Source organism: Pangasianodon hypophthalmus, chromosome 27, assembly GCF_027358585.1.
Source record: "Pangasianodon hypophthalmus isolate fPanHyp1 chromosome 27, fPanHyp1.pri, whole genome shotgun sequence".
In the NCBI taxonomy this organism is placed as follows: domain Eukaryota; kingdom Metazoa; phylum Chordata; class Actinopteri; order Siluriformes; family Pangasiidae; genus Pangasianodon; species Pangasianodon hypophthalmus.
In genome coordinates this window covers 9,790,122-9,849,932 of record NC_069736.1, presented here as the reverse complement: position 1 = coordinate 9,849,932, position 59,811 = coordinate 9,790,122, and the positions used below count along the sequence as shown (strand labels likewise).

Genomic DNA, 59,811 nt, shown 5'->3' with positions numbered 1-59,811 from the left:
ACTGGATGTCAGGGTGTCACTCTCCAAGCACTTTACTGGTAAATTATTTGGGAGTTTTGTCCTTCTTTAAACCGGGTCTATTTTGATTGACAGACGGAGACAAGCTTTTTTTCTATCTGCAGTCGTTTTCGTGTATGCTCATATATAGAAAGACAAAAGATCTCAGATTAACGGTATACACACACTGAATAACCCGATTATTGGGCTAAAAACAAATCATTTGATAATCTGATAAGGGCTTTAAACTTATTTTAATTAATAGAGAGTGCATTTTACATGATCACTTCAATAATCTGACAACAAGCAAAATCAGATAAGAATTTATTATTATTATTATTATTACTATTATTATTATTATTATTATTAACTGTATGTAAACACATGGTCATCCTCCCTGTCAAACTAGACCTGACATCATAGATACTGTTCAATGGCAGAAATCACAGATGTGGCTAATTACACAGATGTGCTGACATGAAGATCATGTGGTATTAGTCAGCTATTTTTTTTTCAGGGGTTTTATCCATGCTAGCTCATTTATACCAGCTGTCCCAGTGATATGCTCCATTTGGATGAATGGAAAAGAAAACATGGCTCACCTTCAACTTGCTGTGATTAGATTCTGTATGTTGATGTATTTCCTTCTGAAACAGGAAGTGAAACTGACATTGTGTTGAAGTGCTTGACTGACTTACGCAACAGCCAACAGCATTCGAGATTCACCACGCCCCTGCCGAATCTAAACAACCCTGACAGTAGCTTAGACAACTAGCTAAATATGGAGAACAATGAAGAGCAAAGAGAGCTTTTTACTTACTCTTTCTGATGAAGAAGCACCGATGGTGTATAAAGCCAGAATTGCGTTCTCACTCAGTCTGAGGAAGTGACATATTCCAGCTGGTAAAACATTTATCGGAAAGGCGCTGTCACACACCTTGAACAAAGTCCTCCCTCTTCAAAAGGAATAAACTCAACGTTTTTCTCAGCCATGGGATGATTGGAAAAGGCAAAAGTGTGCAGGAAGACACACAGCCTTGTTTACTGGCAAACCTTGTTTACTGCTAACACGCTACTACTGTAGAACAAGCTGTGCTTCCAAAGGCAGGACATTTACGGTTCTACAGAGCTTTATTTGGACAGTCATGTAGATTTGCACAAATACCGTATTTGTATTTGTACAAATACAAGAACCTTCAAAAAAAATTTGCTTTTCCCGGAAGTGCCACACTATAGAATTAGAACATGAATCTCCAAAACTACTATTATTATTATTATTATTATTATTATTATTATTATTAAATTTTGATTTCAGGGACACTTTACATTTAGCGAGTAAAACACTGTTGATATTCAACATATTGCTACAATATTGTTATTGCGGACACTTCAGATTATCTCCACTGCCACTGAATCCCTTGCCTGGGTAGACATCCTGACAGGTACTAACTTGCTAGATTGCATTAGTCAGCTTGCAATGTTAGTCAGCTTGCTATGTTAGTCAGTGCACTGTCTGTCTTTATTCAAGGTGTGATGCTAGCGAGCGATTGTGACTACACAAATGTCATGCACAATGCACTAGTACACAGTGCGATGAAGGAGATGAAGGATGAACCCTCGAAGGAGACACTGCCAAGGTTCATTTAATATTAAAAATTTGCACAGATAAACATTTTTCCATTTTAATACAAGTACAGTAGGAAATCAAGACAAAAAAAAAACTAAGAGGTTATCATGATATTCAATGTCAATATCAGTGCATATTTACTCTAAACCCATGCTGGTTCATCTGACCTATACTCTTGGGTTATAGAGGTTACAGTGGGTTATAGGTCTCATCCTGGTGCTCAGTGACAAAGTTAAATCCTGGCTTATATTACCACTGTTTGAGCTATTTTGAGCTGCTGATATTTCTCAATGATTGCCTTTTTTTCCCTTATGCCTGCAAATTCATATACACCCACCCACACACACACACATAGATGAATTATCATTAATTCCGCACATTATGCAGAGAGAAATGAGAAAAATGTTCAAATGAAAAGGCTCTTGGCGCCTCTTTTGACCGGCACAGAGGGTTTCATTCTATTTGTTTAAAAAAGAGCTATTAATGAAGCACAGTGTGCTTTCCCTTTGCCCTTTGTGTGGTCTGATCTATTTGTGTCGCAACACACAACTCCAAAAAATTAAGGATGTGCATCGAGGTGTGTGTGTGAATGCAAACCCACTCAAGTGCTGCTGGGATGAACAATTAATATGATAAATGGTTAATTGGATTGCAGGGCCAATGAGGTACAATAGGTGTAGCACAACATTTAAGTGTGCATACCGCAGGAAGTGTGTATTCCATAAAGTGTATAGTGCTTTCTTTCATCCTAAAATATTTGAGACCAGGATGTTGTGGTTTAATCACTGACCACTATATGTACTATATACTCATCCTTCTTAAAGTACAGTCTGGGGAACCACAAGTCTATGATTTTATTAGTAACTACTCTCAAATTATTACCAACCATTGTCAATGGAATGGTTTATATTAAAGCTCAATAACTTACACGGGGTCGCGGGGAGCCTGGAGCCTATCCCAGGGGACTTGGGGCACAAGGTGGGGGACACCCTGGACAGGGTGCGCAACCCATCACAGGGAACAACTGCACACACACACACACACACACACACACACACACACACACTACAAACAATTTAGAGATGCCAATCAGCCACATGTTTTGGACTGGGGGAGGAAACCAGAGTACCCGGAGGAATAGGGAGGACATGCAAGCTCCACGCGCACACAGGGCGGAGGCGGGAATCAAACTCCCAAGCCCGGAGGTGCGAGACAAACATGCTATCCACTAAGTCACTACTCAATAACTGTGCTTTATATATGATACAGATGTTTGGTGTTTTATGGATTAAAAGTTCAATAATAATCTCAATAGCTTAAATGACTAAACACAATTTATATGCTTAATATTAGAATAGTAGATTTATGCAGAGTTAATTACAGAAGGGTTTGGAAGGGTTCTGCCATTTAAACCCTCCCAATGTAAAGTGAGTATTAAACCCACTCATCAGTGGTACTTACACTAAAATATGTTTCAGACATCACACATAATTTACACTTTCAAACAGACAGAAAATGGGCCGTACATTTCTTAGCCGCTACCTCAACCTTGAATTCTACTCTATCAATCCGCTAAGGGGACATGGTGGTTATTTTTTAATAAGATGTGGTCACAAATTAATATATCGATGCCACGAGCCAAGCTTCTACTGGCCTTCATATACTAAATTGTGGCCACAAGGCAACTGGTGAATTTTAAAAGGAGTGAGAAACAGAAATCACAGAATTAGACCATTGTGGCCACAGGAACCTAAGCATGGAGCTGACTGATATTACTACCATTTACTCCAATCATGGAATGATGTATAAAGACATATTGGAGTCAGTGGTGTTATGACATCATGGATATACCATCAACCCGCATCACCTTGAGCTAATTCTCAAAGTGAATAGATTTTTTCCCACTAAATAATCAGGTGAAGGCCACATATTAAGAATGACGTTCCAACAACAAAATACGTGACATTTAGCGGCCACAAGAGTAAAATATTCACATATTAACTCATGGTGTCAATATAGTAATTTGAAGAGAAAATGTAAAACTCTAGGGAAAACTGAGTGTATTAGCACATTATTTTAGCCTTCTTTTGAAATTTAACCCAATCTGTCTCTTATTTTATTTCCCATACCACTCAAGTCTTGTAATTTAGGTTACCTTTGGAGAATCGCTTGAAACTATGTATGCTAGCTATCAGCAAACATTAGCAGCTTAATTTATTTTGCTACTAGCTAACCACCAGCTACGTTGCAGCTAGCGACTTCTAGCACAATCAATTGCCCTAGTATTTGTAGCTAAGCTACTTTTCTGCCCTTTCTATGACAGTTTTTCCCCCACATGTGTTATTGTTATTGCTCTTTCATATATTACCAGCAACAATGTGACTAAGTGCAGAAAATAAAACTTGCATGATATGATATGATAGCTAGTTCACAAGCTGTGAAATGTGACCCATATGTCATTGTATAATTCACACATAGGGTTTGTGTGTAGAAAAACAAATCTGGGTTGTGATCACGAGAGAGTCCGTGAAAAAGGCTTTTTACACTGAAAGGCGTTTCTGGCTGCAAAGAGTGCATAACCCCTGCTCTTATACAGTTAGATGTTCAATATCATGACATAATGATAAAGGTTGGTGGGTGTGTGCCTGATGTAGTATATTTTATAAAGTAAAAAGAAGTTAAAACAACAGAACACTATCTCCTCAAGTCTATTTCAGCTTGGTTTGACATAGCATGTCTTATTTAACTCGTATAAAACACAGAAACAGATTTTCTTGGTGTTAAAGCAGCATTTCCATGTATATATAGGCAAATTTGAAGTCGGAGTAGCTGCAGTGCTACAAAATGTGAACTACAGGAAAGCAGTTGGAAAGTACCTGCTCCCTCCCAGCATCCACCCCCTCTTCGTGAGCGCGAGCATGTGGGTTTTATTAACGCTCGCTGCAGTGTTTGTTTATGGAGTGCTCTCTCTCTCCCTCTCCCTCTCCCTCTCCTTCTCTCTCTCTCGCACAGGCCCCTTTTCTAGAATTCCGGGTGTTCCAGCTTTCCTGAACATGCTTCAGGAATTCTGTGACCAGATCTTGGAACTTGGAAACACTGTCTCTCTCAATCAAATGTAAATCTGAACAATTTCAGAAAAAAAGAAACATTGGCTGATGAACTAATTGTGCATATGAAACAGCTGTTCTCTTTGTTTTTCATTTTCTCTTTCATTATTAATCCTATTGGATTACAAACCCACAAACAGGAAATGCCTCTTTTGCTCTGGATGCCCTAACGCCCTTTCACTAGCAATAGCAAAACACACATATTCTATTACGAGATTAAAATATTTTCAAAAAACAGTGATCAGTTATGGAAGACAGAGGCAGTAAACAGAGAACCGGTCTGCAGCACTGGTCGTTTCTTCTACATTACGCATACGAAGATGGAAGACCGCGTGCCTCCTGCTCTTGTATTCCTCCTCTGTTTTTCTCTCTCCTCCCCTGGCTGAGTCGTACGGCTCGAATTTTCTTCGCGAGGGTGACAAAGTGGACACCAGCAGAGGGAGTGCATTAAAGCAGGATTGTACACACAACTCACTCACCGTTTCCTGACCCGTTTCCTCACTGCACGGACACTCCCTGCAGCTAAGCGGGAAGTATACTAGCAAATCACAACTAGAGCTCAGCGCATTTCTTCTTGCTCTGTGAATAGTGGCACTGACAAATAATTACAGGCCTCTGCTTTCACAACATCCTGAAGTAATCTATCTGAATCAAGCTTATGTAAAAACCATCTTCATTTAGCTTCCCTGCAATATTGCAATAGCACACGTTAGCGGTATTCTTAGCAGCCTACACACAGGCCATCTATTTTGTAAATGTCAGACAGAGAATGACTAAGAGAGCTGATGAAAAGGTCTTTTTTGAACATGGTTTTTTTTTTTTTTTTTTTTTTCCCATTTTAATCTGAATATGCCATTAAGCAAGCTTTAATTTTCGAATACTATTTCGGGTAGAGGGTGTGAGCTAATACCTGACTCAACGCATCCTGTGAACTTTAATGCAAAAAAGCAGGAGAGCGTTAAACCGGAAACCACATGAGGGGGCAGTGGCGACATTCTAAACCCTATACTACTATATGTAAAGTATGTCAAAGTAGTAGGCCATCAAAATAGTACTATACTGTTTATTATGGTAGGATGCTGTCAGAATTGTAGCCGTAAGGCCATTCACCATGGAATCAAGTCACTTATGGTGCCAAAATATTTTGTATACAATAATTCAGGATGGTAGTATGTAGTTTTGGATGTGGCCATGATGTTAAAATACCATGAAATTCATTATTTTTGGTGCTGTACTAGTTGGATATACTATTTATTTTATCATGCAGTGTGGGCCATTACACATCTGTTAATTCTAGTCCACTAATTTGATTGGACAAGTAGTGTTCTGAGAGTACTGATATCTAGTATAAGTGCACTGGTACATTTCACTGTGTATCACTCCGCTTGTCTGTGTTCACAACATAAAATTCCAACCCTAGTAATAGTTCATTACATTGAAACTGTTACTACGTTTACTACAGGCTGTCAGTCAGTCTATGCATTACATGGCAACACGCACCACTCTATCCAGCTGTGGCTTCTTCGCTGACGGCGCAAAACTAAACTAACTATTTGGCTATACTGTGTCTGAAATGTCAGTTGCTCTATTCATTTCTTACTTATAGAACTGCTGTACAAAACCAATATCACATTCAAAATCGTGCTGAACATCAGCACATAATTACCTGTGGCCTCGTGCTTACAGCCGAATCACAGCCATGCTGATATTCAGTATAACAGCACCCTTACTCATGCAATATTGCTTAATTGTCAGCTACGCACTATTATGGTGCACTATTTAGTACAGAGGTACATGGTTTATGAAGTCAGGTAATATGGAGTCAATTAATATAGCCAGTCCAACATATTTTTGGTACCGCAGTATGCAGTGTAGCATATGAAAGCCCATTTCCGCCTCATAGAAAATGTACATATATGTGTATAAATGAATTTTTTGCAGTACCAGTATGTTGAAATTTTCACTTGGTATCTCAAAATTCTGATTTATGATGTTAAAATTTTGACTTATTGTCTGAAAATTCTTACTCATCATTTTTACATATGAGGATAGGTCTACGCAAATATTCTGTTCTTTTTAATCTTATCCAATGCATAGCACAAAGCTGGAATAAATAAACAGCTAATTAGCTAGCTTTGTCCGCAGGTAACTAGCACACTAGTTTCATAAAAAACGTAGATAGCTCCAGAAAATAAACCACGATTTTGAGATAAAACAAATTGCATAATGCAATTTTTTTTCTTTTCTACCTGGCAGAAATGTGCTTCCATAGTAGGATGCAGTCATTAGGGTTGAAATTCTTTAGTCTTTTTACTGACTCAATTCATTTCAAGTCAGTTAAATGATTCGTTCAGATTCATTCACCAATGAAGGCAGTTGCGCAGTTTGGTGAAATGTGCAGCCTGATTATGGCGCCACAAAAAACAGCACACAGCTTGACCAGTATTGTTATTTTGTAATACGCTTGTATGTCTGCGTTTAGAAAAAGCTTAACATGATCGGAGGCTATCTCACCTGTGATTGAAAGCATTCACTGACTAAAGAGGTGATTGTCAGGTTGGTATACATACAACTGCAGAAACAATGACGAACATATACAATGAACTGCAAATACAATGACGAACACATAAACCTACGTAAAATCTATGTTTGATAATCATGAAGTGTGCCAGCAGCAAGTGGACATAGATAAAGAATGACAAGATAAAGAATGACTCACCAGAGACTGATACTGATTCATTCACCTTAGTGACTCATTCAGAAAACATCATTTGTGAACGAAATATATTTAACGCCCATGGGGTCAGTTATCATGAATCGGGTGACTTTTGGTCTCATATTCTATTTATATACTATTTAGTACAACAATAGGTTGTAATAACCCCTTCTAAAAGTATACACTGAAAACATTTTGGTTGAATATGAGACGATAGATCAAAATTCCAGCTTTCATTTTGTGTCAAACATAACACTTTTTGTTTGAACCCACCCATTTTTCCAAGTGATCAAAAATATTGGAACAATTGACTGACAAGTGTTTCTTGTTGCCCAGGTGTGCCTTGTTAGATTGACTGTTTAAGCAATTAATAGCTCTGAATGTCTACTCTTGGTTTGAGCCCTGGGTTTCACCTGTGAAGACTGCATTTGTTGTTAAAAAGGATAAACCAACATGAAGACCAGAGAGCTGTTTATGGGAGAAAAGCTGAGAAAAGAGGGAAAATCTAAAGCCATTGCACAAGCATTGGGCATAGCCAATACCACATTTTGGAATGTCCTGAAAAGAAAAAGAAAGAAACCACTGATGTACCAACAACCAGACATCGAACAGGTCAGCCAAGAAAAACAACAGCAGTTGCTGAGAGACTGTGAGAGCTGTGAAGAAAAAAACAAAATAAACAGTCAGTGACATCACCAACTACCTCCATAGGCCAGGGGTGAAGGTATCACAATCCACTACTTGAGAGCAGAAATATAGAGGCCATAACACAAGATGCAAACCATTCATCAGCAGTAAGAATCAGAAGGCCAAAGTGTGGAGAAAGAACGGGATCTGGTCATGATCCAAAACAGAGGAGCTCATTGGTCATTGTGGAGGTAGTGTCATGGCTTGGGCTTGCATGGCGGCTTCTGGAACGGGCTCGCTAATCTTTACTGATGATGTAACTCATGATGGTAGCAGCAAGAATTCAGAAGTCTACAGAAACATTCAGTCTGCCAGTTTACACAGAAATGCATCCAATCTAACTTCATCATGCAGTAAGACAATGATCCAAAACACACTGCCAACATAACAAAGAACTTCATCAGAGAAAACCATGGAAGGTTATAGACTGGCCAAGTCAATCGCCAGACCTTAACCCAATTGAGCATGCATTTCACCTCCTGAAGAGGAGACCAAAAGGAGAAACTCCGCAAAACAAAAACCAACTGAATAAAACCGTGCTACAAGCCTGGAAAAGCATCACAAAAGAAGAATGCAACAGTTTGGTGATGTCAGTGAGTCACCGGCTTGATGCAGTTATTGCAAGCAAGGGATATGCAACCAAATATTAAGTGCTATTTACTTAACTTATTTTAAGACTATCTGTTCCTATACTTTTGCTCACCTAAAAATTGGGTGGTCTACCATCAAAGGTGCTATATTCTAAGTTGTTTAACACATCTAGATGTACATATCAGGAAATTAAAGCTGAAAGTCTGAGTCTACTGTCTCATATTCATCTTTTGATCTCAAACCCAAACGTCTTTGGTGTATAGCAAAAACAAAAGAATTGGCCTTGCCATTTCAAATTTTTCAGTACTGTACTATTTTGACATACTGTTGTAGTAGGGTAGTATGTGGTTAGGAAATAGCCATAAAATCAAATCAGATACCATGAGATTTAGTTACTTATGATGCCACACTAGGTTGGTGTAGCATTTAGTATATGTAATATGCATTTTTAGGACATAGCTATAAAGTATTGATACTATTTATTTATTTACAGTAGGATGCGGAGCCATATAGTCAATAAGTTATCATGCTATGGAAGGTATGCAGTAGCCATAATTTACTATAGTTTCTCTGTGGTCTAATATTTTTATATAGTATCCGTATAGTGTTGTATACAGTTTGGGATGTGGCCATGAAATCAGGTACCATGGAGTGAGTAATTTGTAGTTCCCTACTATTTTGACATGCAGTTTCCTATGGAGGTATGCGTTATAGCATACTTTCATCTGCGACAGAAGTGAAATACTGCTTTGTGTAATTATAAACCCCTGAAATGTGCAAATGACGTGTTTTTACTTCACAAAATAGTGTTTGAGGAGACGTTCATCTTTTCCTCCGGTCGGCATAAATTAGACTAAGCATTGCTGCGTGTGGGCGAGCCTGAGCGCTCGGTGTTGAACACGGGGGAAGAAAAGGCGCTAAGTGAAAAAGAAGCAAGAGCACGGAAGGATTTGAGAGAGGACAAAGTGAGCAATGACGTAAGCACACAAGGATTTGAGAAAGTTTGTTCTCACAACACTGTGGTGTGTGTGATGTGTCTGGATAAAGATTGGTTTCCCTCAGGATTGAATATTAAGATATTTTAATACTTTGTATTATAAAGATATATTTGAAAAATAACCTATTAAGTATTGTCTTATGCGAGGTTTTGTTTAGAGAGAAAGCTTAACCGCATCCATGTCTTACTTAAATTCCATCACAAATTCACTGCACTCTTTTTGGCAAGGCACTGATCAGAATTATTTTACAGCTATGAGGAAAAAAAAACAGCATCCATTCATGAGTTACAGTATTTTTATTGGTAGGTTATGTACCATATGCTATAACCTTGCACATTAAGACAACAACTGATACAGAAACTAGAATGGAAATCTTCTTCCAGTATTTGAATCGAAATAGCCATACATATTTTCTCATATACTTTTAATTGTGATTCTTAATTTTACTTAAAGGGCATATATTTTATATTGCATTCTGACAAATGAGAAATGGAGATCTAGTATATAACCTACCTGAAATAATGCCATAATAAAAAAAAAGGTGCTAAGAAGAAAATTCAGTTAGGCTTTAAACATAAGCTCTACTGTCTGCATGTGTGTGTGTGTGTGTGTATGTGTGTGTTTTTGCGAGAGAGAGATACAGCTCCCCCTTTCTTCCATTCTCCGTATCTCTACTAATTATCCCCCGCCCTCTTCCCCCAATACACACACACACACACTCACATTCCCCACACACACACACGCACGCGCACCGACCGACGCAGAGCCCATGGTATGCAGATGAGTCTCGACAGGTCACAGGAAGTCGAGATTCCAGATAAAGCTCCGAGAAGGAAACTGGAGAGAGAGCAGAGGAAGCAAAACAGAGAGGGAGACAGCGAGAGATATTACGCACAAGCTAACATCTCTATGTCAGCTGTTATTCCAAATCTCAAGTTTGAAAATAAAACTAATGTCCCTGGACGTAACCATCTCATACAGGCATCCTGTTGAAAAATGACTGTCTAATGTTGCTTTTTCAAATCAGGGATAGAACTGAACAACATCCTTTTGCTTCCATGATTCCTCAGTTAACACAAAAAGACGTGGAGGCCGACATCTTAAAGATGCTTAAACTACAGCGCTGTTGAATTCGCTAATCTGATTGGTCAGAAAGTGTGGAATCATTTTCTACAACAGCAGCTCTGACAAGAGTGCATTCAAAGCACAGGTTTATATTAATACCTAATAAACAGATGTTTGTTGTTATCTAATAAAAACACATAATCGTTGATATGGTGAAACGTGCTGTACGGAGACATTTATTTAACGTCTCGGGTGTCGGCGAGTTGTAACAGCCAGTACGTTTTCCATCACGAGTCTTTCCAGTTTCTCAGTAACAGAACAAGCTGCATTTTTTTTCTGTCATATTTACTTAGACAGAGGGAAAAAAAGAGATGCTGGTGAGAGAACAACGGTTTAAAGCTGCTGTAACATAAGTGAGAACAGGAACTAACTTGTTTCGCAGATGTTCCATTTCAGAACATTAATGTGACTATAAGGAGCTAAAAGTATGATGTGTCATTCTTTAATAATTTAAATAATAAATGTTATCATTGGCAAATTGCTGTGGTAAAAGAGGAATAAAACACTTTTGGCGTGGATGTGATGTTATTGGAAAATAATTCACTCTGGTGTGCTAATGGCCCTGACTCATCACATCACCCCGTAGTTGATGACTTTCCTATAACACTCTGTTACAGGCTGTTTTACTCCTTCAGCCTCATAAATAGATGATATGGCCCATATACGGATGCTGAGGATATGTAGTACTTGGGATATTTCTACAGAAAAGGAAAAAATGCTCCTTCTCAGTGAGTGTGTGTCAGTGCGGCTGCTGCGAACATGTGGGCTGAAGACAGCAACAATACAAAAGCAAATAAAAGGAAAACAGACTGTTGTGATATCGAGTTAAAAAATCTGACCAGAGTTCATGAGATTGGAAAAACATTTGCACATCTGCAAAACACTAAAATCTGAAAGAGGACTTTATGCAGATGTGGAGATGACACTTTATGTGGTAGGCAAGGGGGCGGGGCTAAACACAGAAATGACGTTCTCCTGATAACAAGCCTAGTAAAAACAAAGCAGATTCAAAACATTCACAAAGAAAAAAATATACTAGAATGAATTCAAGAAGTTTGTAAGACCTTGAGTAAATGTGTTTTTTGTTGGTAAAAAAAAAAAAAAAAAAGGCGGATTTAATACCAAACTATATGATGGATAAAGATAAGGCGCGTTCATTTTTCCCGAACACATACAACATTTCTAACATGTCACACGAACCTTTTCAGTGTTTTAGGCTTATATGGCCTGGAGACATCAGCCTCTCAGTTCCTCAGGCGTTTTCCTGTACCTCAACATGCACACAACAGCGCGCGAGAACAGCCTGTGAGGCTAATGGGAGCTTTTTAAACAGACTTATGCTTCTCAAACGCCATCTTTTTTTTTTTTTTCCTCCTCTTTAGAATTTTCCGACACACTCTGGAAGAACGGGCCGCTTTCCGACCAGATCACTTTACGGGAAGCGAGCCGCGCGCAGAGATACGATCGTTTCCATGGAAACCAGCTTTCCCTGACGAGAACGGGGACATGGAGGTCAAGACGAGCGGTTGCCTTAGAAACCACGCACACGTCTCTCATGTTGCACCAAGCACCTCCCCCCTTTTGTAATCGGACGCCTCGCTGTGGAGGTCGGCGGCTTTGATTGGCTGGAATGCAGCCGCTGGGCTTTGACTCCGCCCCCGACGCTGAGCTCGCGCTCTTAAAGGGGAAATAGAACAGGCTGTAATTTGCGAAACGGAGGGAATCATGTCTGCAAATTAGTTTAGTGGCACTTAGTTTTGTCGGTAAAACTTTTAACATTGAAAACTAATTCCGTTGTGCATGTAAAAGAAGTGAAAGCTTGTAATAAGTCTCTTACCTGCAGTGGATTGAGTGCAAGAGCAAGTTAATTAATTAATTAAATAATTAATTAATAGTAAATAAATATGGAATAAGAGAAGGACATAGAGGTTAATTCATATCTTTTGTTTTTAAAGAGACGGGCTAATCTAATCGTCCGTATTAATTCTACTCTATAAAACTTGCAGATTAATTTGCTGAACCATAGTGTGGCAATAAATCCAGCTGTTTTACACATCTGCTCTGAATTTACACTACTGCCACTTGCGAGACCAGAAAAAAATGAACCAAACAGCCGAAAAGACGCGACGGCATCCAGTGTGTGTGCGTGCGTATGTGTGTGTGTGTGTGTGTGTGTGTGTGTGTGCATGGTAAAGAGTGTGTGAGAAAGCTGGAAAGGCATCTCCGTGCCGAGTGCAGCTTACCGTGCAGAGCAGCACCACCGCGCCACAGCCCACACTTAATCAAGCTTATCTGACCCCGACACAAAAAAAAGACCCAAACAGATCAATGCACTTGCCTCACAGATTTACAGAGCCCTCTCGAGAGATGCAGACACTTTACTTTTCTATCTACCGCCTCGTCGAGCACGCCATGTTTGCCTGGTCAGAGGAGGGCTACTGCGCTCCTGGACGTATGGTGGCGTCCGATATGAGGCTGGGTGTAGCGATTTATGTTCAACTTGATTACTTTGCCTTTAAGTTCACAAGGCATCCATCTGGCAGGCAGACGAAGCTCCGCCCTGATGTTTCACCCAGCGGTCCTCCTGCCACCGCAGTGTCCGGGCCAAATCACTCACACTGCAACTCCCACAATGCCCTCATGATGAAAGACTCCGCCGCATGACGCGAGACCGAGCGGGCAATGTAGTCCTCATCACTGCTGCTCCTTCTCCAAAAACCCACTGACTGACAGGAGTTTAGAGCTACTCTCTCAGTATGCCTCTCTAACTCAAACATTAGTGCCTTGTGCTGTTTATTGCTTCTTTAATACAATAATATAATACAGTTTAACCAAATCAGAAGTACCCATACTCACTGCTGATAACTATTATCTAAAATATTCTTTTCATCAATATGCTTTTGATGTTTCATGGATTTTGGGAGCATCATTTTAGGAGCTGGAGCACAATAAAACCTTAGGACGCTTACTGATTATATGTGGGAACCATTCGGGTTTCATGATCGTTTGCCACAAGGTTCCTGGAGGCACTTTTAAGAGTTATGCTTGTGAGAAGACCTAAATATCTTCTGGGAACCTTTTGATTTTAGAGTGCATATTAATGTTAAGGAGGGCATGGTGGTTTAGTGGTTAGTACTGTTACTTTGCACCTCCAGGGTTGGGGGTTTGATTCCTGCCTCCACAGTGTGTGTGTGTGTGTGTGTGTGTGTGTGTGTGTGCGCGTGTGCAGTTTGCACGTTCTTCCTGTGCTTTGGGGAGTTTCCTCCGGGTACTCCGGTTTCCTCCGGTCTAAAGACATGCATTGAAGGCTGATTGGCATCTCTAAATTGTCTGTAGTGAGTGAATGTGAGTGTGTGTGTGCGATAGTGCCCTGCGAGGGATTGGCACCCCATCCAGAGTGTCCCCCACCTTGTGCCCCGAGTCCCCTGGGATAGTCTCCAGACTCCCACGAGAGGATCATCAGAATGGAAAATGGATGGATTAATGTTAAGGTTAAGATATTGTGATGTATCTTGCATTGGAACTCAGTGTTTCTTCTAATAATGGAACAAATGATACATGAAAAATACCCACAACTAGTGGCTAGTGCTTGCAGTGGAAAAATAAGTGTCCTTCTTTTTTTGGCATTTGTATGTATTAGCAATTTTAGTGCACTTTTATGTTGTGCAGTGAATACAACACTAAATGTCTGATGTTTGAAATGAGTAAACTAGGCCTGTAAAACCTGACAGGGCATGCTGTTATAGGAAAATAACCAATGACGGGGGGTATGATGTTTAACCACTCAAAGGTGGCTTAGTTTCCAGTAACATCACATCCTCCAAGGTGTTTTATTCCTATTATACCACAGCAATTGGTCAACAATTACAATTTTTAGTTTAATGAATGAAACAATGTGTATAATGTTGTAGAAAGTCCATGAGACAAGTTAGTCCGGTTAAAAGCTTCACCATATCAATGATTAGATGTTTTTCTTTCTTAGATAAATTTTTTCGAAACATTTACTATTAGTCTCGGATTATGTGAGAACGTTCGCTATACACGTTCCTGTGAAAGAGTTGTTGCTATGGAGAAGTGATTTTAAAAAGTCATCCATGATTTCAATTACAGTGATAACTATTATCAGAGCTGTTGTTATAGAAAATTAATCAACCCCTTCTGTCCTATCAGAGTCGAGATTTCAACAGCGCTGTGGTATAAAGAAGACATAATTAAGAAAGTACATGCTATTTGATCATACCAAAAAAATGAAACCATACAAATATTCCAAAATATAAAGACAATATTCATATTTTTTATTTAAAGCACCAGGTGATCAGTCCTGGATCCGTGTGGTTTATTAGCGTATGTTTGAATATTATTTGATTTGTGATTTTATGGGGTATTCTGGCTTTATTCATGCCAATTCATAACACACACGTTTCTGAAGTGTATTTTCAAAGCATGTCACCCTCGGCAGATCTACTTCCATTATAATATGCATTTCAATTTACACCAGCTGCATCACAGGTACGTAAAACGTGAGCTTGCACGTCACTCTGCACTTGTTGCAGTCTTTTCTCCCTTTTGCACATTTAAGTGAAGTGTAAACTCCACAGAACTCCACTGATCTCACACAATCACACTTTCTATACACTGTGAACCTAACTTTCAGTTCCTTTGGGTGTGTAGTCAAAATGCTGTTAGATAGTTCATTTGATTCTGTGGGAAAATCAGAATACCGTGAGCTTATGAGAAATGGCAGTAAGTAAGTTTTAAAAAAAAAACTTGAGCAATTGTGAGTATCGGCCAACTTCAAGCTTCACTTCAAGCATCTCAAAACTAATCAACAGAACTATTAAACATATAAATAGTGATAGAGTATGTGGAATACTGCATGGCCTCATTCTGTGAGCTGCAAAAATTCAGTCCATGAGTCATAGGGTGTTGTGTTCAGCCACGTGGCCAGCAGAGAACAAGCAAAATACGAAGTGATATGCTAAATATTATTTATTACTATAGATACACAACATAATACATGTTGATTCAAAGCTAAATGATAGCAAAGCTAAATGATCTGTCTCCTGCTGCCACTGAATGTAAAGTGCATAGAGTGCATAATTTACACAGAGTGAATCTTTATAGTAGCAGAGATGTAGTTTTAGGCTCTAATGTTACCATATGGTCATTGTAATGAGTTATTCACAATTACCTCTACAGTCCTTCATGGCATAGCTTAAAATCTAAGCATGTCTCACTAAGGCATTAATTGATCATTCCAATATATTTAATAGTTTTTTACCTTTTACAGTTTGTTCCCAGAGTTTATCTACATCTACAAATAGGCCTAATCATCTTATATTTGTTTAAAAACAATCTAATTATTAGTTGAAAGCCTATTTTCAAGATATTTTTACTTGCTAAGCCATCATTTTATTGCAGCTCAGGTCTCAATTGGTGATGATAGTAGCATATAGCTCTGCCAGAGAGCACCTACAGGGTGTGAACATGTGAGTAAAGATGAGTACCAATGAACAGCCAAACATGCAGCTGAGGTTTTAAGCCTTCGCCAAGCAGTCACCAAATCATTACAGTTTAAACGCTGTAATGTAATGAATGCTAGCGCTGGACCTGTAAGGACTTTCACGTTCTCTTTTGGTCCTGTTCCAGGAATGAGCGCTGAAATGGAAGAGAAATAAATGTAATGGAGGTCAAAGGGAGTGATGTAGCAACCAACTGCAATAGTCATTCTTTACAATAAAGCTAGTAGTAGAAGTTCATTCTGTTACTTCAGGGTGCTATTACACCTGAAGCTAACCACCAGTTCATCTCCTATGTCTTTGTATCTATTGGTTCAGCTTGAACTTTAACTACTACTGCAAAGATTAGCTTCTCCACACACATGATCAACCTTTTTAAAAAGCAAAACGCATAATCAGTACACATCCACAACATTCCCCCAAATAGGAAGTTGTGACTTTCAGACATTTTTTGAGCAAGGTTAATGTTTTTATTGCTCTTGTATTTTCCTTCTCTATCTTTCACCCCATGGGCCCAAACTAATTTCGTGTTTGAATTCAATCTGACCTGACCAAAAAAAGGATAAATTAAGGATAGGTTAAAAAAAAAAAAAAAAAAAAAAAAAAAAAAGGTATTTTGCCACTGCTATATAACGTCTGTGCAAAAGCAATTCACCACGATCCTTTGAACAGTACACACACGTATACACACACACACAGACACACACATACTCCAAAAGAACAGTGCTGATGCTAGCTACGAGAGAATGTTTTGGCTAAAAAAAAAAAAACAGAAATAACTGCTTAAATCAAGCTATTTTACAAAGGGTTCTACTCAGATAGGGAATTAATCAGTTGTAGAACATTAAAATGTTCCCTGAGATAGATTGAAGGGTTCTACATTTAACCCATGTTTCTAAATGTGATAAAGAACTGACCTTAAAGAACAGGATACAAAACAAGCATAAGAGTTCTACCTTGCAGGTCCGCATCTCTGTCTAGACAGTCCAGATTAAATAGTATGCACCTCCTAGTTTAACTGATTTCATCGCTAAATCCAAAGGAACTCATGTGTTATTGGTAAGTCATAATACATCTAGAAATGTGTATTCTCTCTCTCTTGTCAATCACAGTGACACTAGCCAATCGTGGGCATGTGTGAGCTCATGTATGTGGAAGAGGGTAGATAGCACTCTGCTCCGAGTACGGATGGCTGGTTTCACATGTCTTGGAGGAAGCATGTGTTAGGATTCACCTTCCCTGGTATCTGTCGTATGATAGGAGAGAGCTGGCTGGTGGGTGGCAGTTGGCAGGTCACCAAATTGGGGAGAAAATGGCAGGGGCGGGGAAATACATATAGAAAAGTGGAGCAAGGACAAAAAACTTTGATCTGCTGATGCCTCTGGACTCATGGCTCGGTTTAGAGCCAGGGCAGTGGCAACTCAGCAGTTAAGTAACTACTAACCAAAAGGTTATGGGCTCAAATCCCGGGTCTGTCAGCCAACCACTGTGGGGCTGTTGAGCAAAACCTCAGCTGCTAATATAAATGATAAATGAGTCTGCTGAATAAATACGTGTAATGTAAATGTACAAACAGTAAGGTCTCTTAAAACATAGAGCATCACACTTTCATTTTCACAGGTGTTGCTGTGGGAAATAGTGAACCTAACTCCCAGGACCCTTATGAAGAGTCTTTAAAGAAATAATCCAGCATTTTATCCAAATTTCTGTCTACATAATTATTACAGATAGAATTTTTACATTTCCCTGTACTAAGAAATAAAGTAAACCATGTTTACTCGCTTATAAAGGAATTCTAAGGGCACAGCTATTTAAATTTCCATAATACAACCATTACACTGAAATAATAAAGATATAAGGATGAGACAGATATGAGAGTGTCTTACTTGTCTTACTCCAGTCCAAAACTGGAGCAGTATAGTGAGGGTAATTCTGCTTAGGGATTGTGGTATCCAGGTGCTATCAGTCCCACACTCCATACTCCGTTCATAACTCATAACCCCGAATTCTTCCATCTGAAAAAGCAGGATAAATTATAAAGATTTAGAGTTTAATCTACAAATACCTTTGATTGAAGTTTTCAGATACGTGTTCTACCTAAATACGCAGTTTGCATAAATGTTTATTGACGCCCCAGCAACTGCCCTTAGACTTCTAGTATATGAGTGATTTTTTTAAAATCATGCTTTATGTTTTTTTTTCTCAGTGTCAAAACGATTGTTTCTGGTAATCTCACATATGCTACAGATGTGGTAGATGAAGATTTGGTTGAAAATGCTGGAACATTCCTTTAAGGGGCCTGGACTAAAACGTTTGCATTTCCAAGAGATGGGAAGGGGGCCCACAAAGACATGGAACGTTCCTGTTCACATCTAAAAAAAAAAAAAGCCCCATGTACTAATATTCCAGAGCAGTATTAAACCATTATTGAAAATTACTCTGTTTTCAATCCATATTCAACAGTATTGTTGTTGTTTTTTTTTGTTTTTTTTCAGCACTGATACGTTTTGACCTTTAGTTCATTTCATTCGTTTTTTTTTAATCCAGAGGTGTAGAAAGAGCTGAGGTGATGAGAGAAAAAACCTAACCCTAGAACACTAATAATATAATGCACCATTATAATGCTGCATTTAAAATCAGTACAGTTATGATGAACCAGCCCCAAATACATATATTGCTCAAAGCGATCTTTATGTGCTTTTGATTACCAGTATACATTTTATATGTTTTCTGTTGTGAATAATTCTGGTAATGCTGATTTTTCCCAGTTTAGATAAAACCTCTATTCATATCACTATGCAAGAAACTATCCTAAAACATTTTTAGCTTTCTTTCTAACGTGTTCTGAATCTGTACATTCCTAACACACCATCATTTTATTGCCTTATCGCCATTCCAGTTTGGTCTGCTATGGTTCTCCTCACATGCTTATTGATTTCTTTCCTTGCAATGCATAGCTAAAAGATGGGTGCTCCTGATCCCAGTCATTGTTAAGATGCAGAGCTGGTAGCTCCAGCACTCAGCCACTAGAGATCTGAGCGAGCGAGATAGAGAGAGAGAGCGAAAGAGAGAGAGAGAGAGAGAGAGAGAGAGAGATTCACATGATCTGGATCTGCATGATTCACCCACTAATACTAGTGGGGTTTAATTAGGAAGGAAAGTACCAAGGTAGAGTGAGAAAAACCTCTAAAAAACACAGAGAAGTAGTTACTGTTTAAAACTATACATGTTCCCAAGTTTAGAAAAGTGATCATTTTGGTGAAGCATTTTGGTCAAGAATGACTAACATGATAACAATAGTTAATTCCTACGCTCAATTTAATTCGACAGGTATTGCACAACATTCTGAATATGACTCATGCAGATGTTTGTGATTTGAATTTGTATTGTCTTGCAAATATCAGGTGCTGTTACAGTATCTGTAACATGATGCTATTACCAGTTTATCACAGAATCGACTTTCTGTTAAAAAAAAGAAGGATCATTGGATAGAGACAGGGTTCTTAGCTTCGGCTGTAGGTTCTTCATAGAGTCTTTAATGATTCCTCCAGATGGACAAACTCAAGAACCCTTTATTTAGGTTTTTTTCCCCCGGCCAAAGAGTAAGGCATGCAGTACTACACTCTGAATTAAATGCAGAGGGATCATTTCACTCAAAGGGTTAAAGCAAAAGGGAAGGAGGTTTTTTTATACTAGTGTACTAGTTACCTGTTAGTTATAATTCACTACTATCACTAACAATAATGTGAAATTAGAAAAGTAGGTAACAGGACTGTTTATTAAGTTTGTAATAAATGATTGGTTATGGAATGAAGCATTTGCCCTCCATAGTTACATTTTGCAGCAAATATGCGAATAAGGTATTTAATCTCTTTAAATAACTGTAAGTGAAAACTTATTGCAAGGATTAAAATAATGAGTTACAAAAAAAATGAATAGCTTTTAGTGGAATTAAAATGTGAATTTTCAAAAAGGAATCAGTAACACTAAAGCTTAGAAAAACACAAAAATTAGAAGAATGTGGGTGGGGGATGTACATACACAATAAACAGTATGAAGTATGAACTGTTTCATTTTTGCTTCTTTTTTCATTTTATCATATTTTATAGACCTGAGAACAGACCATGCATTTTACAAAAAGGATTTTACAAAAGAAAACAAAGTAAGGACACAAAATGCACAAATTGGTTGTGTTAGAAAATGTTAAACAATACACTATACCTATATTATATATGTAGAAGGCAGTGTACCTCATTCCTTCACATGAGGCATTTATTAAATCATTTTACACACATACATACAGAATATGTTAAATAAAGGGTTTTACAAACGGATTAAAAGAGCTTTGTAGACATGAACTGAGAACACTAAGCCTTTAAAAAACAGAAAAGAGTTGTGCATGGACAGTAAGTTAAGCAGAAGTGTAGCTGGTGAAAGAGAGAGCAGGCTGTCTCCTCTGCTCAGCGCGCCTCATGAGAACATTCCAGCTCGGTAAAGTCAGTTTGGAATTTGAATAGTACAGAAGAACCGCCCGTCTCTGATTGGCCGGAATCGAAAGGCGTAGGCGGGACTTGCACGTCACTCAGGAGCGTTCTCGCTCTCCGATTGGAGCGCAGCGCCGTGGGCGGACACGTCTAGGCAGTATATATGGTGTGAGCACGGCTCTCAGGCTAATGATCGCTGGCGCTCGCCCGTTAAGAGGCAGCGGACAGGGACGGACTTGTTCAATGTTTCACCAGCGAGCGAACCTGAGCCTGCGCCCCCGAACCAAATACCGCGCTTTCGACTGAGTGAAAGCCCGAGTGCTTCCTTCGCCGAAGTGTGGGAGAGGGGTCTACAAGTACAATGATCAACACGGGGGAGTGCGCGGTGGACGCGCAGAGCCTGATCTCGATCTCGTTGCGGAAGATTCACAACTCGCGGACGCAGCGCGGAGGCATCAAGCTGCACAAGAACCTCCTGGTGTCGTACGTGCTGAGGAACGCGCGCCAGGTCTACATGAACGAAAAGTACGCGGAGATCTACAGGATGCAGCAGTACGAGGAGGTCATGACCGTGTGCAACGAGATCCAGGAGCTGAACCCGCTCGACGTGGCTGAGGACGCCGAGGAGGAGCCGAGCTGCTGCGGCGTGGCGAGCCCTGCACCCAGCCTGTGCGCTGCGCTCTCGCCGGTCGGCCCGCGCGCTCCACAGCCGCCGCCGGGCGCGTGCTCCGCGTCTCTCGTTCTCCAGTCCGAGGAGGAAGAGGACGAGGATTCGTCTTGTAAGCAGTCGGACGCCGTGTTCTACCGCAGCTGCTGCGTGGAGGCGTGCGCCGTGGCGCCGAGCTGCGACTTCTCGCCGTCGGGCGGCGTGCACTGCAGCAAGACCACCGTGCTGGACCTGGACACGCACGTCGTGACCACGGTGGAGAACGGCTGCCTGCATCAGGACTGCTGCGCGCCGCTGGCACCGTGCTGTCCGAGCGCGCACGGCCCGGTCAGGAAGCGCAAAATGGACTTCGGCTACTACGCGCCCGAGCTGGAGGAGACGCCGGAGTTCGCGCCGTGCAAGCGCCAGAAGTTGGAGGAGTGCGCGTACGCGGGAGGCGCCGAGCCGCTGGAGGCGTGTAACATCTCCAACCTGATCTCCATCTTCGGCTCGGGCTTCTCGGGGCTGGTGAGCCGGCAGGCGGACTTAGAGCAAGCGCTTAACGGACAGTTCTGCAGCAAGCAGGCGCTGGCGAGTTTAGGGGCATGGACGAGAGCCATCGTAGCTTTTTGACCCTGTGGTAAAGAAATAGACTCAAATCCTTTATGATGAAAAAAACTGTACAAAGCCTGAGACTTTATTTTTGCAACAGAACGTTATTTAAAACACTCGAGTTAGGTTTGTTTTCGTTTCGTTCGTTTGTGGGGAGGCGCGGAGTGGACGCCTGCCTGCCACTGTGTGTGTGTATGAGTGTGTGTGCGTGTGTGTGTGTCCTTCTACACCGACAACGTTGACATCGCGAACATTTTGTTGCTGAAATGATCTCAACCAATTTCGTTGCCTTAAAACCCATCGCGGAACTGCTAGCTAGCTCTCACCACGAACATGGCAGGTTTTGAATGTTTTTTGTTTTGTTTTTTTGTTTTGTTTTGTTTTTTTGCTCGTGGATTGTTTTGCTTCTTGAGTTGTTTCATAAGCAACTTCACTAAGATGTCTTGTAAATTAACATTACCCATGTAATGTTTGAAATAACACACACAGCTCATCCTAACACTGCACGTTCTCAGGCATGAGAGGGTGCTTTTTATACTTTTCTTTTTACATCTTGTTTATGAAATGGCTCCTGGCAGAAAGACTAGCTGATCTGCTCACAGGAACACCATGTGAGCCTAGATAGAGGGACTGGCATATTTCAGATTACACCTTTAATGTCACGCAAGGCAATCATATAGGCTGAAGAAGGTGCAATAGTTTAAACTCCTCTCTCTGGTTTGTTGTCTTTTGTGTTTTGAAGTGGCAATACCTGGTGCATTTTGTTTACTGCACTGACTCGCAGTACCAGTGTGTCTGTAGTCCATCTATGCCAGTCACCTCATCTCGCTCAATGCTGGGGCCCATTAATTAACACCACAACTCCCAGAATGCACGGCGTGATGGAACCAGCCAGGCATCTTTTTGTTGACAATTTGGCGTCACAATCTCCCTCCTGTTCCTCTCTCAAAAAGTTCACAGTAATTCATGATGCCAGCATTTGCTTGGTTTTGTGGGTTTGATTTTATTTTCTACAATGTTAGACCTTTTGTTCTAAAAAGGCAATCTCATAAGTTAGCCATAAGTCCTCACATTATATAAGCACTATGTGTACTGAATTAAAGACGTTTTCAGACGTACTCTCCATATTTTGTTGGTATTCTTGTATTTTTGTGCATATTAAATTGTATATCACCGGGTAAAACTGTTTTAGAAAGTATTTGTTTAAAATTTATAACCTTAATAAAAAATGAAAAGCATTGTTTTCTTGACTTGACTCCTTTCTTCTTGGTTAATTTAAGTATCGTGATCACATCACTATAACCATGTTCACAATATTGATGCATCTGCACAGAAAAAACACTTTCAACACATAATACTACATAATGAAACACTCCAGCGGATTCTGACCTTAAATGTGTTCATATACGGCTCACACTCGTCTGTGGGTGTGTACCCAGAAATGAATTAACTAACAGTGAGAGCTAAATAACAACATTAAGCAGCTTAGCTGTTTGGAGGCCACACGGCAGTGGAAGGATGGGAGATGTGGAAAGTGTCAGGCCTACACCGAAGATCAGGCCTAGTCTGCTTAGTTTTAAAAGTCACTCTGTACGACCATTCGGTAATCAGCACTGGTCTTTTCAGGTCCAGTTGATTTGAGTCGTACTTCTTTTTTTTTTTTTTAGGATAAACTTTTGCACAGACCACGCAAACGGGTGGAAGTAGTATGAAGGAAGCAGGGCCACTCTAAAGCATGCTCCTGGTGTTGAATTAACATTGTTATGTTAAGAGTTATTCCAACCCTGTAGCTGTTAATTTGACAGTTTACGGGTTCGCTCAACATTTGCTGTTTTGCGTAAGCGTAAGCGACACGACGACGTGCCAACATAGAACATGCAACCCAAACCCAGCAGAACTAAACTCATCAGACCCATCTGACCCATCTGTGCATCCTGCAGTGATGCTAAGTTGCATTCTGACTTTTTGCTCCTGCACGTTATTGCATTAGTGCTGTACTCCCAAACCGGTGCTCTGCTGGGCGCTGCTGTGCAAAAAGAAAAGGAAAAAAAAAAACCCTCTTGCAAAAGTGTGTTATCTCTGTCCTGTGCCACACGGTGGTGTTCTTCAAAATCGATGAATGGAGGCATTAGAGTGCCTATGGAGCAGCACCTCGGGCTGACCTCGGATCCGCCATCACCCCCCCCCCCCCCTCCTCCTCCCCCTCCTCCCATCCTCCCTCCGTTCCTCTCCTCCTCCTCCTCCCTCAGTCACCAGCTGAAAGCTTCTCGACTGATTCCTTTCAATTTGAGACACTGCAGCAGGTCCGACGCATCAGCTTCGACCTGTCCGACATCTCCGTGTGGCTGTGCACTTCGATTATCGACTTGTTGTTGTTAGAACTTATGGTTGCAGGTAATACGAGATGTTAAAGAAAACTGCAGGAACGCACGCAAAACTGCAACCGAACCACGCTTTATTATGATGATGATGATGATTATTATTTATTATTATTATTATTTTTTTTTTGCACGGGATGGATGCGCTTGATCCAGCACTGGGCTAAATGAATGCAAAAGGGGATTCGCCTCTAATGAGAAATGGCATTATTATTTTTTAAAATGCATTTGATTTTGGTTTGTCCGGTTGATTATAATTAGACCATCAACATGCACAAATGCATTCGTTGCATTTGAAGGTTTTTGTAGAGGAGCTTATTATTTATTATTATTATTATTTGGATAAAACTCTTGCATTAGTGCTGCCGTTCAGCCGTGTATGGCGAGCTCCTCCGTGTGGCCAAAGTGGGTAGTGCATCTTCAACTACTTGGGTTGGTTTAAAAAATATAAGAAATGGTGTTAGTTTTTTTTTTTTTTTTAATTATTATTATATAATAAAGACCACACTTTAGGTTTTTTTTTTTTTTTTTTTGCGAGATGAGCTTTTCAAAGCCCAGCACGCGCCGGTTTCACTGGTCAGTGAGATAAACCACTGCGCATCTTCAGTGCTTAAAATAGACTGGTTTAAAATGCCAGCTCAGTGTGTTTCAGTTTCACCCATCAAACGCACATCTTGTGAATGTGCGCTCAGCTTGAAGGATCTAATGTCCTTATGCACAGACACAGGAGTCCCAGGCTTTATCTTATCGCCTGCGCGCGCGCTGATCTCTGCGCCATGAATACAATACACCGCGGGGGAGGCGCGAGGAGGGGGAGGGGGAGGGGGGTGAGAGGGGGGGGGGGGAGGATGAATCGGCGAAATTCAAAGCGTTTGCCTTCATCTAAATTACTCAGCAAGCCGAGCAGAAGGTCTCAGTGGGGAGGTGGGAGAGGAGCGTCTCACAGCTCGAACAGTCAAACACTCACTGCGCTCATGTTCAATATACACACCGAGCAACCAAAAGTCAAATGAGTGCTAATGAGGAGCCGGTACATGAGTCGGTACATGAGTCGGTACATGAGTCGGTAAACCTCAAAGGAAAATAAAGCAAAGATAAAGTGCTCGTCATTGTAAGGAAGATAGTGATGAGCATTTACAAAACAAGCTTGATAACAAGTTTTTACATTAAACACAAAACCAGTTATTTAGGCTTTAAAGCTGTTTGGTTCAAGCTTGATTTCTCAACATTAGTACTCCAAAAGTGCAAATTTTATCAGTGGAAATAATTCAATTCTGATGAAAACAAATTCTTAGTAATAATAACCGGCCCGGGTGTGTGTGTGTGTGTGTGTGTGGGCCGCTCTGGGCCAGAAAGTCCAGGGCCACTTTTTCTGCCTCAGTCCACTCCTGTTTATTATTAACATTGGTCTATGAACATTCACTAATTACTAATAAGAATACAATATAGTTCTAGTTTAATTAAATTAAAATGTTTAAAATTTGATCTGTACTAGTCAAATTTTACATTCACTAGGTAAAATTGATTTTTGATTTTTTTTTTTTTTTTATGGAAATTAAATTTTCATTACGCAAAACTATTCTTTAGTAGTAGAAAGTAATTTTTACTTTGCGAAAAAAATCTGGTAAGAATGAAAAAATTGTACCACTAACTCCATTTTGACTGGTAAAACCTCAGTTCCACTGGTCAGAAATGTATTCAACAACAAAGAAAAGCTTTTCTAATAAGGAGAAAGGAAATGTCTGTATTCATAATCAAATGATTAATCAGATGTTCATTCTTTATTACTCAAATTACAAAATAAATGTATTAGTAGAGATGACACCAAACCGGTTCCCAGTATCAGGATCGGACCGATACCAGCAAAAAGAAAAATAATGGTGGATCGGATATCAGATCCAACCAAAAAGATTGTAGGAGACTGTTTTTTTTCTTTGTTAGGACTGATTTTATTATATTTATTCTTTATTATATTTACAATGTAAGTGATTTTTGGTGTGAAAGACTTTAACTGTGAAGTGCTTCAGTTAAAAAGAATTTAACAGCTTAGTAGTTTTTAAAGAAAACATCAGATGGGTATCGGTATCAGCTGATACTCAAGGTCTCAGTATCAGTATCGGAAAAGAAAAAGTGCTATCGCGCCATCTCTGTTTATTAGTAATATTTTTTTCCAAAATATTTACTACTCACTCTTTATCCAGCACCTACGAATAAAAATCTAGCTTAAAAACCAAGCCATTACAGCTTCACGTGTAGGAACTGAATATCTGAGATTGGTAAGAATAATTCTAAACTAATCCAGCTTGCCAGATATAATGACTGTATAATGTATGAGTGTGTGCAGTTACAGAGTTTTACTGTTTACTGCTAGAAATAGTAGACTGTGTAGGAAATATGTACAAGGAATACTTGACAGAGTATTTCTCTGAGCCCTGTGTGATCACATTATGGCATTACAAGTTTTGATCCAACTTGCTAACCATACACTTTCAGAAAATTCTGAACTTTCACGGGTTCTCGGTTGTTCCTCTGGGAGAAGGTTCTGCGTAGACCCTCACCTAGTATTGTGGGTTTACTCTGAAAGGGTTCCAAGGAGAACTGTTTCAGGAGCCAACGAATCCTTAATTATCCAGCAAACCCATGAAGAACGCTTTAAGAGCAGGATGGCTATATTTCGTTGATGTCAGCTGAGGGCCAGTGCACCACATGATATGTGTTTAGCCAGAAAGTTTGCACTAAAATAGAGAAACTCAATAATGAAATGTGAATGTTATTGATTCCTCATCCAACAAGCAATGCCTTACATGAAGCAAATCCTTTAATATACTGAATCTCACTAAATTTTCTATCATTGCCTCTTTATCACAGGGAAGTGTTGGGTGAAATACTGCGTGATTCGACGTGTGTACTCATTTAACCTTAGCAAGAACTGAACATCACTAACATTCAAGACTAAAACGGCTGACAGTTTATTAATCCTAGTGACAAAATGACAAAAATGTACATTTACAGCACATACAGGCCACACGAGTAACTGTTTTTGAAGCAAGTGCGCACACACACACACACACACACACACACACACAAATCATCAATTTGTCAAGGATCATTACAGTCTAAATGGAAAAACGGACCCATTGCCTGTTTTCTAGTACATCAAATAAAAACCAAGACTTATCAGATCAGGCAAGCTTTACTTTTCATATGTACATATTCATAAATTATGGATATGAATTATGGATACTGCAAATTTTTAAGATACTAATTATGGTGCCATGGACTATATTTATTCTTACACTCTATTTCTTGGGCCCAGACTAAGGAGACAGAAATTTATCCTCATGTGAATTCTATAATTTAGGGGGAGGCAGTCATGCTGAACTGCTGTTAGAAGTAGGGTTTTGACTGTAGTCGCATTTATTCGTTTAAGCAGTGGGGAAACTTTGGAACGCTGGATGGTGGCTAGGCGATTTGGGTGGTTCGTTGAATTGGTTGAGAATCGGTTGTGCTCTCAGACTGGTTCTTCCTGCTGTCATTCATGGTTTCACGGGCTGGATGGAGAGCAGGCTGCCAAACTTGAAGTGCTGGATGACGGGAAACTTCTCTAGACACTTAAGATAGAAACAGAGAGAAAGCGGGAGATTGAGAGAGAGATGAGTTTCATTGTTTTGTTTCTTTAAACAATCTGTTCATACTGAAGTAGCCAGACGCTATCTCCAATGACAAAACACACTGGAAAACTCCAAAGAGGACGTTTTGTTTAAGGTTGGAAGGGAATATAGTGGGGAAGAATATCAGTTTCAGATTTCTAGAGCAATCCAATACGTAGGGGAGGCGGAGCTCAAACGGGGGGTGGAACTTGTGAACACTATCTGACTGACAGTAAACATATGGTACCATGGATGTAAGACAAGAGAGCTGAAATAAATAATCAATAAATAAGACACTAGTTAAGCATGTATCTATGCGAACAGACTGCATGCAGTAAAAAACAAATGTTGAGGCTCATTTATCAATGTTTAGGTAAAGTTGTGTGTAAATATTTTCGTAGGCCAAAATTCTGGCCAGATTTACAAATGTTTCGGTAACATTTTTTAAAGATTTTCTCTGTACTCGCACGCGTATGTTGATAAATGTCAATCATCGGTAAATTCCCAAGTGTGTTCACTGCACACGCAAAACTCCATAAAAGGCAATCTCCCAGAGAGCTGAAAACACTAAAACGACAATAAACGGTGAAACAGCGGCCCCTAACGTGGCTTGCAGTAAATTTTCCAGTAATGTAGCTCAGCCACTGCAGCGTGTCAGCTACCACAGACATACATGAACTCTTCCTCCTTGTATACAGCTCCATTTCTTTTGTCCTAATGGAACCGCTAGTCTTTTTCGTCTTCATTTACAACTTTGTCTTTGGTTGCTTTCTTTCAAACCATTAATATGAAATGACCGATTTCACAAAAATTTGTGGCTGCAAAGGAAATAAAGAAGCTATTTAAACTCGACAGCGTAATAAAATACATGGTTCCATTAAATGTCCATTTTAAAATGTAACTTCTCTGGACATTAACAGAGCACAGACAACAGGAAACAAGGAAATCGGGGGTGGTTTTAGAGGGAAACCGTGTGGGTGTGGTGTTGTTTAGACCTGTTTTTGCCTCAATTCACTACCGAGCTTTCCAGACGTTAGAAATTAAGTATGGCCCTACGAGGCTAATGAAGAAAGTGATGAAGAAAATATCTTTAAACCGTCAGAGAACTACAGACAGTGACACTTCATTGACTAAATGGTCTGACCTAAAATTCATTTTACTTCTACCAAACGTAGTCGATCAGCAAAGACATGTTTGTTGCTCAGTGTTTATAAGGCTAATGTAGCTAAGAAATAATGGAATATTATAGCTACCAGTTTAGCAGTGTGTATGATGAGTTTGGACAAAAGGGACATTAGTATCAATACAGGCAAGCATCAGACTCGGATATAAGGTGGACGTTAGGACTGATTACAGCACATCCAAATTCCACATGTGTAATTTCGATATGTAGTCATGTGATTAGCCTTGTAGTTCCAGTGTAAAAGTAAAAAAGCAAACAGCAGCCAACAAACATTATATGACTACATTTGGGCTGAGAGGAAAATCTTATTTTTTTTGACCAAAACATTCCTTTAACCGTGTTCTGGATTGGTCAACTTCTCAAAGTAGGAGTTCTGAAAGTGTATAAACGTGTATCTCTGTGCTAATATGGTCAGTGCGCGTGCTGAGGGAAATGACGCGGTATTACACAGCGACCCGTTCAGGAAATTTAAACCCCCGCTCACACGCATGTCCTGTTCGTGCCGTCCGAACCGTCGCTATGTGGCCTTGACTGTCACCTGTGATTAAAGCGCATGGAATGTGTTTACTTCCTGTTATAGCAGGAAATGACTTTGTCTATCCTTGGGTTCGTAGTTACTTTTCATCCATTCTGTGAGCATATAATGGTACAGCAACAGACAGAGCAGCTTCACACACACAGGCTTTTATCAAGAATTTGTGTTACAAGGTTATAACACACGTTCATTTCTTAAGACCTAAAAATTTTTGTACAAGGTCTGGTAGAAGAGGGAAAACATCAGTAATGTACACAAAAGATCATTATCAGTTAATAACTACTATTTGGAAGCTTTATTTATTTTTACTAAATCTGTTCAAATGCTTTCCCAATCAGAGTGCCAAGTTGTTGTTTTTTGTTTTTTTAATTGTAGTAAGAGCCAGCTACCTAAGGCACACTCATGACTACAGAGCTAAAGCAGCAGAAGAGAAAATGTGAGGTTGTGTGTGCGCGTGTGTGTGTGTGTGTGTGTGTGTGTGTGCGCGTGTGTGTGTGTGATGGGGGTTGGGAGGTTCGCAGACACACCGGCCCCTCAGCCCAGCACTCTGCTTAAGGGAGGGGAACAGCCTGCTCTCTGAACACAGGATGTGGCTCTGGAGGAGGGGGTGGGGCCTTCTGGTTCACACACACACACACACACACACACACACACACACACACATTTAACCCTTTCTAATCAGGAACTACAACTTTACAATGTGCCTTGGTTCTGTTTTTGTTAAAAGATATCATTCACTATAACAAAGTTATAATAAAGGAATATAAAAATAAGGAAATGTAGAACAGCGATTACTATTTTTTTCTCCACCCAGAATGCAACTTCCCAGAAGTGATGCTGGGATTTCCCCAGGAAAGAGGAACTCAAGTCCAACTGCTGGTAAACATGCCACATAGACTTTAGAGATCAGATTACGGGGCTATAACTGAGAACAGAAACATCATGAAGTGTTTTGTATAATATAGTGTACTGGTGTAAATGTAGATGTTTTTAAATGCTCTTTTTAAATGCTGCCCACTGTAGACTATGAAGATGAAAATATAAACCAGAATATATAATAGTATGAAATATGTCACAGTAAAGTTCAAACTGATATGGGTATACAACAGTCATGTGACATCTAGATTGAAGAAAAAAAAAAAAAAAAAAACCAAAGAAACTTACTTCAGCCTTGTACATTCGTATAAGGCCTTGGTTGACTTTGGCCCAGGAGGGAACGGCACTGATGTTCCAAAGCTGGTTCGAGTGCTCAGCAAAAGGTCCCGTTTTCATCTGGAGAAAATAAGAAAGATGCATTAAAAAAAAAATAAAATAAAATAAACAAAAAAAAAAATAAATAAACACTAGAGCTGTCTGAACGAATTTCACTGTTCAAAGACTATTCAATGCTACAGTAACTCAAATCACCACTCTTTAAAACCATGGTGAGCAGAAAAGCATCTCAGAGTGGAAAACACTTTAAAAGCTTAAGCTGGACAGACTACAACAGCAGAAGACCACATCAGGTTTCACTCCTGTCAGCCAAGAACACGAGTCTGAGGCTACGGCAGGCACGGGCTCACTGCAAATGGACAGTTGAACATTACTGGAAAAACATTACTGTGGATAAATGAGTTCTTAATAAAATTAAGCTACTGCCTCCTTGAGAATTAGTTAAGAAGGTGCTTTATTATACAAACACATGATGCATTAGTACTAACGTCGCAATATTGCGTTATAGGCTCATTGATATTCTACTAGTCTTCTGAAATGTATTTGTTTCTCTTTAGTGTGTTCTAGGTCTGTCAAATTCCTTTATCAACTGAATTCCAATTACCTAAAAAATGTAGTCGAAGATTTGCTAGTTGAAGTTTCAGTATTACATTCGGTTATTATGTCCTGCTCTCATATGGGATGTAGGGTGGATTTTGCTGGACAATGATATGATATCAGCAGATTTTCTATTGATGCTTTCACATATTAAAATACTTCTTTTCTCACAGTCACACACTCATATTTCTCATTCTCACAGCTAGGAAGTCAGAAAAACTGCACAGTGAGACTGGCTTGTGAAAAAAGGGAAAGGCGAAAGGCTGCCAAAAAATCATATCAAAATAATAATGCTGCAATACACACACACACACACACAAGCAGTGATTATGGGTAAAATAAGTACACATGGTAAATATGACCCTCAGTCACCCTTATGACTCAGAAAAAGAAAAAAAAAAAAAAACTACTTTCCCCAAAAAAAAAAAAAAAAAAAAAAAAAATTCTGAGCCATGACTAGAGCAGGAGGAAAAAGTAAAAACAGAAGGAGTGTGTAGTCATTACTGCTAATGAAAGCCCTGCCATGTAAGTATAGTACTTATACTGCTTTTCACTGCACATTCAAGACAAGAACTGTCCAAAACAGGAACCAACTGAACTCAGGGTTCTAGCTCTTCCATTTTTTCCCCATCTAGCATTTTTCTTCAACTTAACAGACAACTGGAAGGATCATAATGTCGTCAGTATCAGCGGTTGTATATAAACGTGAGCAACACCATCACTGTTAAAGACCCTTTTTCTTGCTATCCCACCCCCCGTTTTTAAAACACCATCTGTGTCACTGACCGCTGGCTGCCCTGACGCAATCACCACAGAGGGGGAGTCACCGACACAAACGCTCTTATTTATTTGCTTGTAAAAGATATATAGAGCTGTGATTTTTTGGTCATTTTCACAGCTGAAATACTCAACAAAATAACTCAATCCAATAATTTCCATTGTGTTTGTGCCCTCGGTGATTTTTTTTTCGGTGTTCTATAACATAAACCATGTTGCCTCCCTCTCTCGTGTCTTTGTTTTCATTCTGTGTAAATTCAAGGAGATGAAGCGCTGAAACAAAGTGAAAAGTTCATTAAATAATAATAAAAAAAAAGCTCATTTAAAGTGGCTTCAAGCACAATACTCTTATTTCATCTGGTTAATAATGTTTACATGTATATATAAGTTTATATCGTGTATACAGTAGTATAGCATATTTATAAATATTGTATATTATCAATCGTATGAATGAATGAATGAATGAATGAACGAACGAAAGAATGAGTGATGTCCTGGCCAGATCTGAAATGTGCAAACTGCACAATAATTAAAGATAATGGTTTTATAATTTTGATTGTGTGGTGCTGAACTTTGGTTCAGAAATACACTCGAAACTTTTTTTTACAGGTCAAGATCATATTTTGGTTATATTTTTCAGTGCTGGAATTCTTTAAGTTCAAAATGGAATATATACTCTGACAATAAACTGTTTACTTCTGCTCATTTGTGCCATAGAACTATTGTTTGTGCTACAGTTTTGCAGAAATTAAATATCTGTACAGGCTGAGAACTAAAACTGTACAACAATGCTTCTGAAGGCGCAGGTTTTTTTGGTAGGTCCTTATTGAACATCACGAGGATGCTCATCACTGATTACACACAGCATGTGACTACTACAAGGAAAACGATTTCTGCCTTTCCAGTCCGTTATCTGTTTAGCCTCATGAAAACGTTTGAATGTGAAGTTACTTATGTTATTATAGTGAGGAGGAGGTCGTTCTTCTGAATAATCCAGCTTCCACTGGGTGAGATTTCAGTGTTCGCATACTCATATTACTGCTGTACGACGTCGAGAGCAAATCTAAGGTAACATCACGTGATAAAATTAAGCCCGAATAAAGGTAGATTCATTCAGGCACATATTTCCTCTTACTATAAACATCCTCGTGTGATGTTCAACAAGCACCTTTCAGTTTGGAGTTAATTTTGAGGCGTATCTGAATCTGCTGTTGTGTTTACACATTTATTGCTGGGTTCTTGGTTTTGTTTGCACTTACAGGCCACTGTAGTATATAACGGTGTGATGCTGTACTTATAACCATGGCTCTGAGCCCACCCTGAGTATTGGTAGCTACTACTGATACCAATCATGAGCACATATCATAAACCAAACGACTACAACATTTGGTACAAATAAGTAGTGCACCAGTGGGGGGAAAAGGCCTATAGTAAAATCTGCAGTGCTGTGATGATTGTATTTAGTAATTCGAGCTGTAATGTGAGTATTAGGAGAGCTGCATTGCGAATAGTAATACTACTTGTAGCTATAGGCTTGTTCAAGAGGCCAGCAGTGGAGAAGGGCTGGTGTAGGGCTTCCGTGCCCTAAGGAAAGACGAGCTCATGAATGGGAGTGCTGTGTGGCTTTACAGAACACACACACACACTTTCCCAGACTGCTCTGCGAAGCTGGACTTTCCAGTGGGGCCCAGCAGAGCTGGAGGGAAAGGAGGAGGAGGTGGAGGTGGAGGGGGAGGAGCTCAGGGACCCAGTGATTCACAACAGCATGTGGGGAAGGAAATGACTCATGTGAGCCGAGTGCTCCACACATAACCTCCCTGAGAGACAGAGAGATAGAGGGAGAGGGAGAGAGACAGAGAAAGAGAGAGACCCTCACTGTGTGTGTGTGCGTGCGTTAAACGAGCATGTGTGAGTAACGTGTGTGTCACGTGTGTGTCAGTGAGCTATGCCAAGTTTCTCTGTCTCTTAACACTACAGAGCATGACGTGCCCAAACATGCACTTACAGAGCACAGAGGGAGAGAGCTAGAGAGCGAGCATGCGTACGTGTGTGTGTGTGTGTGTGTGTGTGTGTGTGGGTGTGTGTGGTGTTATACTGTGCTGTATATTCAGTCCGGACTATACCACTCCCTGCCCCCCACACCCTTTGCTCTCCTTTCTGCATTCTGGGAAGTTGAGTCATTCTGTAACCACAGCTGCAGCATCCTCTCGTCTCTTCACACACACTCACTCAGAGTTAAACGAACACACGTGCACCCACACCATTAAAGGAACAATTCAGCAAAAGAAATCTAATTAAACACAGTTTTCTTTTAACTAAAAAAAAAAGCGAGATAGCCAGGATATCTTCCACTACAGCTAGGAAATAATAGAAGTCTATCTCACTCATTATTTTTCTAGAAATCAAACTGCAACAAGATCTTCAGTAACGTGCTTTAGGACACGGTGTGACTTACTGTAGCCTAGAAACGTGAACGCAATCTTTTGACAAATAATGACAAAAAAACAAGATTGTCTGAACTGACAACACCATATCTTCTGAAGTTTGAAGGTGGAGTTGGATCAGACAACGCATAGTTCTGAACTTAAATATTTCGTGATGTGAGATTATGTAACTTAAGAGTAACTTGTGTACGTTTATTCAAAAAAAGGTTTTGGGTTTGACAGACTTCCATTACTACATTAGACTCCAGTGCAAAACTAAAGAAGCAAATATTAACACCAGTAAGCTGATTATTTACATTCGGACTAAGTAGATAATCCTGTCAAATTCCACCAAACTATTCCTTTAATGTAGAATTAATAGACATTTAACACAGTCCATGTACACAACAGACAGAAGCTGTTAACTACTCTGAAGTCAGTCAATCAAATAAAAGAGTTGCTGATGATAGCGAGTCTATTCAGTCAGTTAGCTGAAGAAGCAAATGTGCTACAGCCTGTTGTGAAAATGTTCTGTAGATTTAAAATCCTCTGCCTTCTCAGTATGTTCTTGGAAAAACTGTCTCATTCTGCATCCCATAATTCCCTCTAAACCCTTTCCTTTTCCTCCTCCCATCAAACCTCCTCCCTCAGTGGTCTTGGTGTTTTATTTAGAATAGGGCTCTTCTAAAGGAAGACATCACCTGAGACACACACACACACACACCTCATTGATGAATTTAATGCACTCCAGAAACATGTAGTCCTGATGGTGCTCGTTCACCACCTTCTCCTCCACGAAATGCCGTGGCTCCAGAGTGGGGTGATCTGCGATGGAGACACAACACACACTCAGTGCACTTAATCAGAGTCACCAGCAGATGGCTACCTTACACTCCTAAATATTTAATGTCGGTAACAAAGTCTGACTCAATTCTAAAGTAAAGCTCAAATCCGGGAAGTGGAAAATGAGCTGCTGTAATTCTGTTCAAATCAACAAGTGTCTTTTGGGTGATGAAACTAAAGTAAAATATTTATTCAAGGATTTTTAGGGTTCCCATCAGAGCTGGGCGATGCTGCATCATCAAAACAGTACATTTAAAAAAGTGTATGAATTTAAAAATAAATAAATAAAAGATTCGTTTTTTTAGGGAGACTCCAGTACTCTATTCGCCACGTGTACTACCACTGAAAAGAACTCACATCACACATCATTTCCCTGTACTAAAAAAACCCAACGAATGTTTGAAATTCCCTTACAATGACGTCTAAGGGCAATTCCATCAATAAACATCTAAAATATGAGATGATCACAAATTCAAAACTATAAGCTTTAACTAAAGAGGTTTTAGCATGAGAGAAATTCTTACCAAGGTTGTTCTTATATCACTTTTACAACACTAGAGTATTACAGGAAAAAGTCATTCTGGTTAACTACGCTTTCCTGACGCTTCTGTGGTGTCCGTGTGTACTGCGTAAACTCGTCCCAATGAAAAAGAAATGGTTACATCTCTGAAAAGACAAATTCAGTAACCCTTTCTACAAAGCCCATGCTCATAATGAACTATAGCCCCATTTATGATTATTTATAAGCAAGTATTACTGTTCTATACATACATTTATAATAACAGTTATAGATATATTTATATTATTGTTATAATTACTTCATTATAATAACAGTTATAGATATTTTTATATTATTTGTTATAATTACTTATAAGTGATGCACTTGCTTTTTCAATGCCCATGCTCATAATGCATTATCCACCGATTTCTTAGTATTAATTAGTCAGTTATGGTTCCATGAATGCATTTATAAAGATGCAGCATCATAAATACATTCACGGAACCATAAGTGTATAATGCATTATGAGCATGGCCATTGAAAAAGCAACAGTTTTGATGTTTCTTTATAAATGTATGTATAGAACAGTAATGCATGCTTATAATAATCATAAATGGGGCTTTGGACAAAGTGTTACCACGAATTCTACAGATTTAGAGTTTAATGTGTGAGCATCTTTTGTTTTTAAGTACCAAAATATGCAATTTTTTAAAAACTTTTATGAACAGAATTTAGCAACTATGGGAGTTTGAAGTAAACAGGCTCTCTGTTCATTTCTCAGTAAAGGAAAGTGTATCAAAATCCCTGTTCCTGGTCTTCACACAAACACTACAGATGACACAGATAGAGAATAGGTTGAAAGAATGCTGGAGTATTCCTTACTACAGTTATTCGTTATTATTTATTAAGTAAATGCGGTTGGTTACTGACGATTCCTGTCTCATATGGTCACAGGGAACCCAACCTCACTGGCATTACATAACAAACTCTACTACTACGAGGGCGTCATTAAGTTTCTGACAAGGACCTCGGGTAATTCCATCCTTTACAGTTGATTTGATGAGCTATTAAAACCTCACTTTATATTTGCCTAGCTATGCCACGACGTCATACGCTGTTTTAAATATATCCATGTTCCAGTAATGTATTCCGTAGATGTGATGTGTATGGAAACTATTGGAAGCTGCTGGAAACTCATTCACCCCATGTTAAATAATAGCTTTCTCGATGCCAGAGGCTTATCACAGAGAAGGCCGGCAAATATTTTTTATGGACGTCACCATCCAAATACGGCTTAATGAGCACTGAGGAATAACAAAGCTAACACCAAAGCTAATAAACAACCATGGGCTGTGTACGTGTTCCGGAGGTACACACCAAATGGTGTGTTAAAATAGTACTTGTGAATTAGTGATTTTAACACACAATACGCTCTTTGTTCATAGTCATAAGAACACTGTTGCTAGGCAACTGGGCAACACCAAAGCCGAACATGAGCTAGCTAATGATTAGGACAAATGATTTGGCTAAGCATAGATAATGCTAAGGCTTAGTGAGCGTGAGAACAACACAAGACTGTCAAGAACGTTTACATTTTCCTCAAATGTGTAGGTATACTTGTAAGAAAAGACACCATATGAGTAATATCACAGTGTTTATGCGTAGCATAAATGGTTAACTGACGGCTAATTCCTTGGGCAACATGATATTTACACATATCGACACTGAATCCCAACTTGTGAATTATGGGTAATCAGATCATTTGCAGAGTGGTGTGGAGAGATGTTCATGTGGAGTCTTCTTGTGAAGATCACAAGACGCAGATCACATTTTACTGGTATAGACACCAACAATGGACATGTTAATGACTTAAAGCCAGAAGAGGATGAATTCCAAAAAATAAGTATTGCTTTTCAGTAAGAATGCTTACTAAAATGCTTATGTATGTCATTTACATTTACGTTCATTACTCATTTCTCACATCACAACCGGGGTGAGTGAGGATGTCACATGTACCTCACGAAAGAGCAGAAGCCAGAATGGCGGTGTACAGAGGAGCAGTTACCTATGAGCTGGGAACTGCCCCATATGAAGGGCAGAAATTGAAAGTCGTCGAGCCCCCACACGCCCTGACTCCCCGCCGGCTCCATACGGTACGTCTTCTGCAGCTTCCGCATCACATGCAGATACCTGGACCAATCACAGCCCACAGGTTGATATGCAAATGAACACGTTGGATTTTACCTTCCCGCCAACACAAATGCTCTGAACGTGAACATTTATTGTGTTAGGGGATTCGGCAGTTTAGATTATAAAAATATATCATTCTATAACAGAAACTTAAAGGAAAACACCGCTCTAAAACACATTAAATATGTTTATATTGAAAGATTAGTGCTGTGCTTACTGATTCTGTGCTAATTTGCTGGATGATGCTGCTTTTTTGTAAATCCCTTGAGAAATTAGTGGTTGTTTGCCATACTGATGACAAAGGAACATATTGCTGGTGCAGTTACAGTAGAATTTAACAGGAGGAAAAAAAAGTAATCAATCTCAGACATAAGGTCTAATGGTCAGATTTCTCTGTCAGAAGAGCAAGAGCTTCTTTTCTCACTCACTCTTTTCCAGCACCAGTCAATGTCGTATTAATGAGAAATCCAGTGTTAGCGTAGTGAAAACTCTGGTGCAAACGTTGGACTCAAAGTTCCAGAATGCAATGCAGCTGTACGACGCAGCTGTGCTGAGTTATGGCAGAGACTCGGCTCGGCTAGCCAGCTATCTATGAGATGACGAGCGTGATGGTGTTGATGGTGGTGTTAGCATGAAAGTTGAAGCTTTGGAAGCTGATCTGTTTGAGCAGAGTGTTAGGAGGTGAGAGGGTTGGACAAACTAAAGGACTAAAGTGCCGCTGCACTGGTGCTACTATCAGCCGGCAGTCGGACAGCATTATGGGTAATGCAGGAAACCATTATGAAAATAGACCAACATGTCGATGAAAGAAGCTAAAACTAAGAAAAATTTAACTTTGAATTTTTTACTAAAATAAGTCTTGGATGCCATTTAAAAAAAAAATCTCATTATAAATATTAACATGCAAGTCGGTCAGGGTGGATTTCTCCTTCGGGACTGATATTTGTAGACAAGTGAAGACAAAAACAATAAGAAACCTTTTGGTGTTGCTGCTAACCTGTCAAAGACTTTGAAAATGATGGCCAGCTGGTCTTCCACTCGCAGAGCTCCTATTTTGCAAAGGCAGCAGAGGAATGCTGCAAAGGCAGCTTCGTGACCTGCAAACACACACACCCACACAAACACACACACACCCCCTTTAGCCTGCATACTATGTGCAGCCTAAATGTCACATTTTATTAAAAAAAGAGCCTGAAGACACTTTAAGACGATGTTGGACTATTGATATATCTGATTTTACGTCTCGCAGTTGATTACGGCTCTGCCTGTGAGGCTCCGAGTCATTTCTACTTCAACAGTGCCCTCTAGTGGAAGTGTCTACTGTATAAAGCATGTCTACACACTGGAGTAAATATCCACCCTGGTCAATAATCATTCTTACACAACCATTTATGACTAATAACACTTTCATAATGTCAAAACACACATGAAGATATTTTAAACATTTAAGAAACAGTTGAAGCTCAGAACATGTATTTTAAAGGATATTTCTTCTGATTGTTATGGCAGTACTCATATGCACTGCAAGTGACAGCAATAATTATTATTGCTTGATGACTGATAAATAAATAAACCTTGTTGAAATCTAGTAACAAACAACAAAACGTACATTATTTTGGAGATATAATCTTTCAAAAAATTGCCTTTGAAAACTCACAGAGGCACAGAAACGTTTAAGAAACTGAGCAAAATATACAGACAGGAAATAAATTCAAGGAATAACTTGCGGCTCCGCTTGCTCAGAAGCATTTCAGGGCATGAGGGCTCACTGAAGGGTTCGATGAGGATGTAAATCATACGCTATGGCCTTCACAGTCACTAGAACTCAAAACAATTGCCAGTTAACACCTATGGGAGCGTTTGGAGTGAACTCTTGTGTTAGATAGCACTCTCCACCACTATCAAAACACTACCAGAGAGAAAATCTTTTGGAATAATTGTGTTCCAGACTTGTAGAATCAATGCCACTGAAGCGGTTCTAGCAGCTTGTGCTAGACCAACACCTTTTAACACACTGGATGATGTTTTTCCTTTAATATGTCACCACCCATGTGTACTACAGAGCGCCCTGTACAGTATATAGCTCTTCTACTAGAACACACATGAATTTCTTTAATAATACACACAGTTACATTGTGTGCATATCTCCATCACACACAGGCGCACACACACACGTATACACTCACCTGTGCCATAATCAATCCTTGTAGAGTTGCCTACAGCTTCCTTCAGGTACACTGCGACCTCTGGAACAGCAGCACTGAGTTTATCAGGAAGAACAGCAGCCACCAGAGCCTCAGCCTCCTTCACACACACACACACACACACACACACAGTGTAAAGTCCATTATTACTGTATATCTGTACATTTTCACAATAAACAGAGAACCCTGAGCACATTTCCACTAGACAGTGTTATGGCACGGTGCAGTAACAAACTCGTGATCATACAGTTGGATATTTTTATGCTGAGCGAGCCGTTTTCATTCCCGAGTCATTCAGACGGTGGAGATAGACACAGCATGGACTACTGATTGGTCAAAGGCAATTGTCACTTGAGAAAAATAGCTAGAACTGCTTCTGATTTACTGCACAACCATATTAAGGATTTTTGTTTCATAGCGTTCTGATCGAGCACAGTGGAAAACCTGGAAATTTTGTTTAGTCACGTCACATAAAAGCGAATAAAACTTAAATCGGATCTTGAAACTCCTCCAGTGTTGCGAGTACTTTAAGAGTTTAACACTAGTATCAAGTGGAGTGGGAAATGATGTCACTGGCTACGTTTACAAGCACATCAATAATCCGTTTAAGGTCTATATTCGGGTTGCAGCCTTATTCTGAATACGATGTTTATATGTGTACAGGCATCGGAATATTCCTGTATACATTTGGGGAATCAGAATATTGTCTTAATCTGAATCGGGCAATCGGACTGAAGCGTTTACGTGACTCAGTACTAATTAGAATATTGCCAAAATCTGATTAATATCGGAAAATTGATGTGCATGTAAACGTAGCCGCTGAAACACTGAGAACGGCTCTGACCTTTACTGGTACACACAGGAAGCGACCAGGGTACGGACAGTTCTGGATTTGGATCGGTAACTATACTGTGCCAGTGGGAAAGCAGCATGAGCTGGTATGGACGGTCCTAAACTGGCCGGGTTACTCCCAAAAAAGTCAAACACATAGCATTGCCTGTACCTGCTCTAGTTTGCCGTACCAGGTTCGGTAAGCCTTATTGCCAAAGCGCGACGGCTGGTCCACTGGTGGCGTCTCATCTATCCAGCGATCCAGAGTTCCCAACAGCGACAGCAACTTTTCTATTGTCTGAAATGCACAGAGAGAGAAGGATAAGAAAAACTTAACAATAACATTAAAGAGGGGAGCAACAAAGGAGGAAGTGAGAATTTTTCTCCGTGCACAGTGAGACAGATGTGTGATAAACGACTGCGGCTGTACCTCTGAAACGGGATAATCACACGTGAGCTTCTTCCCCTTCACCCCCTCATTCAGAGTTAGAATGAATCCAATGTAGTCTGCGTACGCCTACACAGTGAACACAAAAACAAAGTTCAGTCCCACTGACACTCTTTTTGCTGTGAATCATCTACAAATTTCCCTTTTATCCCAAAAAGCTTATAGCTGCCAGCTTAGCATTAAGCAAACACTTCCTTTACTTGTTAGCTGCATTAGCCTTGAAGCCCCAGGACGAAACTCATGGCACAAACTGTCTTATGTGATGGACTGATAAATGTAAATGAGAAACCTGAGATCTCTTCCATTTGCCCATATCAGGCACCATGCTGATCTCCTTCTTAGGCACCATGAAGGTGTAGCTGGCAGGTAGGGGAGGCCCGTCATCTTCAGGAGAGGCGCCTGAGACAGCAGCAAAACAAAACGTACAGTTAGAGAGCGTACTTTAGACAGATTAGAAGACGAGCATTGCATGTGTCGCTCTCAGAGAAAGCAATCATGTAATTCTGTTCAATGAGAAAACAACACCACCACCATCATGGCGGACAAAACGGTTACTCTATTTCAGTTGACCTAAGCAGTGGATTCGGTTCAGGAGCTTCACTAATGAATCCAGATGGAGCTGGATTCAGATCGGATAATGTATTTGTGTAATTTGCCCAAATGACCACAGCTAGGCCAGACTGCTGTGCACCAGGAATAACGTATAAACAAACAGGTATTCATTAAACACTCATAGGACACCAAAACAAGTAGTGATTTAAGCGTAATGAATCAGAAAAACAATACGTTGTGGCCATGAATTAAGAATTTGTTCCCACAATTAATACATATTAATACGTGAGCACGTTTTATTAATTCGTTCCCTCGTTTTAGGTAAATCGTGGCCACGTTTTACCATTTCGTGCCCACAATTTCATAAATCCATCATCCTTTTAAAACAAGGGAACAAATTAGTAAAGCATGCTCATGTAATTATAAGTTGTGGAAACGAATTCTTAATTCGTGGCTATGATGTATTGTATTTTCTTTTTTTATACCCGGATGTCATGTGCAGGGCTCCATACACCACAATTAATCCTCATACACACTTCATTTGCATGAAACACACACTGATTTATGCAGCAGTGAGCCACTAAGAAGAAAAAATTCAGCAGAATAAAGTTATACAAGACCCACAGAAAGAAGTGAACAGAGAGAGGAAAATAAATGTCGCTGAGTACGAGTTTGAGGTGGAGCTTGTGTCTGACATCAGGTAGAAACTGGAGCTAACCTCACCCACAGGTAGGTATGTGAACTCTATTTACAGCTAGGTTTTAATTCATTTTAGAATAAACTGATTTTTTTCCCCCAATACATCAGGTTCGAATGAATTCATGAATTTATACAGCTTGATTTTTTTTGAAAGGCAATATATTATATTATATATAAGGCTTGCAGTGAAAAACTTCAGTGACAATGAATACTGTATGCTTTTTTTTTTACTTTACATATCAGTTTAGATTCTGACGATTTTGATTGAAATTCATATAATTCTCACAATAAGTACGTAAATGTCACTGCCATTGCCATATACATCGATCAGCCATAACATTAAAACCACCTGACTAATATTGTGTAGGTCCCCTTTGTGCTACCAAAACAGCTCTGACCCGTTGAGGCATGGACTCCACAAGACCTCTGAAGGTGTGCTGTGGTATCTGGCACCAAGACGTTAGCAGCAGATCCTTTAAAGTACAGGAGTAAATTACGAGGTGGGGCCTCCATGGATCGGACTTGTTTGTCCAGCACATCCCACAGATGCTCGACTGGATTGAGATCTGGGGAATTTGGAGGCCAAGTTAACACTCTGAACTCTTTGTCATGTTCCTGAAATCATTCCTGAACTATTTTTGCAGTGTGGCAGGGCGCATTATCCTGCTGAAAGACACCACTGCCATTAGGGAATATCGATGCCATGAAGGGGTGTACTTGGTCTGCAACAATGTTTAGGTAGGTGGTACGTGTCAAAGAAACATCCAAATCAGCATCCAAAATAACATCCTGCCAGGATCCAAGGTTTCCCAGCAGAACATTGCCCAGAGCATCACACTGCCTCTGCTGGCTTGCCTTCTTCCCATAGTGCATCTTGGTGCCATCTCGTCCCCAGGTAAGCAACGCACAAGCACCCAGCTGTCCACATGATGTAAAAGAAAACATGATTCATCAGATGAGGGCACCTCCTTCCACTGCTCCATGCTCCAGTTCTCATGCTTACATGCCCATTGTAGTCGCTTTCGGCAGTGGACAGGGATCAGCATGCGCAATCTGACTGGTCTGCAGCTACGCAGCCCCATACACAGCAATCTGTAACTGCACTGTGTGTTCTGACACCTTTCTATCATAGCCAGCATGAACTTTTTCAGCAATTTGTGCTACAGTAGCTCTTCTGTGGGATTGGACCAGACAGGCTAGCCATCACTCCCCACGTGCATCAGTGAGCCTTGAGCACCCATGACCGTGTCACTGGTTCACCAGTTGTCCTTCCTTGGACCACTTTTGGTAGCTACTAACCACTGCACACCGGGAACACCCCACAAGACCTGCCATTTTGGAGATGCTCTGACCCAGTCATCTAGCCATCACAGTTTGGCAAATTTTTGTCAAAGTCGCTCAGATCCTTATGCTTGTCCATTTTCCCTGCTTCCAACACATCAACTCTGAGAACTGACTGTTCACTTGCTGCCTAATATATCCCACCCCTTGACAGGTGCCACTGTAATGAGATAATAAGTTATTCACCTCACCTGTCAGTGGTTTGAATGTTATGGCTGATCGGTGTACATTTCAATGACAGTTCAGAATGCCATGGTATGATTAGAAATGGATTCTTTCTGCATTCTGATGGTTGTTTATTTCCCCTGTAGCCTACATTATGGCTTTTTAAATATGCTTTAAAAAAAAATCATGAAAAACATGAGGTTTAATGCTCGATTTATTTGTCCATCAGAAAAAAAGTGGAAATAAAAATGCATGCATTAGAAGTCACGACCCGTTGTGAATCGATTCAGAGTCGTTTAAGAAAAAATCATGATTCATGTAAGAGTCGAATATTTTTCATTCTGAGACCTAAAGTGATGGTGAACAAGCAGACGGTGAAAAGTTGCTTATTTACTAATTAACCAACCTCAGCACCAAGAAATGTTTACTAGCTCAAAGAACTACACCGAAAAATATCAACTATTCATATCAAATATATCAAATATATCAAATATTTCGGAGTCTAACGGCGTAACAGCGGTGCGAAAGAAAACAAGCACATTAGCTTTTTTTTTTTATCTGAGCTACAGCAGCTGAATCTGACAAAAACTTAAACATTAGCTATGCTTCATTTTCTTTTGGTATTTATATCACGGCCTACCGAGATAAACGTAAAAATTCTGTGCAACATCATTAATAATGTAGTTAATAAATGCAGCATTTCAAACTTCTCGGTTAGTAACGCGCTAACCAGCTACAAACGATATTTTCTCCTACCTGTATCCATAAAAATCCCGCCTCCTGCGCTAGGATTGGCTAATAAGATTCCCCTTCCTCTGTTCGGATTGGCTTAGTACTAAACACACTCTTGGATTGGACGAATGACGGCGAGTGTGAACTTTACAACCCAATCCCAGCGCAAGAGGCGGGATTTGTCGGAATAGCGGTGAACGGAAAAACAACGCTAACTATATAAACTAGCTTGCTAGTTAGCTACACACTCGATGAACTTGTATGAGGCGTAGTGATTAAAATCCCCCTTTTAACGCAGATATAATCTGCTTGCAACCAAACATGTGCTGAATGTTAAATCTTCAGTCTCCAAATGTAAACACCGAAATTTAGAATGAGCTTCGTCAGGATGCGAGTGTTATTTCATTAAAATTACCTGCCTGCTTCTCAGTCTCCGCCATGTTTACTGAGGGCAAAATTTGACAACATGACCTTTAAACTTTAACCTCAGCGTATCACGTAGTGAAGACGATGAACATTCGGCATAATTTATTTATTTATTATTATTTATTATTTCTTTTACTTAGCCTTTTTTTCTTCATTTTTTGCTTCATGTTCACTTAAAGCAATTTGTAAAAAAAAATTGTAGGAGTAATAGGAGTTTTTTTTTTAATTAAATAGTTAAGTAAATAACCTTTTTTGGGCACAGGTTTATGGAAGCCAGCTCTGCTGACGTAAGTGCTGTTCGATACTTCAAATGTTAGAGTCGACTCTGATTCTAGGAGTCGACTCCATTCAATAAAGCCGAAAAATGAACGGGCGCTGTAGTTTTTGGCACATTTTTACATGTTTACTTTTTTTACTTAACCAAAGTAGTGATGTTTGTGGTGTAGAGAGAGATACAGTGACAGTGGAATATCCTACTTTCTCACTTCGGTTTAAATCTGAGGAAAGCTTTGGAGTCGACTCCTTCTTCCCAAAGCCTGGAGTCGAAGAACCGAGTCTTTTTCAGGCTTGACTCACTGAAGTCCCTAGCGGGTGTGTGCAGTAGTGTGGTAGTTTGTGAGAACGCGGTTTTTTCACAGGACTGGGTTTGTTTTTGGGGGCGTTTCAGTCAAAGCACGTCTGCTATGACTCTGCTGGGGATTTTGTCCAGGGCCATGGTGAGTGGACACAGTGTCCAGTGCTCAGTTTGTGGTTATTCCAGTGAACAAACACTTGCAGGAGGTTAAATAAGAGCAGTTTACTGTGTGGAAATGCGGAACTGTTGGCTGTTAGCTCGCCTCATATGAGTTAACTGGACTCTCTAGGTTACTGTAGCTTAGCAACATGGCTAGCTAGCTAGCTGACGCAGGCAGGTTACAGAGTAACAGTTCAGGCTTGTGTAATCTAGCTAACAAATAAACCTTTGGATCTGAGATCTGAATGCGATTTATAGGCTTCATTACTGACCAGTAGCTGGTTGTTTCATTATCATAACATAACATTGGAGTCTGTAAAGCACTTCTAACTTGAACACTCTAACTTGACTAGTAAATGAGTGATTTAAACCAGCTGTTTAGTTCTGACATTGATTTATCTGCACAGGTGATCTTCAGGTAAGAGACATTTGCACTGACATTTGCTTTAATATGATAGATGATTGTGATTCTGTGAGTTCTGAGTCTCTGAAGGTTTCTTCCTCATGTCGTCTCAGGGAGTTTTTCCTTGCCACTGTCTCCTCTGGCTTGCTCATTAGGGAACTAAATCTACATCTGGATTTCTGTAAACTTGCTTTGTGACAGTGTCTGCTGTTAAACGTGAAATGGCAGTTCAAGACGCACACACACACACACACTACAGACAATTTAGAGATGCCAGTCAGCCTTAAAGTGCATGTCTTTGGACTGGTGGAGGAAACCGGAGTCCTCCTGAGGAAACCCCTGAAGCACGGGGGAGAACATGCAAACTCCACACACACAGGGCGGAGGCGGGATTCGAACCCCGGAGCTAATCATATCCTCCATATCCTGTTAACATAAACATTTGTGATCTTGAGGTTCCCCTTCAGTTTCTTTCACTCATGCAGATGTTATTCTCTACCAGTCTGTCTTTACAGTTTTGCATCTCGTTATTCCTCTTGCAGACGAAGGCTGGCATGGTGAAGCCATCCTCCCTGGTGAAGCCGGTGTCTTTGACTAAGATACCTGGTCGTTATCTGGCTCATCAGGAGTCTCTCCCAAAGCTGCCAGTGCCTCCTCTGAAACAGACATGTGACCGCTACCTGGCCGCGCTGGAGCCCATAGTGGATGCTGAGGAGCTGAAACACACATGCAGGCTGTTGGAGGAGTTTCAGCTGCCCGGTGGAGTGGGAGAAAGACTGCAGAACACCCTGGAGAGGAGGGCAAGCAAGCTGGAAAACTGGGTACTAACACTAATACTAATACTAACATTGGAAACACAGGTCTGTAAAAATATTGGAACATGTTTTGGAAAAAGTCTGGATGTTCTATAATCAAAGTAAGACCCAAGCTTGGTTATAAGTCCTTGGTTATAATTGTCTTTAGACATTTCCTAATGATTTGCACTAACACAGCCTTCTTTTATATGTAAAAAAAAAAAAAAAACAGACTCTTTGGTGTTCAGAAAGTTTTTCATGAGAATAGAGGAACAACCATAAAGATCTTATGCTGCTCAGGGTGTGTGTTTTTATTAATGCAAAATATCGTGGGAATGAGTAATCAGGTGGCTTCGCTTATCATATAGTAAAATATTGTGGATAGTCAATGATTCCCAGAACTGTTTTTTTTTATTATTATTATTTATTAGTCTTCTGGTCTAAAGAATTGTGGGTTTATAACATGTAATTCATTTTCTGGTCCATTTTATTTGCTCAGTCTCAACTGGCTCAGCTTTGTGATTTTCCTTTTCTCGTACATTTTATAACCTGCTTACTTACATTTCCCATAAATAGTATTTGAAATGAAGCAGATATTTATTCTGTATTCTCTTCTGTCTCTCTCTAGCTCTCTGACTGGTGGTTAAAGACAGCATATCTGGACTACCGGATGCCTGTGGTTGTCCACTCGAGTCCTGGAGTCGTCCTTCCTCGCTTACAATTTAGTGACCGTCGAGGTCAAATGAGGTCAGGCCACTGTACTGATACGCTTGTGTATAAGTGGTGGAAAAATTTGCTAAACGTAAGATGGTTCATTTGTGAAGCGAAAACAAATAATACGTGCTCTTATAAACAGACTAGTTCATGTAGATCTGGAGCTAGTGTGTAAATAATGACTTGTACACAGCTTTTTGGGCTTGACGTAGATCAAGGCTGTTTGCCAGTGTTTCCAAGACTAATAATAAATGTGGCAGCAGTGATGACCCTTGTACACACTAACCCGGGTGAACTAACCATGAGCTACTCAGAGTGTAGAGTGCTGAAACAGCAGGAAGTGCTGATCTGGGTTTAGTTCTTTCGTCTTTCATACGGTCTGGTTTTAACTACTGAAAGACCGACCTCGGACCTCTGTTTTATTGTGTTTCATTGTGTTTCATTGTGTACACATGTGCAGGATTGAGCACATGACTTCACTGTGACGCTGTTCAGACTTGGTATTAATATCCTCCTCGGGTGATCAGATCACAAGTGGACTGCACTAAATACAGGGGTGAACAGGGTCACATGTGTCTTGTGATCTGATCACTCAGACCACTTACAGAGGACGTCTGTGGCCGCATTGAGGATTTCATACAGAAATTTTAGACCTCAGACGTAACCCCGGACTTAAGGGCTATTCAGAAATTGCACACACATGCAGGATGTAGTTCCCATAAAACACAGATATGTCTCAGTTATGCACAGTGCGCAGTTTTCTTGTATGATGTCAGCTCGAGTGTATTAAGTCCAGCACTACTGTCTGACAGTTTGATATAACTACAATATCATGCTGAAATTGATGTTTTGGGCTGTAAACACACTCACAGAAATATGTAATGCTATTTGAGGTCAATATTAAATATACACATATGACACTATTGATTAATTAATAGTATCATCCCTTTAAAGTGCACATAGGAAATCAGAGGAGACAGCACCTCAATCAGAGACATTGCTTATTTTGAGAACCAGATTTTTAATGGATAAAATTATGAACAAGCATTAAAGTGTAGCAGCGGAGTGCTCGATCTTTCCCTGATTGTTTTCAGGCTTAAAGACAAGTGCTTGGGTTTAAAGTTAGTGATCTAGACACTGTTGAAGAACCTGACACTCATACTCCAAAAAATTTGGCAACGTCAAATGCATGACCTTTTACATAATCTGAACGGGGAGCCAAGAAATATACACATAAATATTGGTGTAACTTTTGGACTTTGACCATCAGTGTGTTCTAGATGATGACAAAATACCACCTACTCACAGGTGTTTCCACGTTTGTGTTGTTTATACAGATTCAAGCCACTTTTAAACAACAGCCCTGCTGTGATGTCTGATACACATAACAGATCTTTTTTACTGCTGTTTGGTCTCTTTTTTTTCCTCAAAGTTATATGAATTAAATCTGAGCTTGTTAAGCTAATGAGCATATGCATTTGTGCCAATTCTCAATTCTCATAAACATTATTTATTTAAGACACTGTATGTAAGACAAATTTACAACATGGTGAAATAAGTATTCAAGGAAATGTCATGTTCTTAATGCAGCTTCAGTAAAAGTGTCCAGTTGATGCACTTGATTGCCTAAAAGAGTGTATAGGGTTTGGAAGGGGCAGCTTTTGAGTTTGGTGGTACACATTCGGCCACTGGACAGAGCTGTTAAGGGAAATATTATACCGTAGGACAGATATTCATAAAGGAAGCTATATCAATGCCGTTATAAATGTACGGAAAACATGCAGCAAATAAATTATCCTGGTTTATGTGATCAAGGTATTTTAATGCAGGAACACAATTTGTACAACATAACATGTACTAGAATAAGTCCATGGAATTGTAGTATCACCTGCTTACTTTGGGGTAAAAATCGTGTAAATTTAACATTGCCAGACCTTTGTTTGAACGTGCTTTCCTTTCCAGATATGCGGCTAAACTGATTGCAGGAGTTTTGGATTTCAAGACTATGATTGACAAGTGAGTGAAGCTTTTTTTTCCAGCACTTGAAAAGCTGTTGTATGAAAACCAGCAGGAGAATACTGTGCCAAAATGAAGTAATACACATCCAATGTTTTTTTTAGTTAAGATTGGTTTCTAATGCCAAGCACATTCTGTGTTTCAGTGAAACGTTACCGGTGGAGTATCTTGGTGGGAAGCCGCTGTGTATGAATCAGTATTATCAGGTTCTGTCCTCCTGCCGCATACCCGGGACCAACAGCGACTCGGTGGTCAATCACGCTTTGAGCAAGAGACCTCCTACTCACATCACCGTGGTGCACAACTTCCAGGTCAGTGTGCAGAGGCAGATCCTTCAAGAAACACTCCAGCTTTTCAGCCAGCAGGCTGCTTAACCCCCCCCCCCCCTTTACGTCTTATTTCTGTATCTTAGTTTTAACGGATATAAGAGTTACGCAGTAACTCAACTCATCACACCTCGTCATCGTGTTTTATTATTTACATAGCATGCACACTGACTGTCAACAAAAGAAAATATGATATGCTGTAGATCTTTTATTTTTATATTTCAAGGCACTGGCCCAAATCCAAATCAGAACCACAATGAATGTCATGTTTTCAGTTCAGATTTAGGCAACATTCATATGCAGCACTGACATATGTGGCAATTCTCTCTCTCTCTCTTTCTCTCTCTCTCTCTCTCTCTCTCCCTCCCTCTGCTATAGTTCTTTGTGCTGGATGTGTACAACAGTGATGGCACACTGCTGACGGTAGATCAGCTCTATATTCAGCTGGAGAAAATCTGTAACTCTTCCCTGCAGAGCAACAAGGAGCCGATCGGCATCCTCACCTCCAATCACCGTAACAGCTGGGGCAAAGCCTACGCCAACCTCATTAAAGGTCAGAGAAGTGTGTAACAGTGGGTAGTGGGCTCAAGAGACCTACAGCAAGATTATTCAGTGATAATTTGTAAAGGTCCAGTTACATAAAATTGCTTGCTTAGAAAGGTCCGGATAAACAGCTGACATGACTGATGGTTACTTTTTTAATGCTTTTTTAGTCAATGGATATAAATAAGACAATTTGAAATGGTTATGATTTGTTCTGTAGTGCCATTTCACTACTGACTGGTGCCATAGACTCTGAACAGATTCTTTGATTCGAACAGATACTGCCATTTTATGTCAACTTTAAACATCGTTTTCTTCATAAATTTCTTTTAAAGTTAAAATCTCACCTGAGGAAAAGCCTTCACATGGTGAAATTTCCTACCATGTATACACTATACGCCTGACCATCACACCCATTCCAGATTTAGTCCCCCTTTGCTGTTATAATAGCATCCACTCTTCTGGGAAGACTTTCCACTAGATTTTGGAGCATGAGTGTGGGGATTTGTGCTCATTCAGCCACTAGAGCATTAGTGAGGTCAGGCACTGATGGTAGGTGAGGAGGCCTGGGGTGCAGTCAGTGTTCCAGTTTATATCAAAGATGTTCAGTGGGGTTGAGGTCAGGGATCAGTGCAGAACGCTCGAGTTCTTCCACTCCAACCTTGGCAAACCATGTCGCTTTGTGCACGGGGCATTGTCATGCTGGAACATTTTTGGGCCTTTCAGTTGCAGTGAAGGGAAATCTCAATGTTAACACATACAAAGACATTCTGTACAACTGTGTGCTTTTCCAACCCTGTGGCAACACATTTAGGTGTGATGGTCAGGCGTCCACATACTTTTGGGCTGTATAGTGTAGTTCTGAAACCTACGAACTTTCCTGAACTATTCTGACTGAAGTGTAGGAGCATCATGAACTTGTATGTTCTGGTATCTGCTGGTACCTGATCACAAACTGAACTGATTAGACTTATGTGTGTTTCGCCACAGCATGTAACCACCCAAAAATTTGATCAAAGCCTTACGTTCACTGTGTGAAGAAACCTTAGCTAGTAAGGTTTTAGACATCTTTACTGTGATTTTTTTTTTTTTTTAAACTGGCTGATTAGTCTATGTGGTCTTTTCAGAAATCTTAGGCAAGGGTAGATATTCTTTTTTTTTTCCATTTGTCACAATTCAGCTACAGTTACAGCCTACGGGTTTTCTCAGACCCCCACATACTTATAAAGCTAAATTAAAAAAATTTATTATAAAATGGTAGTAGAGTAAACTTGACCACAGTGTAACCAGTTTGATAGAACTTTGCCGATCAGTTAAGCCTGTGAGAAACTCCTCTAATAGTCTTCTACATTTATCACTGATTTCCAGGTGATGTCTGTGTTAGCCAGTTATATGTTTGTGTTTTCAGTTCTAACAGCCACACCTCTTTCCGTCTTGCACGAAATGATCTCAAACCAACTGTGCTGAGAGAAAAGTTATTAATGAAGCTCTATATTTATGGTTTTGGGTTTGGTACAGTTTGTTTTACTTAAAACCTGAATTGGATAAAACCTGATCTATAACTTATCTGTTTTTTCTCTCTTCTAGACAGAACGAATAAGGAGTCAGTGCAGGCTATTCAGAAGAGCATCTTTACCGTGTGTCTGGACGCTCCAATGCCCCGGGTCTCAGACGAGATGTACCGCACTCGAGCAGCTGTGCAGATGCTGCATGGAGGAGGCAGCCGGTGGAACAGTGGAAACCGCTGGTTCGATAAAACACTTCAGGTTAGCCTGTAGGGATGGGAAAGAATACTTGAGTGGTAACACACTGAAAGAATGAACATCATTTTATCTAGCATCAAAGCCATTTAACATCAGTGAAGTACCAAAAAACAACAAAACAGAAATCCTTTTAAAAGGATTATTAAAAAATAATCTAATTTCATTTTTTTGTTATTTCAGTGTTTGGCCCCTTAAGCAAACTTTTTTGTTCTGTGGAAAATTAAAAGATGTTTTAAATCCTCAAAAAATATTATGTACAAAATAAAATGTGTAAAGTAAATGTGGTTTATAACTTTAACTCAAACTTTATTCAATTTCTCACTATTTTAGATAATTATTTATCTAAGGCAGGAGGAACTGACACATGTCCTGAGTTGGCAGATAGGTAAATAGGTGAAAGGTCATTTGAAATGCCCTGCAGTAGCTCTGAGTTTGGCTGTTTCCCTGTGTGTAGTTTATCATTGGTGAAGATGGGACATGCGGTATCATCTATGAACACGCCCCTGCAGAAGGTCCTCCAATCGTGGCCCTGATTGATCACGTGGTGGAGTACACGTAAGTAGCAAGATAACAAGACATTTTTTAATGCGGACTGTTTTGAAAGATTGTGTCAGGTTTCCGATTGTCAGCTCTAAGTCTTAAATTTGGTCCTGTCCATTAGAAACAAGTCCGAGATGATTCGTACACCCATGGTTCCTCTGCCCATGCCTCAGAAACTGCACTTCAACATCACCCCAGAGATTAAAAGCGACATCGAGGAGGCCAAGCAGAACATGAATATGTGAGAATCTCTAGATCTGTGTTCTTGTCTGATTCAGTTTGACATTCACGGCCAACTGTGAATCCCAGAAATGTTTTAATGAGTTAAGTTTTTTCTTTCGTTTGTGGGTTGCCAATTGATTAGGTAAACCTATCTTATGAAAAATTTGGTTAACCATTTGAGGCGCCTGTATTCAAATACTGAAATCACAGTTTGCATATTCGTTATGCCTTACATCCACATGACGCTAGTGAGAAAATTTTAAAAAGAAGTTTCGTAAGTTTTACTCTCATGCTGGTGGTCAGATTTGAAGCTAATAATAATAATAATAATAATAATAATGTTCAGTACAGCTGAAACTACAGTGGGATCACATCAGTTATCTGGGGTTTGCAGATGTCCAGTTTACACCAGAAGCACTTATAAAGGTGCAGCACGTCCCATCTGCTCCACAGTGCTTTTCATTTTACACTTTGCATCACATGGAGCATTAACTTCTCCTCTCATTCATTGATTTAGTAAATATAATGTCAAAATATCTGTACTGATTGTCAAATTATTATAAACGTGCTTTGCCTTTATCTGACATCAGAGCATGCACTGTTACAGTAGCACGTATTGCGTAGATGTACACTTACTGACCCACAACCTGCAGTTTGCTGGACCCCCTCTAAACTGGCCATCAGTGGAAAGGGACCTCCAGAGCCCCACCACTGAGCAGATGTGTTTTGGGTGATGATCATTCTGCACAGCAGTTACACTGGCATGATGAGATGCTGATATGAGTGCATCAGCACAGCAGCATCGTTTAGGATTTTTTTCCCTCAGCGTCCCTTCTGTGTCAGAAACTGACAAAGAGGACAAACAGCACACACTGTGTGTGATAGAGGAGATATAGTCTCTAACCTAAAAGGGTAGAAATAAAATGCTCACTAAGTGCACAGAGTGTTAAAGCCATCTGCACTGCTGCATGCACATTTTCAAGCACCTGGTACATTTAATTATTATTATTATTATTATTTTCTTTTACACAGAATGGTTCAGGACTTGGATGTGAGAGTCATTGTGTTCTCCCACTTTGGTAAAAATGTTCCAAAGTCTTATAGGATGAGTCCTGACGCATTCATTCAGGTGGCTCTACAGCTGGCTTATTACAGGTAAGGCTCAGCAAATAAACTCGATGAACTCAGCAATACAAGAAAAACAGTGCCTGTTGTAGAAGCCAAACCCACTGTGATAAAGCTGTAATGCTTACTTCAATATGTCCAAACCAATGATGGCTTTGTTTGTGCTAACTATATAAACATGTACTGAGTATAGAGATGATACTGTATGTATGATATATAGGTGGATATATTGGTGAGATCTTTCAGAGGTGCATTAGGTTTAAAGTGAGTGATTTAAAGAGTTGAAAATTTGCCATTTTGACATAATTTACTGATGTGTTAAGGCTGTACAAGCGTTGCTGTGCCACGTACGAGAGTGCCTCTCTGCGCATGTTCAAACTGGGCCGAACAGACACCATACGCTCAGCATCCATCAACTCTGCCAACTTTGTCCGAGCCATGGACGACCCTGTCAAGCAGGTTGGTTTATCTATCATCACATCTTATTGCTTCACAGTGAAAAAACCATCATGAGTTGCCCTTTGACATTGTTTTGTACATAGGGATTTTCAAATATCAGGAATTCAGTGGTTGAAGTAGGGAAACTTCTTAGTACAGACCCAGGCTAGCTGTCACTAGGAAAATGGAGCTACCATGTTTGAGTTACAGTTTCAGCTGTAAGCCATTCCCTGGGTGTCTTCTGTGCATGAGGATTTAAATATTTACCTTTATTTACAAATATTTACAAAATAATTACAACACGGTTAGTGTCTGAATAGACCTGTCATGTAAAGGCGTATTTTAAAGCATTTTATTTGATTGATTATTATTAATAAGTAATACAGGGTGTCCCAAAAGTCTCCATACACAAGGGAAATTAACACTTCTTAGCAAAATGTCCTCCAAAATTTTTCATATTTAGTTTATATTATATATTTTTTTCAGATAGCCTTTAAGAATGCATTTGACAAAAGAAGAACTTATTGAAATCATTCTCATGGGTGGATAGGGAAGATGTCGCAAGGTTGCGATGGACTTTAACAGGAAACAGTGCAAGCACATCACACACATGACACTGTTGCCAAACTTATTAACAAATTCAAAAAGACTGGAAGTTGTTGCGGACCAACTGAAAAGTGGACATCCACAAACATCCACTGACGAAGGCACAACAGACGTGGTGCTGGCACACACAGTCCCCTATGTATGGAGGCTTTTGGGACACCCTGTAGAAGCTATAGATACCAATGAATTTATACAATGTTTTTTTATAAATATAAATATGATTTAAATATAGCTTAAAATCATCGTGCCAGCACCAGTGGAATTTTGTCAAGGGTTTGATTATTAGTACAGTTGTTATTCTAGTCCTCCTCTAGAGATGACTGTGCTGTTTTGATCAACAGAGCCCAGAGAAGGTGACTCTGCTGGAGAAGGCAGTGAAGGCACACAGAGCGTACACAGACATGGTGAGTGACTCCTCTCTGGTTTAAATCTATGCTTACAATGACTACATGTGAAATTTATATATGTAAAAAAGTGCTCTTCTCACTGAACATGTGTTTAAGTGCTGTCAGATGTCTTTATGCTTTCAAGGCATTCAAATTTAAATGATTTAAAAGGCTTAAGAGTGACACCGTGATGCAGTGGGTAGTGTTGCCTTCTTGCAGCTCCAGGGTCCCAGGTTCGATCCTGAGCTCAGGTTACTGTCTGTGAGGAATTTTGCATGGTCTCCCCAAGGCTACGTGGGGTTTATTCACGTTTTCTGGTTTCCTCCCAACTCTGAAACAACATACTGATAGGTGGACTGGCTATGCAAAATTGCCCGTAGGTGTGAATGTTTGTGCTTGGGATAGGCTCCAAATCTACCATGACCCTGACCGGGATAAAGAAGTTACTGAAGATCAATGAATGATTCTGAATATGAATAAGTAAGAAATATTATACTGTCACAGGCAGATCAAACATTAGCAGTACGCTATGTTTGTAAACCACAGAAGGTGAAAATCACATGTAGGCAACATCATTTTATCAGTTTTTATCACTTGCCTAAATTTCTGCTTTCTTGCAGCTGATATTAAACTGGATTTTACATTTCTTATGCTTATGCTGCCTTCACTGTTTTTTATTTTATTTTATTTTAGTTGATTTTATTTTAGTTTAGTTTATTTTAGTTTATTTTATTTTAAGTCTCTCCAGCATAGTTAGGCCAAATTTTAAAAATGGCTTTCTATTCAGTAGATGTGCTTGCTACGTAGAATATGACATAATGGTGAGGTACACCCTAAGCAGTCACATTTAAGTCTATTTGCTTCTTTAAAATAATTTTGATTAAAAAGTGATGCAGAATTTATAAAAGAAATATGAAAAAAAATGAAATGAACTATGCCATAAACTGCCTGCATAGACCATAAGTTTAGGAAACATGTTTCAAAACATTTATGTGATTAAAAGATTTTAAATATTAAAATGTGGGGTTTTTTTTTTATTATTTTGAATGAATAAATGTTATGAAAATGGCACGGTAGCTTAGTGGTTAGCACTTGCACAGGGCTTCGCACCTTCGGGGTTGGGGGGTGCGAATCCCGCCTCCCCCCTGTGTGTGTGGAGTTTGCATGTTCTTCCTGTGCTTTGGGGGTTTCCTCTGGGTACTCCAGTTTCCTCCCCTAGTCCAAAGACATGCGCTGTAGACTGATTGGCATTTTCAAATTGTACATAGTGTGTGAATGGATGTCAGTGTGTGTGCAACTGTGCCCTGTGATGGATTGGCACCCCATCCAGGGTGTCCTCCACCTTGTGCCCTGAGCTCCCTGTGACGACCCTGTGTAGGATAAGCGGTATGGAAAATGGATGGATATTATGAAAATTGAATAGTATTTGAACAGCACTGGTGTGTTTGTGTAGGCAATCCGTGGGCAAGCCATCGACAGGCATTTGCTTGGCCTGAAGCTGCAGGCTGTTGAAGACTTGTCAGCCCTGCCAGAAATCTTCACGGACACGTCTTATGCCAAAGCCAACCACTACAACCTTTCCACCAGCCAGGTAGAAACATCCAAGCTTTTATTTTGGTGTGCTAGACTGAATATGCACCTTTTTTACGTAGTCCAATCTCAGTACGATTGAGTAAAACCAACTTCTGACTTCTCCCTCCTTCTCATTCTGTCTCCTTATTTCCTCCTTCTCCATCCAGGTCCCAGCTAAGACCGACTGCGTGATGTGTTTCGGCCCAGTGGTTCCTGATGGCTACGGCGTCTGCTACAACCCCATGGAGAAACACATTAACTTTGCAGTCTCTGCTTTTAACAGCTGTGCAGACACCAGCGCCACACGACTGGCCCACGCTCTGGAGGACGCTCTGCTGGACATGAAGAGCCTGCTGGATCAGACACTCAAATCCAAGCTGTGAGGACAGAGACGCTCACTACAGACTCTGTGGCCATTACGCTGAAGTACATGAGAGGACGTTAAGTCCAAGATGAAAATTTGATCCTTTAATGGAGCATGTGTCAATCACTTTGCACAGAGCCATTGTTTGGAATGATATGAATTTTTATATTCTTGTACAGACCTGGTTAATGAAGTAAGTGTTTCAAAGAGCTGCCACTTTACTGGTTGTTTTTTCAGCAGTAGGCAGAAAATTACCTACAAAATTACTTACTGTTAAGAGACTTGTGGCATTTCTACATTTCATCTTCCATGTAGCAGAGCTTATGTCCGTTAAAAATGGCGCATTTCATTTTTTTATTGATCTTAAATCATGAAAACTGAGAATAAGTGATAAGTCAGTGAAGTGGGACTTATTATGTGATCAGTTGCCACTATGCCAGTTGTGTGTGTGTGAGAGATATTGTGATTTAAAATTTAATTTGGTGAATCAGATAATTGCTGTATACTTTAAATACTGAGGCAGAAATATTAGTTTTTCACTTATTTGCACAGTGATTTGTACAGGACTCTACTGTAAATTATTTAACATTCGTGTTATAATGAGTACCATGTGCTGCAGATTGTAAACGCTATACTACTGCATGGCCTCTCCTTTTTTTTTGACTTTTTTTTTTTTTTGTGTCGTGATTAAGGTGCCTTGTAACTACAAGTGGCAAAATAATTTCTACTCTAAAAGAAAACAGTTCATATCTGATGTTCATTCAGAAAGTTCAACAATAAAAGAGATTGACTAAAAGTCAGTGTCTGGTAGTAAGTGGCTCTATCTCTAAATAGGGCTTGGTTATATAACAATATGATAACAGTATTATGAGTTACACCACAGTATACTTTCCAACTGTATATCACCAATAATTTGACAAAAATTTCACAATACTCACTTGATACAGTAATAAGTGCCTGATTTTTTTTAAATGTTTAATTCATTGCCTCTTGTAACTTGTTAAACTATTTACACTTTTGTAAACATTTTTAGAAAGAATACATTTTACCTTTCAGTTTTTCATGTGGCACTACAGTTTTGCTTATTGTGATACATGTCGTGAATGTGAAACTGCCTTCCACTATCATGACATTATCTTTCTGACATTTCATCTACTTTTACTAACAGTGCAGCTACAGTCAGGTTGCCTGTGGTTACATAATTAAATAAAAGAAATAAAGAAAATCCGTGTTTCATGGGAAACTGATTTGTCTGCTATTTTTGGAAAATCACTATATAAATGGACATTGAGCATTTTAAGTCATTCTGTAGGTATATAATTACTAATACATATTAGTAATTATAGTAATACATATAGACAATGTATACTACAAATAGAGAGTAACATTCAAATGTAAAAAATGCAAACAAACAAACCTGTAGTTATTTGCATATAGCATTCCACATCTTTTACAAAAAGACAGAAGAAAAG

At 39.8% G+C, this 59,811-nt stretch overlaps 4 protein-coding genes across 8 annotated transcripts in view; 2 read left to right on the top strand and 2 right to left on the bottom strand.

Annotated features, from left to right (window-relative positions):
- Positions 1 to 14,376, bottom strand: part of LOC128317598 (proline-rich protein 36-like) — an 81,562-nt gene extending 67,186 nt beyond the window's left edge. Inside the window, exons 1-2 of one of the 2 annotated variants that reach the window (XR_008301112.1) lie at positions 13,092 to 14,376; positions 1 to 12,525 (exon numbers count right to left, since the gene is read on the bottom strand). The exon at positions 1 to 12,525 is cut by the window's left edge and continues 2,180 nt beyond it. The gene's annotated coding sequence lies outside the window, so the exon portion shown is untranslated. The remainder of the gene's footprint in view (positions 12,526 to 13,091) is intronic. The other variant, XM_053230421.1, reaches the window with a different exon arrangement.
- A 6,676-nt stretch (positions 14,377 to 21,052) lies between these two features.
- On the top strand, positions 21,053 to 23,347 carry ier5l (immediate early response 5-like). Its single transcript, XM_026921530.3, has one exon. It carries the CDS (start codon positions 21,213 to 21,215, stop codon positions 22,128 to 22,130), a length of 918 nt encoding a protein of 305 aa, XP_026777331.1. The 5' UTR covers positions 21,053 to 21,212; the 3' UTR covers positions 22,131 to 23,347.
- A 4,085-nt stretch (positions 23,348 to 27,432) lies between these two features.
- On the bottom strand, positions 27,433 to 45,864 carry ptpa (protein phosphatase 2 phosphatase activator). 3 transcript variants are annotated; one of them, XM_026921893.3, is made up of 10 exons: positions 45,784 to 45,864; positions 42,169 to 42,278; positions 41,862 to 41,948; positions 41,604 to 41,729; positions 40,583 to 40,700; positions 39,394 to 39,493; positions 38,272 to 38,396; positions 35,589 to 35,689; positions 31,020 to 31,127; positions 27,433 to 28,098 (listed from the first exon to the last, which is right to left on the bottom strand). In XM_026921893.3, the coding sequence occupies exons 1-10, from the start codon at positions 45,806 to 45,808 to the stop codon at positions 28,024 to 28,026; spliced, it is 975 nt and encodes a 324-aa protein (XP_026777694.2). In that variant the 5' UTR covers positions 45,809 to 45,864; the 3' UTR covers positions 27,433 to 28,023. The 3 variants fall into 3 exon arrangements, with proteins under 3 accessions (XP_026777694.2, XP_026777695.2, XP_026777692.2); XM_026921894.3 differs by having other exon boundaries at positions 45,788 to 45,811; XM_026921891.3 differs by having other exon boundaries at positions 41,604 to 41,948.
- Positions 45,865 to 46,348: 484 nt separating this feature from the next.
- On the top strand, positions 46,349 to 59,582 carry crata (carnitine O-acetyltransferase a). 2 transcript variants are annotated; one of them, XM_026921889.3, is made up of 14 exons: positions 46,349 to 46,510; positions 47,473 to 47,751; positions 48,353 to 48,471; positions 50,401 to 50,454; positions 50,600 to 50,765; positions 51,159 to 51,333; positions 52,911 to 53,089; positions 53,541 to 53,641; positions 53,748 to 53,867; positions 54,881 to 55,003; positions 55,297 to 55,432; positions 56,359 to 56,421; positions 57,857 to 57,994; positions 58,143 to 59,582. In XM_026921889.3, the coding sequence occupies exons 1-14, from the start codon at positions 46,478 to 46,480 to the stop codon at positions 58,356 to 58,358; spliced, it is 1,902 nt and encodes a 633-aa protein (XP_026777690.3). In that variant the 5' UTR covers positions 46,349 to 46,477; the 3' UTR covers positions 58,359 to 59,582. The 2 variants fall into 2 exon arrangements, with proteins under 2 accessions (XP_026777690.3, XP_053086371.1); XM_053230396.1 differs by lacking the exon at positions 46,349 to 46,510 and adding an exon at positions 46,547 to 46,945.
- Positions 59,583 to 59,811: the final 229 nt, after the last annotated feature.

Coding starts and splice junctions, on each gene's coding strand:
- ptpa (XM_026921891.3), bottom strand. CDS start 45,808: ATGGCGGAGACTGAGAAGCAGGCAG. Junction 40,701..41,603: donor GGTACGGCAAACTAGAGCAG/GTACAGGCAATG, acceptor GTGTGTGTGAAG/GAGGCTGAGGCTCTGGTGGC. Junction 31,128..35,588: donor GCATTAAATTCATCAATGAG/GTGTGTGTGTGT, acceptor TATTTTCTCCAG/ATGAAAACGGGACCTTTTGC.
- crata (XM_026921889.3), top strand. CDS start 46,478: ATGACTCTGCTGGGGATTTTGTCCAGGGCCATG. Junction 46,511..47,472: donor GGATTTTGTCCAGGGCCATG/GTGAGTGGACAC, acceptor TTCCTCTTGCAG/ACGAAGGCTGGCATGGTGAA. Junction 53,090..53,540: donor GGTTCGATAAAACACTTCAG/GTTAGCCTGTAG, acceptor CCCTGTGTGTAG/TTTATCATTGGTGAAGATGG.
- ier5l (XM_026921530.3), top strand. CDS start 21,213: ATGATCAACACGGGGGAGTGCGCGGTGGACGCGCAGAGCCTGATCTCG.